This window comes from Saimiri boliviensis, chromosome 13 (genome assembly GCF_048565385.1).
Source record: "Saimiri boliviensis isolate mSaiBol1 chromosome 13, mSaiBol1.pri, whole genome shotgun sequence".
Classification (NCBI taxonomy): Eukaryota; Metazoa; Chordata; class Mammalia; order Primates; family Cebidae; genus Saimiri; species Saimiri boliviensis.
The window spans coordinates 63895743-63967831 of record NC_133461.1 but is presented as its reverse complement, the minus strand read 5'-3'; the positions used below and the strand labels follow the sequence as shown (position 1 = coordinate 63967831).

The 72089-nt window shown below is 43.6% G+C and overlaps 1 protein-coding gene and 1 long non-coding RNA gene across 2 annotated transcripts; one reads left to right on the top strand and one right to left on the bottom strand.

Moving 5' to 3' along the window:
• Nucleotides 1–31255: 31255 nt before the first annotated feature.
• On the bottom strand, nucleotides 31256–33107 carry LRRC30 (leucine rich repeat containing 30). Its single transcript, XM_003924835.4, has one exon. The coding sequence runs from the start codon at nucleotides 32853–32855 to the stop codon at nucleotides 31950–31952; it is 906 nt and encodes a 301-aa protein (XP_003924884.2). The 5' UTR covers nucleotides 32856–33107; the 3' UTR covers nucleotides 31256–31949.
• Nucleotides 33108–36283: 3176 nt separating this feature from the next.
• On the top strand, nucleotides 36284–65296 carry LOC141580942 (uncharacterized). The gene is made up of 3 exons (XR_012513367.1): nucleotides 36284–36955; nucleotides 63292–63488; nucleotides 64312–65296. It is a non-coding gene; the product is annotated as an uncharacterized LOC141580942 (long non-coding RNA).
• The last annotated feature ends 6793 nt before the right edge of the window (nucleotides 65297–72089 follow it).

Below are 72089 nucleotides of genomic sequence, written 5' to 3'. Positions count from 1 at the left end.
AGGGATCAATGCAACAAGAAGAGCTAACAATCCTAAATTTATACACACCCAATACAAGAGCACCCAGATACATAAAGCAAGTTCTCAAAGACCTAAAACCCCACTGTCAATATTAGACAGATCAACAAGACAGTAAATTAACAAAGATATCCAGGTCTTGAACTCAGATCTGGACCAAGCAGACCTAATAGACATCTACAGAACTCTCCACCCCAAATCCACACCTGACAACAAGCAATGGGGAAAGGATTCCCTGTTTAATAAATAGTGTTGGGAAAACTGGCTAACCACGTGCAGAAAGCTGAAACTGGACCCATTCCTTACAACTTATACAAAAATTAACTCCAGATGGATTAAAGACTTAAACATAAGACCTAACACCATTAAAACCCTAGAAGAAAACATAGACAATACCATTCAGGACATAGGCATAGGAGAGGACTTCATGACTAAAACACCAAAATTAATGGAAACAAAAGCCAAAATAGACAAATGGGATCTAATTAAACTCAAGAGCTTCTGCACTGCAAAAGAACAATCATCAGAGTGAACTGGCAACTAACAGAATGGGGGAAAAAAAGTTTGCAATCTACCCATCTGACAAAGGGCTAATATCCAGAATCTACAAAGAACTAAGACAAATTTACAAGAAAAAAACAAACAACCCCATCAAAAAGTGGACAAAAATATGAACAGCCACTTTTCAAAAGAAGACATTTATGTGGCAAACGAACATGAAAAAATGCTCGTCATCACTGGTCATTACAGAAATGCAAATCAAAACCACATTGAGATACCATCTCACCACAGTTAGAATGGCGATCATTAAAAAATCTGGAGACAACAGATGCTGGACGGGATGTGGAGAAATAGGAACACTTACACGGTTGGTGGGAGTGTAAATTAGTGCAACCATTGCAGAAGACAGTGTAGCAATTCCTCAAGGACCTAGAAATAGAAATTCCATTTGACCCAGCAATCCCATAACTGGGTATATACCAAAAGGATTATAAATCATTCTACTATGAAGACACATGAACATGTATGTTCATTGCAGCACTGTTTACAATAGCAAACGGGGATAGACTGGATAAAGAAAATGTGGCACATACACACCATGGAATACTATGCAGCCATAAAAAAGGATGAGTTCATGTCCTTTGCAAGGACATGGATAAATCTATAAACCACCATTCTCAGCAAACTCACACAAGAACAGAAAACCAAACACTGCATGTTCTCATTCATAAATGGGTGCTGAACAATAAGAACACATGGACACAGGGAGGGGAACATCACACACTGGGGTCTGTTGGGGGTTAGAGGGCTATGAAAGAGATAGCAAGGGGTGGGGAGGTTGGAGAGGGATAACATTAGGCAGCAAACCACCATGGCCTGTGTAACAGGCCTATGTAACAATCCTTCAAGATCTGCACATGTATCCCAGAACTTAAAGTATAAAAAAAATGTTACCTAGCTGTGATGGGACACATGTTTAGTCCAAGCTACTTGGAAGGCTGAGGCAAGAGGATTGCTTGAGCCCAGGAGTTAGAAATTACAGTGAGCTCTGATCACGCCACCACACTCTATCCTGACTAACAGAGTGCGACTCTGTCTCTAAATTTAAAAAATAATAATAATAATGAAATAAAAAATACTTTAGAAACCCTCTTGACATTTTCCTTCCCCCAATGTAAAATATCACTGATTCACTGGATAACTTCAAGAAAACATTGAAAGTTTTAAGTATCTAATCAATAGATGGATAAAAGAGAAAGATAATGACAGCCTTCACGTGCCTACTTCACTGTGAAACTATTCAGTCCTATTCAGGCCTATCCATAGCTGGGACACCCACTTTGTAAAGGAGATCCAGGGACAACCTAATGTTCTGCTTCTCTTGCTCCTGGCTCTTCTCAAGGGTCCAGAATGACCCATTTGGAACTGAGAAATCTCTGCTAAACAAGACCCTCATCCTGGCACTACAGCACTAGAATCAAGCACTGTTCCAGAGACCACCCAATCCCCCATCTGAGGGCCATGTTAGGTCTAGTGGGAGCAGGGACCTGAAGATTCCCTATATCCCCCAGAGCAACTGGGTTCATTCCAGATAGCTGAGTATTGGGTAGGGAGTGAGGTTATAGGAAGTAGCAGAACTCATGGTATTTTTATTTGAGTTAAATGCACTATTTCAACAACAGTAACACCAAAACGTCTCAGCTGTTGAGAGGACCAGTTGTGACAATGAACTACCACTTAAAAATCCACAAGGTTTTATTGTCAGTTTCAGCAGCTCTTATTGAACATTCTGGATACTTTAAACCAAATGATGAGGTCTGGCTGCTCTGGGCCTTGGCTGCCTGGCCACAGCTCCCTGGCATAAGGCTGGGGCTTCCCCAGGGTTCCCCATGGTTCCCCATGTCTGTACTGTTAGAGAGCAGAGCATGGTCACGCCAGCTCTTTCATTTCTGTCTGTCAGGTATGAGATGGCTCCTCTGAGTCAGTCAGGACAGTCTCCTGCAAACCCTTCTCCTGAACTGACTGAAACTCCAAAGGGCAGCCCAGGTCTTGTGAATTGTGCCGTGGGCTCAGGGCTTGGATTCTTGACATGTTAGGCCTTAGATAGTTTCTGGGAAAAACATGGGCTTTGGGAGCGATAAATCCTAGCTCTGACATTTACTCATAGCTAATGAGTTACAGGAATGATCATTCTCAGCCTCTGATTCCTCATCCATACATTGGGGGAATGTGACAATTTAGTGAATAGATGCAAAACAGATGCAAAATGTCGAAATGCCTTGCACAGAGCAGAAATGCTAGCGTGGCTGCTTTTCCCTCTCCGCCTGGCTGTTGACGTAAGAACCAGGCCTACAAGTCTAACCAAGCGGCCAACTGGGTAGAACTACGACCGCCCATATTCTTTCCCCTGCCCTGAAATCTTCTGGTCGGAAAAAAAAAAACTATCAAACATGATCTCCAGCACCAGCCCCAATACTTCTGTCCATGTCTTTCATGATTAGGGAGGCTTGGGAGCTCGTGAGCTGTCCTTGTGAGTAACTCTGGGCAACAAAGAGCTTTTGAGGCGTCACGGGCTCTGAATCTGGCAGAAGTTCTTTCTGATCAGCCTGTTAGAGCAAAGCAAGCGTGCTTCCTCCCTTCCTGCCTCTTAGCCTCCCCTGCATAGACCAGAACAGCAGAACACAACAGCCACCAAGGAAGAACAGCTGCTGAGCCTGTACCTGCCGGGAGGCATGGCTCCTCTGACCCACCATCAGGACCATATCCCCTTAGGAAATCAACCCCTTGAATCCAGAGATGAAAAAAAGATTTACTGATATTATAAATATTTATATTTATTTACTGTTTTTCTTCTGCTAGAGCATAGTACTGTATTACTACATAGAAATATATCAAACTTCTCATTTTTCCTATGAGAATTTTTTCTTGGTTTTCTCTTTATTTTTGAGATGTGATTAAGAGCGATCAAATACCAGAGGAGATATCAAGGGGAAGCCATTAAAAGGATGAAGAATAGAGAGTAAGGTCTCTGGGGATCACAAGGTGGCCCCACCTGTCTCAGAAAAACTGAGCAGACAGAGAGGCAGCAACTCCCTGTGCCCAGGAGCCCTGCCCGCCACTCCCAGTGGTTCTGGGTGGTTGAAATGGGGAAACTGAGCATCAGAAATAAAGATGCACCAGAAGTCTGTGTATAACATATCAGAATTCTCCCACAATAAATACAGGTTACGGCAGGGTGCTGTGGCTCACACCTGTAATCCCAGCACTTTGGGAAGCCGAGACAGGTAGATCACGAGGTCAGGAGTTCAAGACCAGCCTGATCAAGATGGTGAAATCTTGTCTCTAATAAAAATACAAAAAGTACCCAGGTGTGGTGGCAGGCACCTTTAATCCCAGCTACTAGGGAGGCTGAGGCAGAGAATTGCTTCAACCCGGGAGGTGGAGGTTGCAGTGAGCTGAGATCACGCCATTGTACTCCAGCCTGGGCGACAGAGTGAGACTCCATCTCAAATAAAGAAAGAAATAAACAAATAAATACATACAGGTTACTTACATATCAGAATTCTCCCACAATAAATACATGTTACCAAGTAACCTTCTTTATTTTGTCTGGGGACCTTGAAACAAAACACAAATACACAAACAGAAAACCCAGTGCCCAAGGGAATAACTATGTACATATGTACTCATTTTTACAGCTTTCTCAATTCCAGGGTGCCTGGAGGCTCCCAGCAGCTGCAAGGTAGGTGAATAGTTCACAGGTACCTACCATTCCAGAGGCGCGCTTTAAAACAGATGTTTCAGGCACTTCCGTGAAGCAAGGGAATAGAGTTATTGCCAGCTCCATGTCCAAACAGAGACATTCCTGTGATACTGCCAATAAAATCTGTAGCCTTTGACCTCTGGAGGCTGTGACAAAACCCTGCTTTCCTTACAAATAACAGAGCTGATTATTTTCCAGCCTTTGATGGAGATTTGGCCACTGCCCAAACCTGTATAATTAGCATCCTCTACCTCTATCAACTAGAAATGCCACAGACGGAGCTCTGGATCTACTACACAGAGAGAACCATGCTATCTGGATCTGGCTAATTAGACAAGTTTCATAACATAAATGCATTCACTGATAAGCTGAAAATTTACCTCAAGCTTGAAAGAACTGGGTGACGAACCGTTTGTGCAAAGGCAAACTCTATGGATTCTTTTGGCCTCCAGATTTTCCTTTTTTATATTTCTTTGTTGAAATTTATCTGTTGCTCACAGTACTGGAGGCCAGGAAGTCCAAGGTCAAGGCGCTGGCAGATTTGGTGTCTGGTGTGGGATTCATAGATAGTGCCTTGTTGCTGGGCTGGCACACGGCAGAGAGAGGAAGAAAACTCCCTGGAGCCTCTTTTAGGAGGGTGCTAAGGCCATTCTGGAGGATGGAACCCTCATGACTTCATCACTGCCCAAAGGCCTCATCTCTTAATACCGTCACTTTGGGTATTAGGTTCCAACATGTGAATTTTGGGAGGACATTCAGACCACAGCAATATGAGACCACATCAAAGAAGTAACCATCAATTTCTTTTTTAATTAAAAAATTATAAAATTCATATTGAATATTATATCAAAACCCTTATAGCATTTAAAGAGATGACTATGATTTTTTTTCTTAGGTGGTAATAAATATTTTAATACATATCCAATAAGTGTACTATCTTTGTAATACTTATATGAAAACTTAGACATAGTGTATTTTTAAAAATCTGCTACTAGGTTCTATTTGCTAACATTTGACTTAGGATTTTCACACTGATATTTATGGGTGAGATTTTTCTGCACAGTTGGGGTGTTTGATTTTTGTTAGATTTTATACCAATGTTATGCTGACTTCATAAAAAGAATTTGAAAACTCTGCTTCTTTTTTCCATGCTCTTTTAACAATTTAAATAACATTGATGTTATCATTTTAAGATTAAGAGCAGAAATAAATGATTTGATAGAGAGAAAGTGGTAGAAATAAATCTGAGAGCTGGTTTTTAGAAAAAGTAATTTTCCAAAATTGTAGCTAACTAGTCAAGAATATTAAAGAAGCACACATACACATAAAAAAATTTTAATAGGCCAGGCATGGTGGCTCTCAAGCCTATAAAATCCCAGCACTTTGGGAGGCCAAGGCGGGTAGATCACGAGGTCAGGAATTTGAGACCAGCCAGGCCAATATGGTGAAACCCCATCTCTACTAAAAATATAAAAATTAGCTGAGTGTGGTGGCACACACCTGTAGCCCCAGCCACTCAGAAGGCTGAGGCAGGAGAGTCACTTGAACTTGGGAGGTGGAGGTTGCAGTGAGCCGAGATCACACCACTGCACTCCAGCCTGGATGACAGAGACTCTGTCTCAAAAAAAAAAAAAAAAAAGAAGAAGAAAACTGCAATACAAAGAAAGTTTAAAGAACCATGAGACTAGCTTGGTCAATCCTATGTAGATAAATTTGTAACTTTGATAAAATAAATAATTTTCAAAGAAAGTGCGTTACCTAGGCTCGTTAACTTTGGAGAAAAAAAATCTAATAAGACACATTTTCATTTAAAAGATGAAAGAAGCAGACATACATAGATATATATGACCGGTTTCCCGGGTAAATTCTTCCAGTTTTTCTTGGTAACTGAGAGACCTATGTGGGCCATTCAGAGCAGGGGGTGGGGCAAGCAGGGCAGAAGAATTCCCACAGAGATGGGAAGTGACAACAGCAATGTTGGTCCATGTCACAGAGCCGGCCTGGTCTGTGGGTGAATTTGCGGTTCTGTGAAAGGGTGAGTTGCACGGCCAGAGAAGGAGGTCACTGGGACACAGTGACCATTGTCTTTGTCTCCATTGGAGGTGGTACTGTTTAATTACAGAATGAAAATAATCCAACTACTTAATACATAAATTAATAACCATGAGTGGACACTGTGAGCAGTTAGGTCTTGAAATAACAGCTCTATTTTGTGTGAGCCTGAGAACTCTGAAGAAAGGCTATTTTCCTTTTTCTTTTATGCCGTTAAATAGAAACCTGAGAGTTAACAAAGCCCCAGCTGATACCAGTCAGCTTTGTGAACAAGCACACCAACCACCGGGCTGGGAAGCATCTATTGTATGGCTCCTCAATTCACAGCGGAAGTCAAATTACAACATGAGAGATAAGCAGAGGTACCTTTCCCAGCTTCTCAACCCAGGAAGGGAGCACAAAGGTGGCTCGGGCAGATTCTGTCCATGAAGTGGGGTTGTGAGGGGAAAGAAAGAGACAAAAAGAGAGAGAGGATTTGTGCTTTCCTGGATATCTTGAAATACATTTTTTGTTAATTAGAGGAAAACATGGGCTGTTGAGGGGTGAATCCGGCCACCCAGAGGGAGCAGGATAGAAGGCCCGTTCCCTGACTCTCCAAATCCCATGCTTTAGGGAGCAGCTTTCCAGTGCTTTCAACCATTCAGCTGTCTCATCAGGGAGTACTTCAGATTAACAAATGTGAACATTCTAACATTACTGGAGGGATTATTACATCGTGTTAAATATTTCCTTTATCTGACATCACTACTGACTTACTGCTGTCATTTATTAAATCAGGCTCCAGGTGAAACTATTTGATAGTTTTGCAGAGTGAGGCTCGACTTTCAGGGTCCCGTTCCCCTACACTTGTAAATGTGTTCCTCCCCTTTCTGCTTTGATCTGGTTCCATTTCCCGTAAGTGGCATGGGGAGGTGGTGTGTCCCAGGCCACGGGAGTGGAGTAGGCAGACAGGTTGAGAAGTGGGGAAGAGAGCCAAAGGAAGGTGGGATTCAGCACAGCTGGTGTCCATGGGCATCTGGTCAGTCCAGTGGTCATCTGGGCTCAAGCGATCAGCATGGAGGTAAGGGGCCACCTGCAGGTCTAGATGCCTGAGGCTGGAGCAGGCAGAGAATGGGCAACTTCCAACCTTGGACTAGTTGGAATGAATGCTCCCATCAGAAATCATCTCAGGCTGAGAAACAAAGCAAGATCTCATCTCTACAAAAAAAGTTACTAAAAAAAAATTAGGCATGTTGGCTCACACCTGGAGTCCCAGCTACTCTTGAGGCTGAGGCAAAAGATGAGGCAGGAGGATTGCTTGAGCCCAGGAGTTTGAGGTTGCAGTGAGCTGTGAGTGCACCACTGTACTCGAGCCCAGGTGATAGACAGAGACCCTGTCTCGGGAAGGGGAAGGGAAGGGAAGGGAGGGGAGGGGAGGGGAGGGGAGGGGAGATCATTAATAAATATTGTGGTGAAACCCCTTCTCTACTAAAAAATACAAAAATTAGCTGGGCGTGGTGGCACATGACTGTATACTTGGGAGGCTGAGGCAGGAGCATTGCTTGAACCCGGGAGGCAGAGGTTGCAGTCAGCCGAGCTTGTACCACTGCGCCCCAGCCCTGGTGCCTGGCAACAGGGCAAGACTCTGTCTCAAAGAAAGATAGAAAGGCGTCCTGGTGGGACAGCAACAGGCCTTTGCCCTTGTCTTCCCATGCTTTGATTTATTCTATACCTAAGTAATTGATCCTTTCATTTGATGAGTATTTATAGAACAACTACTGTGTGCCAGGTATTTCAGAGGCATTGAGACCAAAATTGGTCCCAGATATCAGGGACTTACACAGTCAAGTGGAGTAACTGCCATTTACCTTGGGCTGGGAGCATTAGGGAGATCATTCTCAATCATTCCTGCAACCCTGCCATGGTAAGTATTATAATCACCATGTTACAGAGGAGATGTTAAGTACCTTTCATGAGTTTGCACAGCCAAGAAGTGACTGGCCTAGCATTTGGATTTAGATCTGTGTGACACCAGGGCCTGTGTTTTCTGTTATAGAAAGAGATCCTTGGCAGGGCGTGGTGGCTCAAGCCTGTGTTCCCAGCACTTTGGGAGGCTGAGGTGGGCGGATCACGAGGTCAGAAGATCAAGGCCATCCTGGCCAACATGGTAGAACCTTGTCTCTACTACAAATACAAAAATTAGTTGGGCATGGTGGTGCACCCCTGTAATCGCAGCTATTCAGGAGGCTGAAGCAGGAGAATCGCTTGAACAAGGGAGTCAGAGGTCGCAGCGAGCCAAGATCACACCACTGCCTGGCTACAGAGTGAGATTCCATCCCCGCCCCCCTCCAAAAAAAAGAGAGATCCTGCTCATACTAAATAAAGCGCAGGAGCTGTTATCTTTCATTGGGCTCTGCAGAACGAAAGGGGAGTGTACACCCATTTAGGACTTCTCACTGAAGATGTTTAAAAACAACACTTCATCTTTTTGCTCATTGAGGTCTAAGGGGAAGCACTCAGGTTTCCTTCAGGTTTACTGATATCTATGGCCTTGGAATCCTCTTCCACAATGTTCAACACCCATTGCCTCTCCACCCACATGGAAACTCGGTCTATATTTGTTCGGAGAGGCTCTCTTCCAGAATTTAATGGAGAAAGAAGCATGGTTATGGATCAAAATATTTCAGATCAACTAGTGATTTTGGTAACTTGGATGAAAGCCCCCATCTGTGAGAGTTAAGACAGGCATGGCCAGGCCTTTGCATGGGACCTGAGCTGTGTGCACTATCTCAGAGACAGACCTGCAGAGATCTGAGCTCATATGAAACTTACTGAAATACAATGATCCTTTCAATCCCAGTCCTAATTTCATCATACTCCCCTTTCTGTTGCTCAGACAGCCTATAGCAGCATTTGAATGATGGCCACATCGTTTCTGCGTGGCGCCAGTCCGTTAAACCTAAACGCTTTACCACCCCTCACTGAGTGGCACTGTTTCTTCAATTACTGCTCCCTCGTGGTTTTCAGAGTGGATTCTTTTAATTAGACCCATCAGGATAGATTACGCTGAGAAATGTAGTAAATCTTCCAAGTAGTTAACTGATCTTCAATGACCTCAGAATAGAAAGAGAGAGAAATAATGCTATTCTGTGACTTGCATCTCAAAAAAAGAATCATAACCTTCTAATTAAATAAATTTATCTGGAACAATGCTTTCTCAATTGTTTAAAAATAGGGAGCATACCAAAATCTGGGCATAACAAAATATGATTAGTGGCATAACAAAATATGATTAGTGGCTGCTTCTGGATAGTGGAACAAGAGCAAGACTCCATCTCAAAGTTAAAAAATAAAAATAAATAAATAAATAAATGAAAAGTTGCACATAGATGAGGTCCCCAAGAGCCAAGAGAGGAAAATGCAAATCCTTTCTGTAGGGAGGAATTCCGTCCCCACTCCAACCTGGGTTTCAAGGGATTCCTTCAGATAAATCTCCACAGTCAAAATTCACAAAATTTACAAGGAAACAAGGCCTTTAAGCAAGACTCAACCGAATAAAAAAATGAGAATTGGAATTAGATATTATATCCTGAAGTTATAATAAGCATATAAATATTTTTACAACAGATGTAAAATAAGCATTTAAATATTTTAAATAAAATAGAAAGATAAAGGGTTGAAAATAGTAATGAGAAAAAGATTAGAAAGAGATCTAGCAGATAGGAATAAGGGCCAAGAAGAATTTCTAAAAATTAAAAATATACCAATGAAAATAAAAAATTCAATGAATGCTGTTCAACTGATCAAGACTTAGCTAAGAGAAATTAGTCAACTGGAAGCTAGAGCTGATGAAATTTTCCAGAATTTAGCCCCCATCAAAGAAAGTGATGAAAAACAAGAAAAAGAGGTGAAGACCTAAGATACAGTGAGAAAAATCTCCACAAACACGAGTGGAGTTGCAGAGAGTGCAGAACAGGGAGAGACGCTCACATAATTGCCAAGAATTTTCCAGAACCGACAAAAAAATCACTCTACAGATTTAAGAAATGAGTGACTTTCAACCAAGCCTGATAAATAAAACACTAAAAAACATCATAATGAAAGTGAAGAACACAGCCTTGGCAATGTGGCAAAACCCCATCTCTACTAAAAATACAAAAAATTGCTGGATGCAGTGGCTCATACCTGTAATCCCAGCACTTTGGGAGGCCCAGGCAGGTGGATCATGAGGTCAAGAGATAGAGACCATCCTGGCCAACATGGTGAAACCCCATCTCTACTAAAAATACAAAAATTAGCTGGCATGGTGGCATGTGCCTGTAGTCCCAGCTACTCGGGAGGCTGAGGCAGGAGAATCACTTGAACCCGGAAGGCAGAGGTTGCAGTGAGCTGAGATGGTACCACTGCACTCCAGCCTGGCAACAGAGTAAGACACTGTTGAAAAAAAAAAAAAATACAAAAAATTAGCCGGGTATAGTGGTGCACACCTGTAATCTCAGTTACTCAGGAGGCTGAGGCACGAGAATTGCTTGAACCTGGGAGGTGAAGACTTCAGTGAACCGAGATCATGCCATTGCACTCCAGCCTGGGCAACAGAATGAGACTGTCTCAAAAAAAAAAAAAAAAAAAAAGAAGAAGAAGAAAAGAAAAGAAAAGAAAGTGAAGAACAACACAACATGGACAAAGGGAAAACATCATGAAGTCGGTCACAGGTAAATGATATATTGTCTAAAAAAGAATTGCAATTCACCGACAGGTGACCTTTCAAAAACAGCAATGGCAGACATCATACAGTGGGAACAGATTTTAATGTGCTGAAAGAAAATAATCATCAGCCTATACCTGATTAAAATGTCATTCAATAAGAACAAAAGTATCTTTAGATAAATCAAAGCTAACAGTGTTTTCCAATAACCACTAACATACTTTAAACCCACAAAATTCAAAAGCAAGCACTGCAGTTGAAGAAATACAATTTCTACACGGGTGGGTGAAGGTGAAAAAGGCAATGATAAGGCAAAAATGGGTGAAATACATGAGTAAAATTAAACAAACATAGATTACATTAAGCAATAGCAAAAATGTTTTGTGTGATTTATTTAAAAATAGGGAACTAAATGCAAATTTAGTATTTTGTATTTATTTGTACTAAAATACAAAATGTGACATAAATATGTAAGAAGTAGAGAAAGAGGCTGTGAGAATTAAAGTATTTTGACGATCTTGTATGAGAGGACTGAAGAGACATGGATTAATTTTAGACTTCAACAAGTATATACTGTAAGACTGTATTACAGAATTTCCCAACTAATAAAAGAAAAATTAAAATGAGAAAAACAGTTAAATCCTAAAGAAATCGTAAAAGGAAAGAAGAAACCTGTACAGAGTAGGATAAATAGGACCAAATAGGCAATAGGGAAAAACAAAAACAAAAAACTCAACTCCATGTAGAATGTAAACACCAGTTCTGAAATCACCTTCCAAAAATTGTGAGAAAATGATGACAGTGAAGGAGATCTCACCGACCGACTCCATCTTGCTTCTCACCTCCAAGCTGTTCTTGTTCGTTCCTGGGCGTAGGCTGGGCTAACTTTGGGAGGATCTTAGTTTATAGCTCAACTTTGAAACAAAGATGATAACAGCCCTTTCTCGTAACAAACCCCCTTCTTGCCTGGGGATCAGACGGCCTTTGGAGGACTAACAAATTAGCCACAAGATTAGAAATTATAGTTTAAGAGTCATGCACCTGGAGGCCACAAGATTCTAAATTTCCCCAACTGCTCCTAGGGATAACATTAATATTGCAAAATCTAAAATTGGTGCTGGAGATATTTTTCTTTTTCTTTCTTTTTTTTTTTTTTTTTTTTTTTTTTTTTTTTTTTTGAGACGGAGTTTCGCTCTTGTTACCCAGGCTGGAGTGCAATGGCGCGATCTCGGCTCACCGCAACCTCCGCCTCCTGGGTTCAGGCAATTCTCCTGCCTCAGCCTCCTGAGTAGCTGGGATTACAGTCACGCACCACCATGCCCAGCTCATTTTTTTTTTTTGTATTTTTAGTAGAGACGGGGTTTCACAATGTTGACCGGGATGGTCTCGATCTCTTGACCTCATGATCCACTCGCCTCGGCCTCCCAAAGTGCTGGGATTACAGGCTTGAGCCACCGCGCCCGGCCGATATTTTTCATACCCTGTACTGCATGGGTATCTGGTGCCACGCAAATGAATAAAATAGCTCCTGGCCCCCACCCAGGAACCGGCTTAGCACTCCCTACTCCCTGGCCCACTACCTGCCAAATTATCCTTTAAAAACTCTAGTTCCTGAATTTTCAGGGAGATTGATTTGGGTAATAACAAAGCTCCTGTCTCCTGTTCAGCTAGTTCTGCGTGACTTAAACTCTTTCTCTGTTGTAATTCCTCTGTCTTGATAAGTGGGTGCTATCTGGGCAGTGGGCAAAATGAACCCTTTGGGCCAGCTACAGTTCTGGAACATTAGATATGTGAACAAAAGGAAAAGGAAAAAAACAGAAGTATTCGCTTCCTTCCTTGAGCCACTGCTGTGATAATTGAGATGTGTGTCTCTTTGGGACAGATCAATGTTCTTCGCTGCCACCCTACCATCAAAACTATACTGAAGCAGAGGTCACACCCCCAGCTCATTCACAGATACTAAAGGATTCCCTGTGCTCATAAAAGAACACGTCTTAGAATCGGTGGTAGAAACCAGGAGTTGACACGCTTTTTCTGAGAAGAGCCAGATGGTGAATATTTTAGGCGCTGCAGGCCACTGAGGTCTTTGTTGTAACTTCTCAGCTGTGTGAAAGCAGCCACAGACAAAGTGTGAATGAGTGGGTGAGTGTGGCTATGTTCCAATAAAACTTTATTTACACCACAGTAAATAAAGTGAGCTGGGTTGAATCTGCAGACTGTTGTTTTCTGGCCCTGACAGAGTTTAAAAGGCACAATAAGGAGATGCTTCACCTCTCACCTGACAATGTTAATTCCAGCTTTTAAATAAACGTGGAAAATCCCTCCTGCAATGTGGTCTCTGTGGCAACTGACCCTGCGGACCACGTGTGAGGAGTTATTTCAGGCAGCAGTGGAGCTGAGCCAGGCAATTCACACATCACTACGTGACATCCAGGATAATACAAAGCCACTGTCACCGGAAGGCATGAAAGGATCTGGCCACTCAATTAGGAGCCATCTTTTGACAAGCATTCCTCATAGTCACTCCCTACAACTGAGCTTGGGAGATGTTAGAAGGTCGGTCCCCAGGACCATAGAAAGCCCACTGGGTAATGTCCCAGTACAGTGGAGGGATTAGCCTTGTCCAAATATATTAATAAACACAGTAGACAGGTGGCTTTACCTCATGACTCTTTAAATTGGAGGCACAGAAAGAGGACAGACACAAGTGACATTAAGCCCCAACAGCCACTTAACGAGGAACACCAGAGTGTGCAGCTTGCAGAGATGTTGATCCCAGAACCTCATCTCAGAAAGGGCTGAGGGGACCCCACAGAGAGTCCTAGAGTCAGAGAGAGAAGTGGCTGACACGGACCTCTGTAGGAAAGATGTCACACAGAAGAGTGAAATAACATCAGGGGAATCTGAATGGCAGCCAGAGCTGGAAATAGAAACAGGAGACGCTGCGGTGGGATGAAGAAACCCTAACAGACACAGGGGAGGTTTTGTTTTTGTTTTTGTTTTTTCGAGACAGTCTCACTCTGCAGCCCAGGCTGGAGTGCAGTGGTGCAATCTCGGCTCACAGCAACCTCCGCCTCCCGGGTTCAGTTCAAGCAATTCTCCTACCTCGGCCTCCTAAGTAGCTGGGATTACAGGCACAAGCCACCATACCCAGCTAATGCCCAGCTAATTTTTGTATTTTTTAGTAGAGACAGGGTTTCACCATGTTGGCCAGTCTGGTCTTGAACTCCTGACCTTATGATCCGCCCACCTCGGCCTCCCAAAGTGCTGGGATTACAGGTGTGAGCCACCGCTCTGGGCCAACACAAGGGACTTTTAGGAAAAGTGATGAATACGAGGCCTGCAGGAAAAGGGCCTTGGGCTTGAGAGGACGCTGCTGGTGAATGAGGCTGTCAGGAGCTGCTGGAGCTTTTGGACTTCCGCTGTGCCCTTGCTACGTCCGGTGAGATGCAGACGGGACTAGAGGGCATGGATTCGCACCGCTTACAGGGTCTCCTGCGGCATGGAAGTCCTCATGGGATGAGATAACCTTTGCTCTACATTAATTTTTTTTTTTTTCCTATTGACTTAGAATACATGGTGCAAAAAGCACGCTCCGTGTCAGCAGCCAAAACAACTCATTTGGGACACGCAAGCACCATCCGCCACGCTCGGCATTTTGATCCAGCATTCCGGCTGAAGTTTGAAATGACAGAGCCGCCACCCACGTGTGAAATCTGCCTTCGCTCTGTTTACTGTTTCATTTCATCCTTGATTTACTGTCACTTGTAAAGGTATCGAACTCATTATCGAAGGGCTGAGTGGATGCCTGCAACAGTCCTTAAACTGTCTTCGATTTTCACAGCCAGCTAGTTGAACAGAGTTCCTGCAACTGAAACCAGGGTGCAAAAACATTTATATTTGCTTATTGGAAAAAATAATCAGTAAAATATGACCACAGTGTTTAAAGACCTGTTTGAATCAGAGATAACAGACGCTGTACTGGGACGGGTTGGCACGTCTGAGTGCTGAGCAGTGGAGATGCTGTGGAGCCTGGGCCACGCTGCCGTGGGGACTACAGTCCCGAAGCAGTCACAGGCAGCCTTGCACAGGGAAACGGCTTCCAGCCTCAGCCCAGAGTCAGCCAGAAGATACCCAAGGGAGCGAGGGAAGCAAGGAGACAACAGGCCATCTGGACAACGGTGGACATCTTTCTGCCAGCAGGCACCTGAAGGAGACTTTCTTGCCCAGCAAACACACCAAGGAAGTCTGGGAGGGTGCCAACACTTGCAGCCCAGAGCAGGAGCCCGGGGTACCTGCGGACCTGGGGTGAGGGGTGCACACCAGAGTCCACCTGACGCCACTGTGGTGAGTTTGGGCACTAACCACCAGGAACCCAAACAGCCACGTCGGGAGAGATAGGACTGCGGGGCTGTGCTCTGTGCAGCTGCAGTGAAAAGTCTGTGCTTAGAGGATTTAACTTCAGGCTGTATGGGCACAAAAGACTAATGCTCTCCTAGAGGAGCACATCGGTTTTGTTCCAGAAAAGGACGATTCTCACCTTAACAGCAGGGATGGTGCAGAGGAAAAGTGAGGGAGCAAAGCAGCATGTCGGTGGAAGAAACCTTCCCAGAACCAGGACAGAGAGAATGCTCCCATGGGTCCAGGCCAGGCAGGCAGGGAGACGGGACTGCTGGGAACGGAGCTGCCCGCCTAAACCCCTCCTTCGGAGGGATTTGACCACCCATGGAAGCCTGTCCTGGAAGCTTGTGGGATTCAGCCAACCCCGGTGCTCAGCCCCGTCTCGTCTCTCATTTTCTCCGGCTTTAATTCCACACTGACTTGTGACTCTCCTCACATGGGTCACTTCCCTTTGCAGCATTCACGTGAGCTACAGGGAGAGGTGTGCCCATGCTGCCTGATGGATGCCCTTTTCCCTGACAGGTGACAGTGGGGACACTCTAGGTGTCACTTCCCTCATGGATGAAAAGGATGACCAATTAACAGGATTGTCGTGAAGATGAATTAAAGATGTTGATCACTATATAGTTCCTCAGGACAGGTTGAATATTACATATCTGAAATGCTGGGGACCAGAAGTGTTTCAGGTTTCAGATTTTTTTGGATTTGGAAATATTTGCATATTCTGATGAGATATATTGGGAATGGATCCCAAATCTAAACATTAAATCATTTATCTGTCATGTACACATTATACACATAGCCAGAAAGTACTTTTATACAATATTTTTAATAATTTTGTGCAAGAAACAAAGTTTTGATTGCATTTTGTTCGCAGTCCATCACATGAGGTCAGGTGCAGAATTTTCCACTTGTGGTGTCACGTTGGTAACTCAGAGAGTTTCCAATTTTGGAGGGTTTCAGATTTAGATTTTTAGATTAGGAATGACCAACCTGTAAGAGTAATTGTGTAATAGGGATCTGGTAAGATTTAAATGGACCTGACTCATGGTAAGTATTCAATTAATGTTACTCATACTTGCGTAATTGTCATTATTTAATCATTATTGTTATTATTTTTCCGCAAACCACTAACTAAGAGACACATAGGTAGCTAGGCTGCAGCAACTAGGCGACGTTCTCTACCAAACGGTAACAAGGAGCTGCTGCCAGTAGTGGCCGTGCTGCCCTCAAGCTGATCACTTATTTATTGAACTCATGACTGGGGGTTTAATTATGCTTGCACTCTTAGTGTTAAAGCTAGGTGATGAGTGCTTTGTGTGTTTATTCTTTGGTTCTCAGTACTTTTTAATGTAACATTACTTTGCACTAAAGTCACTCCATAATCAGGTGTACACACCTGGCATTTAAGTGATAAAATAAATTTCAACTAAGGAACAAATTACAAAATAATGATTCCTAATAATTCGATATGAATATATTCAATAGAATGTATTAAGTACCTAATGTGGGCCAGGAAGGTGATATGCCGGATGATGCAGCAGTGAGATAGAGTAGGTGTGTTGCCTGTTGTCATGGGAGAGACGTTACACAAGGTACACATCTATCGGTGTGTGTTTGTACACACATTTGCATAATGAATTTAATTTCATTTGATGATGCACACATACAGACACACATACACGTGTCATTTCAATTGTGGTAAGTACTATGAAGGAAAAGTAAAAGGTTTTCTGAGAAGGTATATTTCAGCTAAAACCTGGAGGGTGAGTAGGCTTTGGCCAGGCAGATGATTGCACGGAGAGAGAACTCTGTGTCTGAAGGTCCTGAGTTAGGCCAGTGGCCCGTGGCTTCAGGAGCTAGAAAGCCAATGTGCATGGACATTCCTGAGAGACCAAAATGTTAGGCAGTGACTGAAGAAGTTGTTGGATGGAGCCAGGGTCTGCAAGGGGTGTAGATCAAATGTGAGGATTGTGTCTTGTATTGCAAGCACGTGCTGAAGGACTTTGAGCACTGGTGGAATGCTTTTTAAAATACCTCTCAGCTCCTGTGTGGAGGACAGATTTAAAAGCAGGGCCCGGAAAAGAAAGTAGAGAGACCAGATTGAGGAGGCATGGTGGCGGCTTAGCTGAGGAGCAGCCGAGATGGAGAAGAGGATTTTGGGGGTAGAGCCTCGGGACTGGGTGATAGAGAGAAGGGCAGATTGAGTGAGGGAGACGGCTGGAATGAGTCTCAGGTTTCAGGGCACATCGAAGTGCTGTTCCCTGAGATGAAGAACAAGGAAGAAGGATTGTGTTTGAGTGAGAAAGATGAAGAAATCAATGGGCTGGATTATTGGCACTGGGTGAGCCCCTTGTTTCTGAAAGTGAGGACAAATGTTTTAAAAAGATATGTATGACAAAGAAGTTTAGAATAAACAAATTTTAAGATTTGTTTGTTCTATGTCTAGAGTCTGCAGCTGTTGGGTGGGTATTAGCCTGGTGACATTAAGAAGAGAAAAAAATACAAATGTTTGGCCATGCCTTGACCTATGGAATTGCGCACAATGTGCAATTTTTTATTACCTTTGATATTAAACTGACACTGTCTGCATTATACAGTATCATTACATTATATAAAAATCTGAGTTTTAAAGACTTGAAGAAATGTGATATTATTAACTGTCTTGATTTTGCAAAAAATTCAAAATAATGTCAATCCTCTAAGTTTAAAAAAATCAAGAATTACCTTTTTGAAGCTGATAAACCCTGTGAATTCTGAATTGTGTTTATGCTACTTTCTTATGGCTGTGTCATTTAACTAGTAAACAGAAACATCCATCTTTCTTTTCTAGAATAGTGATGAACAATGACAATTTATATGAGCTACAGAAGAAAACATTCTTGCTTACAATGATACTTCCTATCCAGCAGAGTTATACAATTTTAGCTTAGAAATGGTCTTAACCAAAACCCATATATGTAGCTTTATGCAATGTTATGCACCCAGGCGATTTAATTAATCACATCTTTCCAAATATTTTACATATATCCTCAAATGTATTATTTTAAGTCTTCCTTCTCTTCCCTTTTGCTTCTTGTTTTCCCAAAGTGTAGTTTTAAAAGTAAATTGGTGGTAAGTTTGTAGATAGGTTTTAAACTGCGGTGATACGTGAGTAGAACAGCAAATATCAAATCAGAAATTATTCCTTACATTTCTATTCCCCCAAGGAAGAGGAACTGCAAGATGGAAAAAGGCCTGTCATCATCAAAACACATATGGAGAAAATAATTTCCCAGTGAGGAGATAAAATTCTGTGGCAGCCTCTGCAGTTTAAACTAGGAGTGCAAGATTTGTTCAAAAAACCTCATATGCATTAGCAAGATGTAAACGGCGATCAGATTATTTGATCAATATGTGGAAAAAGTAAGCATACATACATTCCAGTGGAACTTTTTCTTTGGTTTTTAAAATTATTTATCATTTTGTGCTATTTTCCTTTAAAAAAAGTGGCAACAATGAATCACGCCTTACCATTGAGCCCTAGAAAGGAATTTCCCATCTCCTGCTGACTTGTGAGAAAACAGATCACAGGTTATATGACAGTTTTTCTGCCCCTTACCAAGAGTAAGAATCTACAGGGCTATCATTTCTTGGTATACATTACTTTATGGCGTTTCCATGCCTGTGTAGAGAATGCAAGATGAGGCCAAAATAAAAGATGATTTTTAGCTAGAGTTCCAAAAGAAGGCTATGGTCCTCTGCTTAAATTGGAGAGATCTTAGTAATTCAGACAAGAAGCCCAAAGGAATACACACACAACATATAGAGAAACCTTCTGGGCTGCTTGCCAGCAAGATGCCTTGGGTTGAAGCAAGTATCAGTAGCGTATAGATAGGAGAACGTGCAGGGCTAACTCTGAAATTCTGTTGATCAGATTTCACATTCTAAAATGTATTCATTAAATGACAGACTCAAGGAAAATTTTTCTTTCCGCATTTCTAAGACGTAATCTAACATGAATGTTGGTTTTACTATCCTTCACGCTAGTTTTAAACATGTAGCTTGAAAACGTAATGATATGCCCTAAGATAGAAACAAATTAAAACAAGCGGAGAAGGAAAAAGAGGGGAAAGGAGATGAATTGAGACTTGCCCAACTATGTTTCAGTGAGGCTTGCCCCATACTGATATGGATCTCTGCTTGATGACTGATCAAAATTGCTGCCAGTTAGGAGAGCAGGCAGAGGGTCGGCTGGCAGCCACAGGCGGAAGTGCTGTAAGTGTCCACTGGGAACACTTGGCCCTGCCTAGCTGGAATTTCTGTGTGATTAAAGAAAACTTCCTTTCATCAACCAGTAATTTCAAGGGTTTTTACAAATGCAGGTGTGAGATATAGAATAGTAATAGCCCCTTTATCTAGCATCTGGAAAAAGTAAGCATAATGGCATATGGAGATTTTTGAGATGGCTGCACTTTGAGTATCACAACTTCAAGAAAAAGAATTGCCAGTTTTGATTGAAACCCTTCACAGTAGAGTCTATTTTTTCCCTAACTTCTTGCTGTTTATTTTGCTAGTGATTCCCAAATCACTAATTTTATCTCCAATCCACACCTCTTCTCTGAACCTTAGATGGCTTTCTCACTTCACTCAGAGCAAAATCCAGAGTTTTTCCGAAGGCCTAAAGCCTTCCATTAGCCAGTCCATCCATGCGACTTCATTACTCTCCCTGCACTCACTCCATTCAGCCACGTTGGCCTCTTTTTTTTCCATGAACATGTCAGGCACACTTCTAACATTCCATGTGATTTCTTTTCTGTCTGAAAGATCTTCCCCTGAAATATTTGCATGACTGTTTCCTTCACCGCCTACAAGTCTCTCTTTAAACATAATATTCTCAGCAACTTTTCTGCAAATGCCCCCAGCCCTATTCTCCCTCCCTGTCTTATTTTTCTCCATATGCTTATTATTAATTGACATAATATGTATGTATGTATTCATTCTCTTATGATTTGAAGGTCTCTCCTATGAATACATGAATAAAATATTTGACATTAACTCTGGGATCTCAGACAGACTTGGAATAACTGAGATTGACATATAAATGACTTCCTAATGAAGTAGCATTGTATGATTCAGGAGGAAACTGTGACATGTGTAACACGTAGTCAATGGGTTGTTTAGAGTACACAAAAATAATTTGGGAGTTTACTCTGGGCTGCCTATGCGATGAGCTTGTGGGACCCGGGTTTCACCATTTTTTCCAGAAGAGAGAATGGAACTCCAGATTGTCTTTTCTTGGACTATGATGCCCAGGATCTCTTAGTGCTGAGTAGCTGGCTTTCTCCAACAATTCTTAACACAAAAACCAGCCAAAAAGCCACCAAAGGGATTGATATGGTTTGGCTGTGTCCCTACTCAAATCTCACCTTGAATTCCCACATGTTGTGGGAGGGACCCGGTGGGAGGTAATTGAATCACTGGAGCAGGTCTTGTCTGTGCTGTTCTCATGATAGTGAATACGTCTCACGAGATCTCATCGTTATATAAAAATGGGAGTTTCCCTGCACAAGCCCTTCTCTTGTCTGCTACCATGTGAGATGTGCCTTTCACCTTCTGCCATGATTGTGAGTCTTCTCCAGCCACATGGAACTGTAAGTCCAGTAAACCTCTTTGTTTTGTAAATTTCCCAGTCTCAGGTACATCTTTATCAGCAGTGTGAAAACGGGTTAATACAGGGATCTAATTAGTGTGCTCATGATTTCAGTATATAAAGGGAGAACTACCAGAGAGGTGAGTTCTGCCCCAGACAGACACACCTCCCATGCATGGCCAAATACCTTGTCCCTGGCCTCCCTTGACCCTCTCTGCATCAAGAGGAAATCTGGGAACCTGTGGCTTCTCTTCCTTGATGACTCTTGGCTTGTAAGTTTCTGCTTTCTTAATAAAGTTTATTCTTTAATCAACTGTTTGGGGAAGTTCCCAAGACCATGCTTAGGTATGGCAATTTGGTAGAAGGACTCACAGATCTCAGAAAACCTGTTTATTCATGGGTATGGTTTATCACTGCAAAATTATATAAATCAAATTCAGCAACAATAAAAGTAGTGTATGGCAGAATCAAGGAAATCCCAGGCACTAGTTTCAGCTGTCCTCTTCTAATGGAGTTGTAGAGCTGGTGTTTCATTCTCACAGCAAGGATGTATGACAGCACGTATAGAGTGCCACCCACCAGGGAAGCCCCCCTGAGCCTTGCTATCCAGAGGTTTTATTGGGAGTCAGTCATATAGGCATAGAGTGCCCATATGGCTGACCTTAGTACTTCGGCCTCCAGCTTCTCCAGAGGTCAGATGGTTAACATGTTGCCCAAGCCACCCCCCATATAAATGACACTGATAGGATAGACTATCTGTTGTGGTTCAGGTCTCTAGGAAAGCAGACCCTCATTTCAGGCAGGATGTTCCACAGGCTTAGAGGAAACCCAAGCCTTTCTTTGGAATGTGCAGGGTCTGGACACACCCGCTGAGCATTCAGACCTGCTGGGTCAACCTTTTGATGCACACATACTGTGTGAGTTTGTCAAATTCATCCTCAGCCTTTGCACAATAGGTGACGACTGTTAAGGAACTAAGCTGACATGACATAAAAATAAATCTCATTCTTTTTTTTGAGACAGGGTCTCACTTTGTCACCCAGACTGGAGTGTAGTGGCACAGTCTCAGCTCACTGCAACCTCTGCCTCACAGGCTCAAGTGATTCTGATGCCTCAGCCTCCCAAGTAGCTGGGATTACAGGCATCTGCCACCACATCCAACTAATTTTTGTGTTTTTTGTAGAGATGGGGTTTCACCACGTTGGCCAGGTTCATTCTGACCTATCAGAAATGGAGCTACTTTCCTTCTCCAGCTGTAGAAGAAAGCTGGCTCAAATGATATTTGTTGTGGCGGATTAATCAACAAGAGCATAAGTTCATTCACAAACTGAGTAAACTCAATTTTCTATAATCAACACACTGCATAGTCAAATGAACAATAAAAAATTCCTGTAGAAAACATGACCTATTGGGAAATGACACAAATTCTTTAAATAATTTATAACAGAAGTTTAATTATGAAAATAAGAAAGCATAAAAATTAAACACACAGAAGACTTGTATCCTTCTTCGACAGATTCTTTGTTTACGGTATTTCTGTGACTCCCAGAAAGAAAACCCCTAACTTTCTCACGTATCATGGCTGAAGAGGATAATACCAGAATGAGACTTTGAATTTTCAAAGTATATGGCAATAGTATGACAGCAATATTATTTAAGAATTTTTATCATGCATAATTGTAACTTACCCTTTTATAACCAAGGTTAATCAAAACCAAATTAAGTCCTTAATTTCTGATTTCCACAGTGTAGATAACATCAATTTGTAGCTTTGACTAAAACAGTGGAGGTGGAGAAAGGAACATTATTAAGAATCAGCGTTGGCCGGGCGCGGTGGCTCAAGCCTGTAATCCCAGCACTTTGGGAGGCCAAGGCGGGTGGATCAGGAGGTCAAGAGATCGAGACCATCCTGGTCAACATGGTGAAACCGCGTCCCTACTAAAGACACAAAAAATTAGCTGGGCATGGTGGCGCGTGCCTGTAATCCCAGCTACTCAGGAGGCTGAGGCAGGAGAATTGCCTGAACCCAGGAGGCGGAGGTTGCGGTGAGCCGAGATCACGCCATTGCACTCCAGCCTGGGCAACAAGAGCGAAACTCCATCTCAAGAAAAAAAAAAAATAGAATCAGCGTTACCAAAATGTTACTTTGCAGCTTCATGTGTGTTCACTTGCAGAAGTTACTTTTGAAAATTTATAGTAAAAATCAAATTTGATTCACATGTGCAGGTAGACGAGGGAGGGCTATGGAGGAGACGTGAATTTTATTATTAGATTTACTCAACTCACACTTTGGAATGCACTATGCTTTTCTTAAAAAGGGGAAGATTTCGGGCCGGGCGCGGTGGCTCAAGCCTGTAATCCCAGCACTTTGGGAGGCCGAGGCGGGTGGATCACGAGGTCAAGAGATCGAGACCATCCTGGTCAACATCGTGAAACCCCGTCTCTACCAAAAATACAAAAAATTAGCTGGGCATGGTGGCGCGTGCCTGTAATCCCAGCTACTCAGGAGGCTGAGGCAGGAGAATTGCTTGAACCCAGGAGGCGGAGGTTGCAGTGAGCCGAGATCGCGCCATTGCACTCCAGCCTGGGTAACAAGAGTGAAACTCCGTCTCAAAAAAAAAAAAAAAAAAAAAAAGGGGGGGGAAGATTTCAGCTCTAAGTGCCCAAATCATTTAATTGAGTCAAATCCAGAAGAGTTTTGTGTTTGTTTGTTTTGTTTTTCCTGAGACAAAGTCTTGCTCTGTCACCCAGGCTGGAGTGCAGTGGCATGATAGCTCACTGCAACCTCTACCTCCCCAGTTCAAGTGATTCTCCTGCCTTAGCCTCCCAAGTAGCTGGGATTACAGCTGTCTGCCACCACATCCAGCTAATTTTTTGTATTTTTAGTAGAGATGGCGCGTCACCATGTTGGCCAGGCTGGTCTCAAACTCCTGACCTTGTGATCTGCCCGCCTTGGCCTCCCAAATTTCTGGAATTACAGGCGTGAGCCATGGTTCCCGGCTTTGGTTTGTTTTTTTCATGGAAAGCATAACCAGGAATTTCATCTCTTCCAGAAACATGAATCAGATAAATTATTAATCAGTCAATTAAAAAAGCCAAACAGAGGCTTTTCCCTCTGAGCTGCCAATCCAATAAAAAATTAGAGATGGCATCCAGGCATTTTTGAGGTATATAAACCCCTAGATTCACCCACAATACTGCTCGCTCTTTTTATGTTTTTGAACATCAACTGAAATTAAAATTACCTTTTCTGGTGTGCTGGAAGGAGATATCAAAGCATTAGTACTGATCTTGACCATTCTCCACAGTGTTTTTTGCTTTTCTTGAGAAATCACAGTAAAATATAAGCCCAGTATCTATTTACCAAGGTGTTAAATCAGAGAGAGACAAAGTAGAAAAAAAAAATAATGCAGTCATAGAATTTCAAAGCTGAAAGGAGCATAAAGTAAGGTTTACTTTAAAGTGAGTGCAATTGCCTGATTTTATAGAAAACCGAGGCCCAGAGAGGTGAGGTGGTCTTGGATGCTCATTCACTCTCTCATTTGATGCTTTATTCTTATGTCCCCTATGCTGGGTGCAAAGATAACACATGTCGAGGCATACAGTCTCCAGTGGCAGACAGAGCCCAGAAAATCAGCAGCATGCTGGGAGCAGCTGAATCTGGAGACCAGAGCTTTCATTTTCCAGTGGGCACACATTCTGCCAGACCAGGTTTTCTTCTATTTGTGTTATGATAGGAGACACCTAGAACAGTTGTTAGGCCTACACACGCTGGCCCTACCCTGGCCCCACTGAATCTGAAAGCATACCAAAGAGAGCTGGGGCTCTGGAGCTCTACCCTTTTTTTTTTTTTTTTTTTTTTTTTGAGACAGAGTCTCGGAGTCTTGCTCTGTCGCCCAGGCTGGAGTGCAGTGGCACGATCTCAGCTCACTGCAGCCTCCACTTCCCTGGTTCAAGCGATTCTCCTGCTTTAGCCTTCTGAGTAGCTGGGATTACAGGCACGCACCACCACACCTGGCTAATTTTTTTTTTTTTTCTTTTAGCAGAAGTGAGGTTTCACCATGTCAGGCTAGTCTGGAACTCCTGACCTCCTCCTGATCCGTCTGCCTTGGCCTCCCAAAGTGCTGGGATTACAGGCATGAGCCACCATGCCCGGCGGGCTCTACATTTTTTAATGTTTTTTTTTTTTTTTTGGAGATACTGTCTTGCTCTGCCGCCAGGCTGCAGTGCAGTGGCGCAATCTCAGCTCACTGCAACCTCCGCCTCCCGGGTTCAAGCGATTCTTCCGCCTCAGCCTCCGGAGTAGCTACATGTGCATGCCACCATGCCCGGCTAATTTTTTTGTATTTTTAGTAGAGACGGGGTTTCACCGTGTTGGCCAGGATGGTCTCGATCTCTTGACCTCGTGATCCACCGGCCTCGGCCTCCCAAAGGGCTGGGATTACAGGCGTTGAGCCACCGCTCCCAGTGGCTCTACATTTTTAACAAATGCACAGATGAGTCTAATCACCAGGCACCAACAGGGCTCCCTTCTGCTGATTTGGGCCGGAGCCCCTTTCACTGGCCTCTTTTAATGGCCAGGCTCATAGCCCCATTGGCTTTATGGTCTTCTATCTGACTGTTTAGGTAAGAGCTGGCATCAGCATTTCATAACCCAGAGTGAGCCACTGAATTAACTGCTTTAAGCAAAGTAAGAAGCTCAGGTCTACCCTAGACCAACTATATTAAAATCTCTCAAATGGAGGCGCAGAGCTCTGGTTTTTTTGAAATACCAGGAGGTATTCTGACTGACACAGAGAAGCACTGCCAGCCCAGGGTTCTTTCTGAAACCTTGGGAAGGATCCTGGCTTATAATGTGGTGGAGGAGAGGCGTGGGAACACTTTTCAAACCCGGGACACGCAGCGTCTCCAGATATCATGACTCCTTCCATGTGCCTACCTATCATCTTAGATTCTGGTGGGAAAAAAAAAAAAATGAAAAGAGCAAATGCCACAAAGGTGTTATAAAGCAGCCTTCTCTGAGACAGTGGGATTCACAAATTTCCCTTCAAGACAAAGCAAAACAAAGGAACCATCATGCCTGTAACTGTCGTGCTGGACTGTGCATTCCCCACATATGGCAGTCATGCCACACCTTTCCCATGCCGTAATTTCACCCAAATGCCTTTGCTCTCATCTACACATCTCTTCAGGCAATGCTGTTACAGGATTGCATTGTGTTTAGCTGAGCCTCACTCCTTTGCCCCCTGTTCCATCATCCTGTCCGATGTCACCTGCACAGGCTCAGGACACACATGCACAGGAAGCGCCATGCTGTCTACATTCCTGCTGACAGCCCAGAGCTTTCCCACCACCCGCAGAGCCTCTTCTCACGGGCATACCTAGGGTGATGGGCATGACATTTAGGAGATGGGAAGATATCAGAGGCTTTCCCACAGTGCCATGTCTGGGCACACTGACTTATGAGGAACCCAAGTCACTCAAGACAAAGAACATGGGTAAGTGATGTCCCATCAGCAGCTGCACCTCACACCCTCAAAGCCTGTATCCCCTTTCATTTTTCATTATGTTTCTCTTAAGTGTTTCGCTGGGCATGGAGGCTCATACCTGTAATCTTGGCACTTTGGGAGGCCAAGGCAGGTGGATCACCAGAGGTCAGGAGTTCAAGACCAGCCTGGTCAACATGGCAAAACCCTGTCTCTACTAAAAATATAAAAATTATCTGTGTTTGGTAGTGGACACCTGTAATCCCAGCTACTGGGGAGGCTGGGGCAGAAGAATCGCTTGAACATGGGAGGCAGAGGTTGTGGTGAGCCAAGATTGCACCACTGCACTCCAGCCTGGGTGACAGAGCGAGACTCCATCTAAAAACTATATTTTAAAAAAAGAGTTTCAAGACATACCCTAAGAGGACTCCAGTTTGTCTTTTGTTTTCTGTCCTGTGCTGAAATAAGGAGTGAGTCTAGAAGAATATAGGAAATCAGCTCTCCTTGCAAGTAGATTCCTATGGCACTACTAAAAAAATCTGCATAGCAAGCTTCATGCTAATGGCTTTCGGTTATGCTTGCCTAATGATGCCCAAGCTCTTACAAATTCATTATGAGCCCTCCCTGCATCCTCTTTTTATTACTGTGCTGTTCTTTTTTTAAAAAAAAATCAGTCATGCTTTGGATTCAACATGTAACTAGACAGGAAACTTAAAAGAAACACTTGTAGAAAGTTCTCTTCTCAGCAAGGTCAAGATTGTTCCCATAATTGTTTACAATAGCTTTCATGTTCCTCTTCATTTTATTTTGCTTTCTTGATTGAAATATAGGAAGGGGCTGTATTTTGGGATTCTTGCATTAGTTACAGCTAAGACATTACATCAAGGGTACTGTTACTTCATTGCACATTAACTCGGTATTTTGTGTTTCTCAAGTATACCTTACAGAGTACTGAAAATAACTCCTTTGTGGAATAAGAAAATCAAGAGCATTTGGATACTTAAGTAGCAGATAATGATGCCCTAATTTAGTATTTAGTATCTTCAGAGTGGCTAAATTTAGCAGCTTTAATTTTTTTAGACCATTTCCTGAACTCATCTTCTCTTTTTCACCGTTTGTACCAGAATCTTAGCGACTCTACCTAGACAGGGGACTCTCCCTAGCATATGGGAAATACACCCCAGTCCAGCCTCTGGGCCTTCATCTCCCCAATAATCTCAGGTGTTGATACCTGAATGTGTGCTCCAGTAGCTGAGCCCACATCCCTTTAATCTTCCTCTATTTTTAATGAATGGCTATCAAAACACATATTCAGTACCTGCTTTGAGCCATATGAAATACACCATCCAAATGCAATATTCATTGCCAAAAGAAGAAGGTTTAGTTTAATGAATCCATACAGAGTGACAATATTCCCTGTTTTATCTCTTTCCAGCACAAGCATGACTTTATTGTGAAATCCAGGTGCAGTCCTGAAGTCGCTCTATCTTTGCTTACTCCAGAAAGGCAGTCTGTTAACTAAAGCCCAAGAATGGAGTGCATTGCTCTATTAACCATTTATTAAGTCAACAAGCTAAGTAATGACTATATTTTTCTTTCTAATGTGCCTGCAGTATTATGCATTTAGCAATATTATTCCTTGAACAGATGTGTCTTTTCACTGTCTTCTTCCTTTCCTACGAACATAGGATTTTTTCTTAATTGTATGTTTGTAAGCTGCAACTGCTTCGAAAGGTGTTTCTGAGCACACACTGAGAAGTCTCCATACTGAGAGCCAAGTGACATGAAAACCACAACATCATCAAGAATGGGGGCAGCCAGCTCCCCACATCAAACACCCAATTAGCTCGTATTCTTTGGCTAAATATACTCCACAGCCAATCCAGTCGCCCTCAGTGCTTTGATTTCAGAAGCTTTAGAAATACCTGGAGTTACTTGCATGTGGCAGCATTCAAAATACAAAAGATAAGGAAGAAGCATTTCACAACCAGTTCGCAGACTGCAGGATTTGACAGCAAAGACATCGAAGGTTATATCAAATTCCTTCCACGTTCACGTTTTGAATAACTAAGCACGTTAACCAGTTTTGTGCTCAGCACTTCCCTTTATCAATAAAAAGGAGTATTCACAAAGAATCAATATCTAAAGCACGTCGGGCAACTACTACACTTTTATGATTTCCTCAGTGCTGTGTTAACAAAGAAAACCTTGCTACTATACTTTTGAAAGACACCAATGGAAGCTGACAACCAAATTGATATCATTTCTTTCTTATAAAAAGTATAATGAGCTCTTGGGTCACCTTCAAAATATGGTCACATTCTTTCCCTGGAGTAGAGTTACTGTGGGATCAAGTGACTGAAAAGGCTAGAAGAGGAAATAAAATGATTGCTCAGCAGGACGAGTGCAGTGCTGTGTCCTCGCCTGCGTCTCTGCCCACAGCAAGGTCATGGAAATTCTGCGTGAGCCCAAGTGGTTCTTCAGCAGCAGACACTCATGGGCATGATCCTGGCACTCGCCGGTGTTTGTCTGACAGCTGCGGGTGCTTCGGCCAAAGCTGCAGTAAGTGACCTACCAGGTTCCACGGAGGAGGCCTGGCCCTGCCATTCCCCATTGAGTCAGGAGGTCAAGTGAGAATTCCACTGATGTCTTTAAATAGTCTTGGCTGCAACAAGCTAACGTAGGGGAGGATTTTGGAGTGTGCCTGTGTGTGCCTGGCAGGGGTAGGCAGGTCTGCAGTTGCTGCTGGAGGGGGAATTTGGAGGAGACTTCCTTAGCTGCCTCTAAGTGACACTGGTAAGGTCTGCGTGCAATGGTTCAGCAGATAACCTCATGCACAAATGTGCTAATGGAACTATGGTATCTGTGATAATGGCAAAAAGGGGCTTCTTTCTTTTACGGGTGGGAAAATTGACTGTTGGGAAAAATCACTTGCTCTTTGAATAAGCTATATGATCCCCCTTTGATCAGCTTTTAGAAAAAGCAAGTATTTTTCACAGTAAAATTGCCTAACCTGAGAATGAGCTAGCCGCTGCCTCGACACGTTGCTGCTCTTTCCAAATCAGGTGAGTGGAGAGAGGGAGGAATTAGGGTTTGACGGCTACAGGGAATGAAGTGTTTGACTGATTTATCCCAGCTGTGTTCTCTGCTCACTGTTCTCTGGTCGCTGAGACTTTGGAGCTCAGTCTAGCCTATGCCCTACAGTGTGTTATTTTTCCCTCAGTCCATTGTTCGTATCTTTCTTGAGGAGGAATCACATCTTGCTGCAATTGCAGGAACTCTCGTGGGTCTGTCTCCTTCTCCAACCTGTGAGCTCCGTGGTAGGAGGGGCGGGTGATATTTTTCTCAGGTTTCTCACCCAGTGTCCAGACTGGAAAAGGTGCTAATAAATATAAGTTTGATTGAATTAAACTAAGAATACCAAGAAGTTTTACAAGTCTTGGCAGCAACCCCAAACGCTGTCTTGTTGTAGTTTGCTATAATTTTGTAGACAAATGTGCCAAGAAATCAGAGCAATTGGCTTTTCATTGACCTGAAGGTATTTGGTTTTCTTAAGTGTCATCTCTCCATTCTGATTCTTTAGCTCTGAAGAATCAATATGAATGTCGTGTGGCTCTTGGCTGCTGCTATAGCAGTAAGGTCCAGTGACCTTTGGTGCAGGAACTCTGTCACTGCTTGCCCTGGTGTCTCTGTTTCACTAACAGCTGTATACTCTTGAAATAAAAAACAAGCTTCATGTTTTTACAGAGCCCTTTTTTCCAAGGAGCTTTTAAATGTTACTAAACTCATTTTTTTTTTAACGTCAACATGGGAAAGTCAGTATTACCCTCCTCCAAATTGTAAAAGGGTAATTACTTTTTTGCATGACTTGTCTATGTCTTTCCCTTCTTTTTTTTTTTTTTTTTTGAGACAGAGTCTCACTCAGTCACCCAGGCTGGAGTGCAGTGGCGTGATCTTGGCTCAATGTAACCTCCACCTCCCTGGTTCAAGCAATTCCCCTGCCTCAGCCTCCCAAGTAGCTGGGATTACAGGTGCATGCCACCATGCCCAGCTAATTTTTTTGCATTTTTAGTAGAGATAGGGTTTCACCATGTTGGTCAGGCTGGTCTTGAACTCCTGACCTTGTGATCCACCCACCTCGGCCTCCCAAAGTGCTGGGATTACAAACGTGAGCCACTGCACTGTCTTTCCCTTCTTTCCTGTCTTTTGGTCATTGTTGGCCAAATTCTCCCATTTAGTAGCTTATCTTTGAAAGGGCAAATGTAGTCATGGAGAAGTGAAATTAGAATGGGATCATCTGTTAATAGCCTAGTGTCTAGCAAAAAAGTTCAAGGACGTGACAATGAGTGGGAGAGGACTGGGAAGGACGATTGAAATACGCATTAAGGCCAGGTGCAGTGACTCACGCCTGTAATCCCAGCACTTTGGGAGGCCTAGGTGGGCGGATCACAAAGTCAGGAGTTCGAGACCAGCTTGGCCAATATAGTGAAACCCCGTCTCTATTAAAAATACACAAGTTAGCTGGGTGTGGTGGCGGGTGCCTGTAGTCCCAGCTACTTGGGAGGCTGAGGCAGGAGAATCATTTGAACTGGGGAGGTGGAGGTTGCAGTGAGCTGAGATCGTACCACTGCACTCCAGCCTGGGCAACGGAGTGAGACTCTGTCTCAAAAAAAAAAAAAAAAAAAGAAAGAAAGAAAGAAAAAAAAGAAAGAAAGGAATACACGTTAATATCAGTTCACATTTATTATCTGAAAACCATCATGCTACTGGTTACTCACCACCAGACATAAGCATGAGAGGCTTGACGATTCCTCTACAGCCGCATGAAAGAAAAACTGCCTATGATTGTCCCCCAGAACTCAAGGGGAGAGCTCTGCCTGTTTTGGTCACTGGGGACAGAGCCCACTGTGGTTTGCCTTTTGGTCCCAGATTATGCTTCATAGAGGCTGACAGAGGAACATGTCTTGCCATTGCCACCTGGCCACAGGTTGCTGATTCAATGGTAGAAACCATCTGAAACCAGGTTTCAACACCTCATACTGTACTTGGCACACAGTACTTAGCAAATATTTGCCTTTTGAGTTACATTGAATTCAGACCTGTTAGGTGTCCACTCTCCGGAGGGCTGAATCTCACTGCTCCTCGGAAGAATCAGAACTATTAGTTCTCTTTGGAGAAAACCAACCCCGTTTAAATTTATGTTTAGGATGAGATGAACATGATATTCTAGAGGTTATTAAGAACATACAGAGTTAAAAGTAAACACCTCCTTAACATGGATGTTCAACAACGATTTAGCAAAATTAGCAAAAGCACTGGCAGACAGGGTGACAGTAGAAATTGAGATGAGGGAACTACCCAGCTGGCAGAGTCCAGGTGAGCTGCCTCCCATCCAGGCCTCCAGGACCCACGTCAGGTGTGTTTTTTGTCCTTTAGGTAGCTGAAGAGCATCTCCAGGCCCCCCTCCACCAGCTCTGGCAGAGGCTTGGATAAAGGGTTGTGGGAAATGTGGAGCCCTTTGTCCATGGGATTCCAGGCGATCCTCACCAGTCTACACAGCAGGTGGAGTTCGCTCGGGAGGGTCTGGATGTTGTTGCTGTTGAGGTTCAGCAGCTCCAGGCTGGTGACCAGGCAGAGCGACCTTGGGAAGGAGTGGATGTTGTTGCCCTCTGCGATGAAGATCTGCAGGCTGGCCAGGTGCTGGATGCTCTCGGCGATATTTTCCAGGCGATTCGAGCCCACGTGCAAGAAGATCAGCTCCTTCAGTGAGAACACACACATGGGGATGTGCGCAAAGGAGTTGTTGCTGAGGTTCAGCTTCCTCAGTCTGGAGAGGTCAGCGAAGCCTGCAGGGAGCTGGGACAGGCAGTTGTGCGACAAGCTCAGGACTTCCAGGTTTCGGCACAAGCTCAGCTCAGCCGGCACCTCGGTCAGGCAGTTCATGTTGACAAACAGGACCTTGAGGCTCTGCAGGAGGCTCACCTCTCTGGGCAGGCTCTTCAGGCGGTTCCCACACAGGTTCAGGACCACGATCCGGGTCAGTTTCCCCACCTCGGGAGGGAGAACCCGGAGCTGGTTGTGAGACAGATTGAGTTTCTGGACCTCGGACAAGCCCCAGAGAAAGTCAGGGATGTCTGTCATTCCTCTGGTGACCAGGCTGAAACTGACGTGGTGCATGCCACGCTTCAGCAGAGACCGTGGGTCCCTCCCCGAGAGCAGGGCATCGTCCCATGGAGAAAACTTCTGTCTCCTCCCTGTGAACAGCACCCGCTTGGGGCCCTTATCCTTGGAGCTGGCTCTTGACTGCCTGGCCCCCATCGTACCTTCCCTTCTAGTCACCCTCCTCTGCCACCTCCCAGGCAGGGACTGTGTCCTCTCAGCTGCTAAAAGCCAGGCTGTTGCAGGCAGAGAGCGTGCGTCGGGGTGAGAACCAACTTGTTGGGGGGAGGTCCCAGCGTGGAGAAAGCTGCCACGAGAGACTTGATCAGGCTGTGCAGGTGTCCGAGTCAGGCCCCTGGGTGGCTGCAGGAGCTGTGCTTGTCCCCCAGGGTTTAGGTGTTTTCTCTCTGAGCAGCTGAGCTGTAATGATATACTTGTCCAGGAGGCTGCTCAACTGCTCGATTCCCTCTGAATGCTACAAGGCAGCTGTCACTGTCACTCTGCCTGAGTTTTATTGACCGGGTACGTGCAAACAGGTCACAGGAAGGCCGCATATAACTTTACTCTCTCGGCTTTTCTTGGGTGTCACAGTTGAGCGGGTGATTAACAAGCCCATCTCTCAAAAGAAGTAAAGTGGAAAAACAGAGCGGGCCATACCAGCACCAGCTGTCGGCAGGATTGCGGGAGCTCAGCCAGGCAACTTTACAGTGAAACTGGGCTCGGTGCTAGCGACAGTTATGTCTTTTTTTTTTTTTTTTATGAGAGGGAGTTTCGCTCTTGTTACCCAGGCTGGAGTGCAATGGCACGATCTCGGCTCACCGCAACCTCTGCCTCCTGGGTTCAGGCAATTCTCCTGCCTCAGCCTCCTGAGTAGCTGGGATTACAGGCACGCGCTACCATGCCCAGCTAATTTTTTGTATTTTTGGTAGAGACGGGGTTTCACCATGTTGACCAGGATGGTCTCCATCTCTTGACCTCGTGATCCACCCGCCTCGGCCTCCCAAAGTGCTGGGATTACAGGCTTGAGCCACCGCGCCCGGCCGACAGTTATGTCTTTAAAGCTAAGGATCATCAGATGATATCCTAGGTGCCCTTTCCAAACCTTGATAAACTGTGTGTTTGTGAAAAGGTAGCAAAAGCAGCCCGGATACATCGAATCTTCCAGGTCAAAGTTGTTTAATCCCCTGCTTGTCAGAGGTGATTTAGTGAGAAGGGAATTGTGGGAGAATCTCAACCCTTCACTTCCATTTCAGCCAGAGAAGCTCTGGGCTCATCTGTCTTAGAGACCTTTTCTGCATTTAGTAGGGTGCATTTTAAACGTCTGAACAGCCACGTGAGTAGCCACCTTAGTATGGTAAGCACCGACCACCCACTGTCCTGGACAGATATAATGAGGCCCCCCTTGCTACACACCATGCTCTCTCTCTCTCTCTTTCTTGTCCACCCTGTCTTTTCCTTGAATTAAAAAAGCTTAACTTAGACCTTAAGTTTGCAGAGTTAATTGCTGGTGTTATAGGCTCAACTTTGTCTCCTCACCCCACCCTCAAATTTCATATGCTGAAATAATAACTCCCAGTATCTCAGAAGGTAGCTGGGTTTGGCGATCAGGACAAGTGAAGACACAGGGAAAAGGCAGCTACCTGCAAGCCAAGGAGAGAGGCCTCAGAAGAAACCAATACCTTGATCTCAGACTTCCAGTCTCCAGAATTGTGAGAAAAATAAATTTCTGTTGTTTAAGCCACCCAATCTATTATGGTTGGAAAGGAGGCAGACATACATTTGCATAGGTGAAAAATCCGAAAAATAAACAGGGATTGGCTGGGCACAGTGGCTCATGCCTGTAATCCCAGCACTTTGGGAGGCCGAGGAGAGTGGATCACAAGGTCAGGAGATCGACACCATCCTTGCCAACATGGTGGAACCCATGTTGGGCGTGGTGGCACATGCCCGTCATCCCAGCTGCTCAGGAGACTGAGGCAGGAGAATTGCTTGAACCAGGGAGTCAAAGGTTGCAATGAACCAAGATCGCGCCACTGCACTCCAGCCCCGTGACAGAGCGAGACTTTGTCTCAAAAAAAAAAAAAAAAGTAGTGATTAAGAGGACAAGAGATATCAAGGTGCTGACCTAGGTTCTAAGCAAAAGGCTTGTGGTCTGTGGCAAGGGCTGGTTTGGCCTGAAAGGATGGGGTTTGTGCAGCTATGTGTCCTGGAGACCCCTGCTGCTCCTGGGATCCTGATCTCACGGGGCTGTTGTCACCAACTCAACAGCTGTCACTAGGTCCTAACTGGGTACTGCCTGGCGGGGCTGGAAGTCCATCCACACCCAGGGCACAGGATCTAGGCAGGAGGATCAGCGGAGGTAAAAACAAAGAGAGACCACTTCTCTCGACACACGGCATTTGAGAGAGATCTGACCCCTTTGACTGAGTCAGCTCCAGGGATTCTGGACAAAGGTGGAGACTTTGCACATGATTTTCAAGAGGCATCCGAGTGTTCTAATTATCACTTGTGGTGGGTAGCAGGGGAGCAACGTGGCTAAATTTAGACCCTAAGTTTTCGGAGCAGACCATGACTTATACATGTAAATTTCATATCATTCTGCTGTTAAAAAAAAAAAAAAAAAAAGCCCGCTATGCTTCCTGTTTCCTTCCACGAGCCTGGGAAATTATGCTAGAGTACTTGAAATGTGGGGAATTGGAAGACCTGGGATGGTTTGAGAAAAATATCAACAACTTTCTTCTTGTGGCAACTCTCTTTTCCCCCTTAATACATTTTGTCTAATAAATATTTTTGAGCACTTATCAATAGCCGATATTCATCAGATGTTTACTTATGTGAAAGTCACTGCACCCCTCACTTTATATGCAGAATGGGTATTAAAATTATCTCCATGTTACAGATGAGGAAAAGAAGATAGACAAAGGGAAAGTTACTTATGCAAAAATCAACTCACTTACACCCAAGAGCAAGTAACTAGCAATGGTAGAACCAGGATTCGATCTCAGGATTCAATCCCAGTTGGTCCGCACACATCTCTGTGGCTGGGAACCACAGGAATACGCTGGTCTTACCTCTGTAAAGAAGCAAAGCAACTCTGGCTGGGACATGGCCCCTTGCTTTCAAGTGCCAGGGTGTAGGACTGAGGGACCCCAGGTCAAAAAATGACTCCGTTATTGCATGCATAGAAATAATTACACAGGGCCGGGCGAGGTGACTCACACTTGTAATCCTAAGACTTTGGGAAGCTGAGGTGGGCGGATCATGAGGTCAGGAGATTGAGACCATCCTGGCTAAAGCAGTGAAACCCCGTCTCTACTAAAAATACAAAAAATTAGCTGGACCTGGTGGCACATACCTGTAACCCCAGCTACGCAGGACGCTGAGGCAGGAGAATCACTTGAACTCAGGAGGTGGAAGTAGCAGTGAGCCGAGATGGTATCACTGCACTCCAGCCTGGACAACAGAGCAAGACTGTGTTGAAAGGAAGAAGGAAGGAAGGAAGGAAGGAAGGAAGGAAGGAAGGAAGGAAGGAAGGAAGGAGGGAGGGAGGGAGGAAGGGAGGGAAGGAGAAAGAGAGAAAGGAAAGAGAGAGAGAGAGAGAGAGAAAGAAAGAAAGAAACTACACAGCTAGATACTAACCCTGCTTACTCTATGCCAGCAGAATCAGGCAAAGCAAAAGTTAAAGTAACACTCCAGAAAACTTCAGAGTGAGGGGTTTAGCTCCTCCAAAAACAGTTCAGGTCATCTCCAGAGAGTTTCTCATGTCTCTAACGGATGAGCTGTGTCACTAGCTGACTTGGTTTCTTCTAATTTTTTGAAATGTAAATGCTGCCCACTCAGGGACTCTCCGTTATCCAGTCAGCACATGGTTCTCTGAGAGGACATTCCTTGTCTCTGGTCTCAGTTTTCTCCTCTATGACATGGGCCATTTGGAGGGGATGATGGCCGAAAGCCCCTTCCCGCTCTTCCAGTCTGATTCACACTACAGATGATGCTACTTGTGAGAAACTGAAAGCTACATTTAACCCCCTTTCTGGTGAAAGTATGCAAAATCCAAGACAGCTTTCATTTTTGTAACGTTGTTTGCCCTGGGGATAAACGGTAATAAGGAAAGGTTGTTGGCTTTCAGGTTCTCTATACTGTATAGACCACATGTTTAACCTTTACCAAAAGAGAGTTTTCAGGGCTCTCTGAATGGAATGCAGCTGGAAATAACTCCCAGAACATCGCTGGACAAGTTTTTGAAATTCCAGGGCACTGTAAGTAATGTGATTATCTTTAAAACCTAAGGAGCCGGTAGAATAACTGAAATGCATTTAATATGCCTGACGTGTTTACTGCATTGCTGTATATTCCAATTGATTGTTCCAACATATCAAAATCAATATGGATTCTTTCTTTAAACCTAGGTAATGTAAAACTGAAATAGTGAGAGTGTAAAATAGTAAGTTATGAAAATATCTGAAGCTACTTCTGAATTCACACTAATGGAGTATCTATGAAAAACAATACATTTTATTCTATGACTTTTCAGTTTATGTCTGTACATCATATCTGTTAATCTCAGAAGAAAGAAATGTGTACGTCTAAATAGTTTACTAAAATAAACTTTTTACTGTTCAAACATTTTTAAATAGGCCAGTTACAGTGGCTCATGCCTGTAGTCACTTTGGGAAGCTGAAGCAGGCAGGAGTTCAAGACCAGCCCAGGCAACATGGTGAAACCCCATTTCTACAAGAAATACACAAATTAGTTAGGCATGTTGGCACATGCCTGTAGTCCCAGCTACTTGGGAGGCTGAGGTGGGTGAAACATTTGAGCCCTGGAGGGCGAGGCTGCAGTGAGCCATGATCGCACCACTGCACTCCAGCCCAGGCAACAGAGCGAGACACTATCTCAAAAAATTAATTAATTGATTAATTAAAATAGAAAATACAGCAGAGTATATGAAGAGATAACCCTGTTAACATTTGGCATATATAAAACTAGATCTTTTTTCTATGTATATTGGCTTCTGTTTTCCTTTACAAAAAAAAATTTTTTTTTTCTAAAATCTGCCTTAGCCTACATTTCCTCAAAAGCAGAGCTGAGCCAAAAGCTTATGGGGCTAATATTTTACTAAGGAGCACAGTCGTGGGTAAGCAAGAATGAGGGAGACATGGGGAGGAGCATCAGGAGGGGAAGCAAACACAAGCAAGCTGCTCTGAGCTGCCACGTCTTTGTGTGTTATTATTTGTTAGTATCTAGCCTGTTGCTAGGCTCTGCAGACATCCTCAGAGAGGCTATATTAAACCATTGTAGTTCAGAATGGTGCATGGTTAAGCATCTATGAAATGCATGCAATGGTAAAACCTAATGCACATAAAAAAATCCCTAAATCATAGTTATTGATGACATATGGCCCATAGTATAGTACTAGGACAGGGTAAGAACTCAATCAATGATAGTTATTCTAAAAATGGTAGCCATTATACACATACACACACACACGGCCCTGGAGTCATTCAGAAAACATTTTTCATGTGTTTGATTTTTATTTTTTCCTTCTTTATGAACTTTACACTTTCTTTTTCTTTGAGACAGAGTCTTGTTGTGTCGCCAGGCACCAGGCTGGAGTGCAGTGACACAAGCTCGGTTTACTGGACCCTCCGCCTCCCGGTTCAAGCAATGCTCCTGCCTCAGCCTCCCAAGTAGTTGGGACTACAGGCGTGCACCACCATGCCCAGCGAATTTTTTTTTTTTAGTAGAGACGGGGATTCGCCACGTTGGCCAGGATGGTCTCGATCTCTTGACCTCATGATCCGCCTGCCTCGGCCTCCCAAAGTGCTGGGATTACAGGCATGAGCCACCGCGCCCAGCCTACATTTTAAGTCCAATCAAACCTATAACTCTGAAGCATCTCTCATTTATCTCCCATTCATCTTTCATGTTAGTGCTAGGAACTGTTTGAGACACTTCCATGCATTCTATCTGACATGAATAATACTTGGGAAACTGACTATTAACCTCATGTTAACTATGAGGAAGTTGAGCCTCACTGAAGTTAAATGACTCTGTAAGTTGCAAAGTCAATTACTACCAGCATCAGAATCAACACTCAGGTCTTCTGATTCTGACTCCGGTTCTCTTTCTGCTACATAGAAACCTGTCTTCCTCCGCACAGTTTTTTCTTAGTAAGGTGGCTGATTATTTTTCCAATTGGAGCATGCCACAGCCTTCTGGCACACAGTCACTGCAGAGAGAGGCAGCATAATCTAGTGGCTAATGTCATAAGCTCTGTTTGCCTGACCATCTTGGGTTTTAATCCTAGAAATTTTAGTCAAAGGCTGGGTGACCTTGGACAAGCTACTTAGTTTGTCTGTGCTGTTTCCTCATACATAAAGTGGAGATAATATTACTACCCATCATATAAGGTTTCTGTGGGAATTACACGACTCTGTACAGAAAACACATAGAGCACAGCTTCATACACAGCAAAGATACCTGAAGATCCCAAGGAAGATGTCAATTCCACAGCCACCTCTGGGCGCTCAAGGGCTCAGCACCTTCACCAGCAGGGCAAGCCTGGTCCCTTTCCTCTCCTATAAACTTCCTCTTAACCACACTACACCTCAGTCAGCTATTCCCAGGGGCAAACATACTTCTCCAGAGTGTAAGACACAAGTTCTAGAGATAAGTTCTTAGAGAGATTGGAATCAAAATAACGTCTCTCCGAAAGTCAAGATCCTCTTCCGAAATCATTTGTCCTCAGTTTGTTTACTATCTCACTCTTTTCATTCAGCTCACATTTGCTGCCAGCCCAATTCTATTTCAAACCCCTTGTCTCCCTCAGAGCCCTGGAATCATTCCGAGGACACGGTAGGCACTCAATAAATGCTCATTGAAATGAACAAACATTTGGGCCCTGATGGAAGTTTCAGGTGAGAAAAGTAGAATGCAGAGGGCCCTGAATATCCCGCTGGTTTTTAATTGCTTCTCTGCTACTCTATTTGGATATCTGCTTGCTTATAAGTCCCTCCAGAGGACTCTGCCTACATCCTGTGCTGGCTGACCACAGGATCCCTGATTTGACCTCCATCTCAGTGGCTCACTGAACGAAAGCTTTGTCAGATAAGCCAAGGCTCTTTCATCTTTAAGAGGAGACCTCAGCACCTTCTCAGGGAAGCTGCTCAGCCCTGCTATGTCCTCCTCTGTAAATGGAGATAACTGTGCCTCCTTCACACAGGCCTGTTGTGAGGATTAAACGGAACGACACAGGTAAAGCAAGTAGCTCAGCACAAAAGGATCCTGTTGCCATGCTACCAGCCACAGTACTCCATCCTTCCCGTTGTGGCCAGAATGTTCTAGAAGACTGTTCCCATCAACCCACTGCTTGTGGGCTCTCTGCTGACACACCTGTGCTCACAGACAGTCCAGGCAGGCTATAGTTACACACGTCTGCATTACAGCCTCAGGCCCCAGCGTTTACCTCTAACACTCATACTTGATAACCCCGGCTGGCTCCCCTACACGCCCCTTGGTATTCCTTTTTTGTTTTTTTGTTTTTTTTTTGAGACGGAGTTTCGCTCTTGTTACCCAGGCCGGAGTGCAATGGTGCGATCTCGGCTCACCGCAACCTCCGCCTCCTGGGTTCAGGCAATTTTCCTGCCTCAGCCTCCTGAGTAGCTGGGATTACAGGCACGTGCCATCATGCCCAGCTAAGTTTTTGTATTTGTAGTAGAGACGAGGTTTCACCATGTTGACCGGGATGTTCTCGATCTCTTGACCTCGTGATCCACCCGCCTTGGCCTCCCAAAGTGCTGGGATTACAGGCATGAGCCACCGCGCCCGGCCTGCCCCTTGGTATTTCATAATGCACTCCTTTGCTCATGCTGATCCTTTGCTACACATGGCTCACACCCTCCATGTTTCCACATAACAGCGCCCCCTCCTCCAGGAAGCCTTCCTTGACCACCCACCTTCCTCCAGGGCCATCTGGGCATCCTTCCTTACTTCCCAGAGCATCTTGGACTTACCGTTGTCACAACACTATAATCCCAGATCTCAACTAGGCCAATTTTGCCCTTCATGGGATGTTTGACAATATCTGGAGATATGTTTCATCATCAACTGTGGAGTTGCTACCACCAATGTCTAGTGAGTAGAGGCCAGTGATGCTGCAAACATCTTACAGAGCTCAGGACAGCCTCCACAACAATCATTCAGTCTACAAACTCAGTCTTACAGGGCTTAAGAAACCCTACCATATGCGGAGTGCGGTGGCTTACATCTGTAATCCCAGCATTTTGGGAGGCAGAGGTGGGCAGGTTACCTAAGGTCAGGAGTTCAAGACCAGCCTGATCAACATGGTACAAGCCTGCCTCTACTAAAAATACAAAATTAGCTGGGCATGGTGGCACATGCCTGTAATCCCAGCTACTCGGGAGGCTGAGGCATGAGAATTGCTTGAACCCAGGAGGCAGAGATTGCAGTGAGCCAAGAGTGCACCATTGCACTCTAGCCTGGGCAACAAGAGTGAAACTCTGTCTCAAAAAAAAAAAAAGAAAGAAACCCTATTATATAGAAATCATCAGCTTTTGTGCCAGGCTTCTCCATTAGACTATAAATACATGTCTTAGGGCTGGAGCTAAATCTTATTCATTATTTGTTCTGCTTGAGCCTAGGACGTTGCCTCATGTGTGGTACCTATTCAATAAGCCTGGTTTCTTCCCACTGTATCCTCTTATTTGTGAATCAAATCTACTCTATTTTGAGAGGCTTACTGACTCTGTCCTACTATGTGACCCATATAACCAGAAGCATAAATAAAATTGCCTTGCTTGTCAACTGGTATCAGACTTCTGTTTAGCCAGAATTACACTACTGACATTATTCATTCAGGAAGAAAGAACTTACAAGCAAGGCCATTTCATCTCTTTGAAATCTGAATGTCAATAGCTCTAGCCTGTCACCTAACAAGATACAGAAATTATAGGGCTGGTGCAACTCCAAGAAAGCATTGAGTCTACTTTTGCTGGCCAGCTACATTTTATTAAATCATCTCAACAAATTAAAATGTACCTTTTAGAAAGGCGGCTTCTAAAGAGACAGCCATTTTGTTATTTTGCATATTTTCCTCTCGGGAAATTTGCTGGGCTAACCCTAGTCCTTTTGCTGGGCTAACCTGAGTCCTTCAGGTATCAGTTTTCCTTGCATCTTCCTGATTGTCTTCAATGGAACTGGGTAACCAGTGAAGGCTTCTATAGTCCTGCTCATTCGGTCCTGATCCATCAAAGTACATTTCATGCTTTACAGCGCTGAAGGAAAGGCGAAATAAAAAGATGCTTTGATTAAAAGTCGAGAGAGTAATTAAATACCAATTCAGCCTTCTGCATATTGAGTTTATATCAGAAAGCAAGGTCATAAATTTAAGAGCAATGAGATTCTGTATAATATTCACATGCCAAAGTAGCAGACCTTTATTAAAGATCGTCTCCTTTTAAGAAGTTTTAAATTATTGTGACATTTCAGGATAATAAATTGATAAATGGCTAAAAAAAACCAAACAAACAAAAAAAGAAGAGACACTAAGTTCAGTCAAGTGAAATATCTAAGATCTAGGCGTTTCTGATAGAAAGTTTAAAATATGCAAAGTGTGTATATAACTTATCTGTTTAATAAACTTATCTGTTTAAATAGATTTAATAAATTCAAATAAATTTGAATCTTATTTAAAACTCCCCAAACTACTTATCACTGTTTTAATTTCAGATTTGGTCTAGACTATGGTAACAAAAATAAATGTTCCCTCTTCATTGAATTGGTGAGGAAAAGTTAAAAAGAGTTGAACCCTAGAGTCAGGGGAATTCCAAATTCAGTTTAAAATCCTTGGTTAAGAGTTGCACTTTTTCCACATGCATGTGAGCCACTGGTGCACCTTTTCCAGCTTCTTTCTCACAGTGGATTCTGAGGGAGCCAAATCTTGGCTCCAGCCCCTCTCACTGCAGTCAGGAACTCCCCTGTGCATGCAGAAAAATGTTGGCAGCATACATATCTATCTGCACCAACGAGACAGGCTTGCCCATCGCTGTCCAACAGCAAACTCTGAGGCGGACTTTTCTCAACTCCAGCCCCTGCCACAGCAGTCAAGGAATTGTCCCACTTGTCCAGGGATCTGCCAGGAAGTTTGCTCCTGTCTGGGCCAATGGGGCAGGCTTCTATACCCTGACCAGCTTTCCCACACAGGCTGGTTACCCTCCTTAAGTCTTCCCCAGGTCCGTCCAAGCCAGGACACTGCGACAATCAACCTTGGAGTCTTTGTGAGGCCTGCAGTAAGCCTGGGCCTATGGCTCCCTCTAGTGCTCAAATGGCTGCAGGAGTCATAGGCTCTAACAACAGTCAGCTTAGCTTCTAGACAGGCCCACTAAAGAAGGGTGGCCATATATAAAGCAGACTGCAAAGACCTGCATAAACACCTAACTGTTGAATGCACACACATCAACGTACATCTACAATTATCAAGAACAGTCAGGGAATTATAAACTCACCTAATGGGCAAAACAAGGCAGCAGTGAGAGAATAAAAAGATATGGAGATGTTTGATCTGTCAGGCAAGAAATTTAAAATAGTCATGTTAACAAGAAAACACAGAAAAACAATTCAGAAATGTATCAGATAAATTTAACAGATAAATTGAAATAATTTTAAAAACCCAAAAATTCTGGAGCTAAAAATTTACAATGAAAGAAGAGGGGTAAAGCCAACAGAGAGCAGTAGAAGTGATAAAGTAGAAGAAAGAATCACTGAGCTTGAAGACAGGCTATTTAAAAATACACTTGATCTTAGCCAAAAGGCCAAGAAGCGATGGCTATTTAAAAATATACAGTCATAATAGAAAGAAGAAAAAGGAATGAAAAAGGAAAACTTAAATAATCTGTGGAATTGCATAAAAAAAAAAATCAAGTTCTTGGAGTTCAAAAAGAAGCAGAGAAGACAAAAGGGTAGGATGCTTATTCAAAGAAATAGTTTTAAAAAAACTTTTTACACCTGAAGAAAGATATAAATATCCATGTAGAAAAGTCACCAATCAGGCTGGGTGTGGTGGCTCATGCCTGTGATCCCAGCAATTTTGGAGGCCGAGGCAGGTAGATCACCTGAGATCAAGAGTTTGAGATAAGCCTGGCCAATATGGTGAAACACTGTCTCTACTAAAAATACAAAAAAAAGCCAGGTGCGGTGGCTCAAGCCTGTAATCCCAGCACTTTGGGAGGCCGAGGTGGGTGGATCACGAGGTCAAGAGATCGAGACCATCCCGGTCAACATGGTGAAACCCCGTCTCTACTAATGGTGCAAAAAATTAGCTGGGCATGGTGGCGCGTGCCTGTAATCCCAGCTACTCCAGAGGCTGAGGCAGGAGAATTGCCTGAACCCAGGAGGTGGAGGTTGCGGTGAGCCGAGATCGCGCCATTGCACTCCAGCCTGGGTAACAAGAGCAAAACTCCGTCTCAAAAAAAAAAAAAAAAAAAAAAATACAAAAAAAAAAAAAAATAGCTGGGCGTGGTGATGGGTGCTTGTAATCCCAACTACTCAGGAGGTTGAGGCAGGAGAATCACTTGAACTCAGGAGGCAGAGGTTGCAGTGAGCCAAGGTTTAGCCATTGTACTCCAGCCTGGGCGGTAAAGGCAAAACTCCATCTCAAAAGAGAAAAGAAAAGAGAAAGTTACCAATCAAATTCAACCCAAGACATATCATCAAACACTCAAAGGTCAAGGACAAAGAGAGGATTCTGAAACCAGCAAGAGAAAATAATAAAATAGTAAATAAGATAATTCCAATGTGCCTGGCAGTAGACTTCCCAGCAGACATCTTGCAGGCCAGAAAGGGGCAGGATAATATAGAGTGCTAAGGGGAAAAAAACCGTTTAGCCAAGAATAGTGTACCAACCAAGGCTATCCTTTAGAATTAAAGAAGAAATAAAGGCCTACCCAGACAAACAAAAAGCTGAAGAAATTCACCACCTGACCTGTCTTATAATAAATGCTATAGGAAGTTCTTCAAACTGAAGAAAAGAATGTTAATGTGTAACAAGAATACATCTGACATATAAAACTCACTGTTGAAGGAGGACCCAACATGGCTGACTAGGAACAGCTCAGGATTGCAGCTCCCAGTGAAAGCGCAGAGGGTGAGTGGACACCGCATTTCCAGATGGATTTTTATTGCCCACAGACCAGGAGATTCCCAGGCAGAGGAGCCCCATGGGTCACCAGCGTGGCTGTTTTGGCCGGCATGGCTGCTTTGCCGGCACCATGGTGCGGCAGTTCTCTGTACAAAATATGCTGCTCTGGGTGCCCTTTTAGCTGGCGACTGGAGACCCGGGAAGGCAGATCACCCATTTGTCTGATTTAAAGAGGAACTGAAACAGGGAGGCAGGCCAGGAGATTCCTGGGCAAAAAACCCTCCACGAATCTCAGCACCACTGTTTCAGCCAGCGCAGGAGTTGCTGCACGGGAAATCACACAGCCCAGCACCTTTTCAACAGGCAACTGGAACACCTGGGAGAGAGTCAACCATTCAACTTAAAAAAAAAAAAAAAAAAAAAAGACTCTGAGTCAGGGAGTCAGGTGATCAGGCTCGGCTGGACCCACCCCCCACACCCAACACACACACACACAAAAACAGCAATTGAAAAAGCTCTGGGTTGAGAGTTTCACAGTAAACACAACTGAACCCGGACCGTCCAGCTCTGTGGGGGAGGGGCGTCCACCATTACTGAGACACTCCACCATTACAGAGGTAGTCCACCATTGCTGAGGCAGCCCACCATTGCCGAGGCAACCTGCCATTACAGAGAGAGTCCGCCATTACAGAGGTGGGCCACCATTGCTGAGGCAGTTCTAACTACACCTATATAAACAGGACAGCAGGGAAGATCACACGGCAGCCGGGCGGAGCCCACAGCAGCTCAGCAAAGCCTCTGCAGGCTGACAGTGACTAGGTTGCCTCCTTGCTGGGCAGGGCAGATCTGAATTAAAAAAGGCAGCAGCACAACGGAAACTCATAAATAAAGCCCTAACTCCCTGGGACAGAGCACCTGGGAAAAAAAAAAAAAGGAGTCTATGAGTTCTGCTGCAGCAGACCTAAACGTACCTGCCTAGCAACTCTGAATGAACAACAGAGCTCACAGCTCAGCACTTGAACTCCAATAAAGGACAGACTGTCTCCTCAAGCAGCTCCCTGATCCCCATATGTCCAAAGAGTCACCTCATAAAGGAGAGAAGACATTTGGCGGGTATCCTTCCGGGACAAAGATAGCAGAAGAAGAAACTGGTAGCAACCCTTACTGTTCTGCAGCTGCTGCAGGTGATCCCCAGGCAAGCAGAGCCTGGAGTGGACCTCAGCAGTCCTACAGCAGAGGGGCCAGACTATTAGAAGGAAAACTAAGAAACAGAAATAACTTCATCATCCACAAACTGTAAGTTCACCCAGAGACCCAATCTGAAAGTCAGGAACTACAAAGACAACAGGTGGATAAATCCACAAAGATGGGAAAAAAAACAGTGCAAAAAGGATGAAAACACCCGAAACCAGAACACCTCTCCTCCTACAAGGGATCACAACTCCTCACCAGCAAGGGAACAAGGCTGCATGGAGAATGAGTGTGATGAAATGACAGAATCAGACTTCAGAAGGTGGGTAGTAAGAAACTACAGTGAGCTAAAAGAACATGTTCTAACCCAATGCAAAGAAACTAAGAATCTTGAAAAAAGATTTGATGAAATGCTAACGAGAATGGACAACATAGAGAGGAATATAAGTGAATTGATGGAGCTGAAAAACAGGACACGAGAACTTGACGAAGCAAGCACAAGTTTCAACAGCCGAATTGACCAAGCAGAAGAAAGGATATCAAAGGTCGAAGATCAACTCAATGAAATAAAATGAGAAGGCAAGAATAGAGAAAAAAGGGTAAAAAGGAATGAACAAAGTCTCCAAGAAATGTGGGACTATGTGAAAAGACCTAATCTACATTTGATAGGTGTACCTGAATGTGACAGAGAGAATGAATCCAAGCTGGAAAATACTCTTCAGGATATTATCCAGGAAAATATCCCCAACCTAGCAAAGCAGGCCAATATTCAAGTCCAGGAAATACAGAGAACACCACAAAGATATTCCTCAAGAAGAGCAAACCCAAGGCACATAATTATCAGATTCACCAGGGTTGAAATGAAGGACAAAATGTAAGGGCAGCCAGAGAGAAAGGTCAGGTTACCCACAAAGAGAAGCCCATCAGACTCACAGCAGATCGCTCAGCAGAAACTCTACAAGCCAGAAGAGAGTGGGGGCCAATATTCAACATCCTTAAAAAAAAAGAACTTTCAACCCAGAATCTCATATCCAGCCAAACTAAGCTTCATAAGTGAAGGAAAAATAAAATCCTTTTCAAACAAGCAAGTACTCAGAGATTTCATCACCACCAGGCCTGCTTTACAAGAGCTCCTGAAAGAGGCTCTACACATATAAAGCAACAACCAGTACCAGCCCCTCCAAAAACATACCAAATGGTAAAGAACATCAATACAATCAAGAATCTGCATCAACTAATGGGCAAAAGAGCCAGCTAGCATCAAAATGGCAGTATCAAATTCACACATAACCATATTAACCCTAAGTGTAAATGGACTAAATGCCCCAATCAAAAGACACAGACTGACAAATTGGATAAAAAGCCAAAACCCATCAGTGTGCTGTATCCAGGAAACCCATCTCACATGCAAGGATACACAAAGGCTCAAAACAAAGGGATGGACGAAGATTTACCAAGCAAATGGAGAGCAAAAAACAGCAGGAGTTGCAATTCTTATCTCTGATAAAATAGACTTGAAAGCATCAAAGATCAAAAGAGACAAAGAAGGACATTACGTAATGGTAAAAGGATTAATGCAACAAGAAGAGATAACAATCCTAAATATATATGCACCCAATACAGGAGCAACCAGATACATAAGGCAAGTTCTTAATGACTTACAAAGAGACTTAGACTCCCACACAATAATAGTGGGAGACTTTAACACCCCATTGTCAATGTTAGACAGATCAATAAGACGGAAATTTAACAAGGATATGCAGGACTTGAACTCCAACCTGGAACAAGCAAATCTAATAGACATTTACAGAACTCTCCACCCCAAATCCACAGAATATGCATTCTTCTCAGCACCACATCAGACCTACTCTAAAACTGACCATGTAATTGGAAGCAAATCACTCCTCAGCAAATGTAAAAGAATGGAAATCGTAACAAACAGTCTCTCAGACCACAGTGCAATCAAGTTAGAACTCAGAATGCAGAAACTAACTCAGAACTGCACAGCTTCATGGAAACTGAACAACTGGCTCTTGAATGTTGACTGGATAAACAATGAAATGAAGGCAGAAATAAAGATGTTCTTCGAAACCAATGAGAACAAAGACACAACATACGAGAATCTCTGGGATACATTTAAAGCAGTCTCTAGAGGAAAATATATAGCAATAAGTGCCCACATGAGAAGCAAGGAGAGATCGAAAATTGACACCCAGTTATCAAAATTGAAAGAGCTAGAAGAGCAAGATCAAAAAAACTCAAAACCTAGCAGAAGACAATAAATAACTAAGATCAGAGCAGAACTGAAGGAGACAGAGACACAAAAAAACCCTTCAAAAAATCAATACATCCAGAAGCTGTTTTTTTTTTTTTTTTTTTTTTTTTTTTTTTTTTGTAACTGTAAGCTTTTCTTTAAGGTATGCAGGTTCTATACCAATATTTATGCAGGAAGACTAGTAACAATTGTTTAAATTTCTTTTTTATTTTATTTTATTTTATTGCATTTTAGGTTTTGGGGTACATGTGAAGAACATGCAAGATTGTTGCATAGGTGCACACATGGCAGTGTGATTTGCTGCCTTCCTCCCCATCACCTATATCTGACATTTCTCCCCATGCTATCTCTCCCCAACTCCCCATCCCCCACTGTCCCTCCCCTATTTTCCCCCAACAGACCCCAGGGTGTAGTGCTCCCTTCCCTGTGTCCATGTGTTGTCATTGTTCAACACCCGCCTATGAGTGAGAACATGCAGTGTTTGATTTTCTGCTCTTGTGTCAGTTTACTGAGAATTATGGTTTCCAGATTCATCCATGTCCCTACAAAGGACACAAACTCATCGTTTTTTATGGCTGCATAGTATTCCATGGTGTATATGTGCCACATTTTCCCTGTCCAGTCTATTATCGATGGGTATTTGGGTTGGTTCCAGGTCTTTGCTATTGTAAACAGTGCTGCAATGAACATTCGTGTACATGTGTCCTTATAGTAGAATGATTTATAATCCTTTGGATATATACCCAGTAATGGGACTGCTGGGTCAAATGGAATTTCTATTTCTAGGTCCTTGAGGAATCGCCACACTGTCTTCCACAATGGTTGAACTAATTTACACTCCCACCAACAGTGTAAAAGTGTTCCTATTTCTCCAAATCTTCTCCAGCATCTATTGTCTCCGAATTTTTTAATGATTGCCATTCTAACTGGCGTGAGATGGTATCTCAATGTAGTTTTGATTTGCATTTCTCTAATGACTAGTGGTGAGCATTTTTTCATATGTTTGTTGGCCTCATGTATGTCTTCTTTTGTAAAGTATCTGTTCATATCCTTTGCCCACTTTTGAATGGGCTTGTTTGTTTTTTTCATGTAAACCTGTTTTAATTCTTTGTAAATTCTGGATATCAGCCCTTTGTCAGATGGGTAAACTGCAAAAATTTTTTCCCATTCTGTTGGTTGCTGATTCACTCTAATGACTACTTCTTTTGCTGTGCGGAAGTTGTGGAGTTTGATTAGGCCCCATTTGTCTATTTTGGCTTTTGTTGCCAGTGCTTCTGGTGTTTTGGTCATGAAGTCCTTGCCTACGCCTATGTCCTAAATGGTTTTGCCAAGATTTTCTTCTAGGGTTTTTATGGTGTTAGGTCTTATGTTTAAGTCTTTAATCCATCTGGAGTTAATTCAGGAGCTGGTTTTTTGAAAAGATTAACAAAATAGACAGACCACTAGCCGGATTAATAAAAAAGAAAAAAGAGAATAACCAAATAGATGCAATAAAAAACGATAAAGGGGATATCACCACAGATTTCACAGAAATTCAAACCATCATCAGAGATTATTACAAACAACTCTATGCACATAAACTAGTAAAACTGGAAGAAATGGATAAATTCCTAGACACTTGCATCCTCCCAAGCCTAAACCAGGAAGAAGTCAAAACCCTAAATAGACCAATAACAAGGTCTGAAGTTGAGGCAGCAATTAAGAGCCTACCACCCAAAAAAACCCCAGGTCCAGACAGGTTCACAGCCGAATTCTACCACACATACAAAGAGGAGCTGGTACCGTTCCTTCTGACACTATTCCAAATAATCCAAAAAGAGGGAATCCTTCCCAAATAATTTTATGAGACCAACATCATCCTGATACCAAAACCCGGCAGAGACTTAACAAGAAAAGACAACTTCAGGCCAATATCCATGATGAACATAGATGCAAAAATCTTCAATAGAATACTGGCAAGCCGATTGCAACAGCACATCAAAAAGCTTATCCACCATGATCAAGTAGGCTTCATCCCGGGGATGCAAGGCTGGTTCAACATACGCAAGTCTATAAAAGTAATTCACCACATAAACAGAACCAAAGACAAAATCCACATGGTTATCTCAATTGATGCAGAGAAGACCTTTGACAAAATTCAACAGCCCTTTATGCTAAAAAACCCTCAATAAACTAGATATTGATGGAACATATCTCAAAATAATAAAAGCTATTTACAACAAACCAACAGCCAATATCATACTGAATGGGCAAAAACTGGAAGCATTCCCTTTGAAATCTGGTACTAGACAAGGATGCCCTCTCTCACCACTCCTATTCAATGTAGTACTGGAAGTTCTAGCCAGAGCAATCAGGCAAGAAAAAGAAATAAAAGCAATTCCCCTGCCTCAGCCTCCCAAGTAGCTGGAACTACAGGCACACACCACCACGCCCAGCTAATTTTTTATATTTTTGTAGAGATGGGGTTTCACCACGTTGGCCAAGATGGTCTCTATCTCCTGAATTCATGATCCGCCCACCTCAGCCTCCCAAAGTGCTGGGATTACAGGCGTGAGCCACCACGCTTGGCCTTTTATTTTATTTTATTTTATTTATTTATTTATTTATTTTGAGACAGAGTCTTGCTCTTTTGCCCAGGCTGGAGTGCAGTGGTGTGATCTGCGCTCACTGCAATCAATTCTCCTGCCTCAGCCTCCCGAGTAGCTGGGACTACAGACTTGTGCCACCACACCCAACTCAAGTTTTATGTTTTTAGTATAGACAGGGTTTCACCATGTTAAGATTGTCTCGATCTCCTGACCTCGTGATCCGCCCACCTCAGTGTCCCAAAGTGCTGGGATTTCAGGCCATCATTCGTGTTTCTATGTGCCAACAGCAAACTGCCTGAATAAGAGATCAAGAAAACAATCCCATTTATAGTAGCTACAAATAAATAAATAAAATTCCTAAGAATAAATTTGACCAAGGATGTGAAAGAGCTTTACAATAAAAACTATAAAACATTAATGAAAGAAAGTGAAGAGGGTACAAATAAATTGAATGATAGCCTGTGTTTATGGATTATAAAAATGAATATTTTAAAAACATTCATACTACCTAAAGTAATCTATAAACTCAATGGAATCCCTATCAAAACACCAGTGGCATTCTTCACAATAATTTTCTAAAAGGCAATTCTAAAATTTATATGTAATCACAAAAGACCCCAAGTAGCCAAAGCTTTCTTGAACAAACAAACTGGAGGCATCATATTACCTGACTTCAAAACACGCTACACAGTTACAGTAACCAAAATAGCAGGTACTGGCGTAAAAACAGACTTACGGAACAAAATAGAAAACCCAGAACTAAATCTCACGTCTATACCCTACTGATATCCAATAAAGGTGCCAATAACATTAGTGGGGAAAGAACATTCTCCTCAATAAATGGTAAAACTTAATATCCACATGCAGAAGAAAAGAACTAGACTCGCCCATCTCTCACCATACACAAAAATTAATTCAAAATGGACAGAGACTAAATTGTAAGACCCAAAACTATGAACTACTAGAAGAAAACTTAAAGGAGTATTTCATGACTTTGGTCTGGGCAAGGATTTTTTGGCTATGACCCCAAAAGCACATACAACAAAAGCAAACCAAAAAATTATATCTAACTAAAAAGTTTCTGCATGGCAAAAGAAACACCCAACAGATCAAAGAGACAACCTACAGAATGGAAGAAAATATCTGCAATCTATTCTTCTGAGAAAGGGTTAATATCCAGAATATATATGGAACTCAGACAAATCAACTTAAAAAAAACCTCTGATTTAAAATGTGCAAAAGACCTGGATAAACATTTCGCAAAAGGCATACAAATGGCCAACAGGTATATTAAACAATTCTTGGCACGGCACGGTGGCTCACACCTGTAATCCCAGCACTTTGGGAGGCCAAGGCAGGAGGATCATGAGGTCAAGAGATCGAGACCATCCGGGCCTACATGGTGAAACCTTGTCTCTACTAAAAAATACAAAAATTAGCTGAGTACGGTGGTGTGAGCCTGTAGTTCTAGCTACTTAGGAGGCTGAGGCAGGAGAATTGCTTGAACCCAGGAGGTGGAGGTCACAGTGAGCCGAGATTGCGCCACTATGATATGATATCAAAACATCATATCATAAATATGTAAAATTACAATTTGTCAATTAAAAACAAAAGTTAAAAAAGGTTGAGTTTATCAATCCTATCTGTGCCAAGCAGGGCAATCTTGGGCCAATTACTTATCCTCTCTACACCTCAGTTTTCTCCTCTGGGAGATAGGAATAATAATAAGTTGAGATTGCTTTGGGGTTTACATGAGATGAAACAGGTAAAGTGCTCAGCATGGATCCTGGCACATAGTAAAGTAATAGGTAATACATCATTAATACTTATTAATGATGTTATTACTATTAATATTACTTTTTTTTGAGATGGAGTCTCTCTCTGTTGTCCAGGCTGGAGTGCAGTGGTATAGTCTCAGCTGACTACAACCTCCGCCTCCTGGGTTCAAGGAATTCTTCTGCCTCAGCCTCCCGAGTAGTTGGGACTACAGGTGTGCGCCACCACACCTGACTAATTTTTCTATTTTTGTTACAAACAGGGTTTCACCATATTCGCCAGGCTGATCTTGAACTCCTGACTTCAGGTGATCTACCCACCTCAGCCTCCCAAAGTTCGGGGATTATACGTGTGAGCCACCACATCCGGCAAATATTACTATTATTTTCCTACTAGTTTTGGGAGTCTAGGCAAGTTTCCAACCTTGATGAGAGCTTCAGCTTGTTCTGGGGACCAACAGTTATCATCATCATCATCATCATCATCACCACCATCATCTTCATTACCATGAACATCAGCATCTCAGTGGTTTCTGAACTTTTAAGTGATTGCATTTTAGCTGAAAGAAAAGGAGTTAAAATTTTTCTATGCTTAAAAAAAATCCATGTAAATGTTTGCAACTATATAAATATTGTATATGTACACAGGCAAGGACTGAAAAAAAGCAGGGAAGAACAGACATTGATTTGTTTGGGTGTCCAGCATGTGGATGAAGTTTTAAACTTTTCTTTGATTTCTACTAACATTATAACTGTATGTAATAATAATGCTTTAAATAGGTTGATTATATACAAAGTATAATGAATCTCCATACACCCATCACCTACCTTCCCTACAAACCATTTATTTTATAATCATGAAGGAAAATTCAAGTCAGCACTCTGGCCAAATATAATAACTTTCATGAATAAATGAGGCAATAAAAATGACCTAGAACGTGCAGGTGAGTAGGAAACAGAAAATGAAAAGATTTGGCTCCCCTGGAAATGTCCAGCTGGCTCTGAAGAATCAGAACCCAGGTGTGCTCACACCACATCATTCCTTATATTCATTCAACAAGCATTTACAAAGCCCTTGTTGTACACGAGGCCAGGCGTGAGGTCCTATGCAAAACAGGAACGCTACTCGGGGAATAAAGGAAAATGAAGACCAAGTCCTTGTTCTTGCTGATTTCCTACTCTAAATCTAACCAAAGTATTTTAGTGCAGGGTTATATTAAGTACATGCTATAACAGAAGCATGACCAAGTTGGGATGGGAACAGACCAAAGAGGGAAGATGCTCTGCTGGGGATGGGAACAGTATGAGATTCAGAGGAGGTGACGGCGCACTGGATCACACCTGCAATCCCAGCATTTGGGGGAGGCTGAGGCAGGCGGATCACCTGAGGTCAGGAGTCCGAGACCAGCCTGGCTAACAAGGTGAAACTCTGTCTCTACTAAAAATGCAAAAATTAGCTGGGCGTGGTGGTGGGTGCCTGTAATCCCACCTACTTGGGAGGCTGAAGCAGGAGAATCATTTGAACCAGGCGGCAGAGGTAGCAGTGAACTGAGGTTGCACCATTGCACACCAGCCTGGGTGACAAGAGCAAAACTCCATCTCAAAAAAAAAAAAAAAAAAAAAAAAAAAAAAAAAAAAAATTCAGAGGAGGTGTAAGTGGGGGTTAGAAGGCCAAGGAGAAGCAGAGGGCTGAGCCTGGCGAGCTGAGTGGCCAGGAGGAGCGGAGATGATGGAGAGAGCACTGGACACCGCAAGCGCCTGGGGAAGCCTGGAGGGTGGGATACAAACAGGCGAGGAGAGGCAGCGGAGCGGGCAGGAAGAGTGGAGGCGTTGAATATCACAGACGAGAAATGAAAAACTCACTCCAGCCCTCTTCTCAGGATTATTCTGATAATAATATTCTGATAATAATCTCAAGATTATTCTGTTCTCAGAATAATCTTGAAAGTGTTCTCCGATTTGAATTAGTTAATAATGACTTGGCTTCATGTAATGGTGATTCTGCTCAGCTTACATTGCAAGAGGATTTTATTGTTCTGGTTTCATACTTTCAGAAGAGGCATGGCTTTTTTTACAGGCCCCTGGGGTTTAATGACTATGCATTTAGGCTTTTGCAAGATTTAATGGTTTAATACTGCAATGGATTTTAAATATCTCCTAAAAATAATTAAAAGGGGATAAAAACAAGTCATGATTAAGTACTGAAAATGCTTTAAAATTTATGCAGTTAGGTATTATGTCTAATTAAATAAACTCTATTTCCACATTGACACATTGTTTGTAGTACGCTAGTGTCATTTTCAGGCACCTCAGACAGGCCCCTGTGTCACAGCCATATTCTGCTGCTTGGAGCACACAGTTTTTGAAAGTCCCAGAGAGATGGCCAGGTGTAGTGGCTAACACCTGTAATCCTAGCACTTAGAGAGGACGAAGTGGGAAGATCACTTGAGATCAGGAGTTTGAGACCAGCCCGGACACCGTGGCAAGACCCTGTCTCTCCAAATCTTTTTGAAAAATTATCTAGGTGTGGTGGCACATGCCCGTAGTACCAGCGATTCAGGAAGTTGAGGCAGGAAGATTCCTTGAGCCCACTGCACTCCAGCCTGGGAGACAGAAGGATACTCTGTCTCAAATAATAAATAGCAAATAAAGGCGGTCCTAGAGAAAGGAGTCTGTGCACTTCTGTGTGCTGGCCCAACTAAGTTCCTGAGAGTGGGACTTGCATGGGGAGTTGAGAATTGATGGGACCTCAACCACCCAGTTTGGAGGCTTGCAGCACAGGAATGCTTTGCCCAGCGTTCTGTCTGGTTACCCCATAAAGTATAAGCCAAACAGGCCAGGTGCGGTGGATCACGACTATAATCCCAGAATTTGGGGAGGCCAAGGCAGGTGGATTACGAGGTCAGGAGTTCAAGACGAGCCTGGCCAAGGTGATGAAACCCTGTCTCTACTAAAAATGCAAAATTTAGCTGGGCGTGGTGGTGGGTGCCTGTAATGCCAGCTTCTTGGGGAGGCTGAGGCAGAGAATTGCTTGAACTTGGGCAGCAGTGATCTGAGATTGCTCCACTGCACTCCAGCCTGGGTGAAAGAGTAAGACTCCATCTCAAAAAAACAAAAAACAAAACAAAGTGTGGTCGGGTGCGATGTCTCACGCCTGTAATCTCAGCACGTTGGAAGGCCCGAGGTGGGCAGATCACAAGATCAGGAGACTGAGACCATCCCGGCCAACATGGTGAAACCTCATCTCTACTAAAATACAAAAAATTAGCCGGGCATGGTGGTGGGCGCCTCTAAGCCCAGCTACTTGGAAGGCTGAGGCAGGGGAATTGCTTGAACCTAGGAGGTGGAGGTTGCAGTGAGCCAAGATCATATCACTGCACTCCAGCATGGTGACAGAGCAGGACTCCGTCTCAAAAAAAAAAAAAAAAAAAAAAAAAAAAAAAAAAAAAAAAAAAAAGTATAAGTCCAACAGAGACCTTAGAGCTAACCAACGAGTGAGGAGAGAAAAAAAAAAACAACAACAACAACTTTGAATTCAATTGAGTTGGAACCAAAACTTATTGCAAAGTCACTGAATGTAACTACACTTTTATGGATGTTTTTGTGTGCTTGTTATCGGGCAGCTACGAGAGCTTTAGATAGATTTAGGTTTAGTTGTAAGAAAACAAGACACTTTTTGCATAACTGAAATCACAATTTTTTGACTGAAAAGCATGTATGCTATGTCTACAGAGCTTTTTAAAATTGAAAAACACAGTTAATGAAAACATTATGGGAAAGAAAGCAAAACAAACTTTTTTGAAAGGGCAAGAAAATCAACCTTTGCCACAGTTCCTGGCTCTACAAAAATTTGTATATTTGGATTCAATTTGTCCTGAGTTCAGTCAGTTGGAGCAGTTTACGTTGGCTTTGGTTCCGTTCACATCCCTGTAAATGTATTTGCCTTTCAAGAAGTAAATATGCCCCACAAGAGGAAGTTTAGAAAGGTACCTTATGCCCCACAAAACCTTTTCTCTCTGTTTGAAAGCATCTGGAATACCCAGACAGAGGTATGTTTTCTTTCAGAGGCTTCTGTTTTCTTTGTACATGGACATAGAAGAACCCAAACGTCATTCTCGCCCTGAGGCGCTGTCATGAATTTCATTCCAGGGAAAGATGGATTCACAGGGAAGCGAACACAGCTTAAACTTCAGCACCCCTTACATGCGCTCCCAAGACACTAGGTGAGGCCACAGTCATGTGTTCACATTGAAAATAAACTGTAAAAGTTCGGCGTTTTAGCTGCAGTCCACTTGGAATTCTCTCTGTCACACTTCCTCTCAGTTTAGGTGGCATGAGAGTGGCCAAACATTTTTGGGGTCTAGCCGAAGGGAACTTGGATGAGAAATGCCTCTTCTTCTTTTTTTTTGAGACGGAGTTTCGCTCTTGTTACCCAGGCTGGAGTGCAATGGCGCGATCTCGGCTCACCGCAACCTCCGCCTCCTGGGTTCAGGCAATTCTCCTGCCTCAGCCTCCTGAGTAGCTGGGATTACAGGCACGCACCACCATGCCCAGCTAATTTTTTGTATTTTTAGTAGAGACGGGGTTTCACCATGTTGACCAGGTTGGTCTCGATCTCTCGACCTCGTGATCCACCCGCCTCGGCCTCCCAAAGTGCTGGGATTACAGGCAGAAATGCCTCTTCTTAGAGGGGCACAGTGGCTCATGCCTGTAATCCCAGCACTTTGGGACGCCGAGGCAAGCGGATCACAAGGTCAGGAGTTTGAGATCAGCCTGACCAACAGGGTGAAACCCCGTCACTACTAAAAAAATACAAAAAATTAGCTGGGCCTGGTGGTGTGTGCCTGTAATCCACATACTCAGGAGGCTGAGGGAGGAGAATCGCTCGAACCCAAGAGGAGGAAGTTGCAATCAGCCGAGATCACGCCACTGCACTCCAGCCTGGGCGACAGAGCGAGACTCCATCTTAAAAAAAAAAAAAAAAAAAATACATCTTCTTTGGGTTAGGTGGGGTGTATTTATGTGATGTGTGGTCACTTTCACAGATAATGAAGTTATTCTTGGCCATTCTGGTGTTAGAATAGATTCTAGGACAATTATTACCACCAATTATCAATTGGTGGTGTAATATTAAGGTTCAAAACCAGAGGACATGCTGAGATAGAAATAAGTCCTAGTTCTAGGGCTGCTGGCACCAGACATTAACTTGCAGAAAATTCCTCCACTTGGCAGATGTAACGGTGCATTGTTTGCAAAGTTGGCTGCAAAAACTACTCCCACACTGCACTGCTATTTGTTTGCAAAGTCTTTGCGGTATCTTCCATCAAGAGCTCCCTTTATTTCACCACACCTCAAATCTAGGCTACAATTGGGGATTGGTTTGACCAATAGAACCTTGTGGAAATGGCCGGGCACGGTGGCTCAAGCCTGTAATCCCAGCACTTTGGGAGGCCGAGGCGGGAGGATCACGAGGTCAAGAGATCGAGACCATCCTGGTCAACATGGTGAAACCCCGTCTCTACTAAAAATACAAAAAATTAGCTGGGCATGGTGGTGCGTGCCTGTAATCCCAGCTACTCAGGAGGCTGAGGCAGGAGAATTGCCTGAACCCAGGAGGCGGAAGTTGCGGTGAGCCGGGATCGCGCCATTGCACTCCAGCCTGGGTAACAAGAGGAAACTCCGTATCAAAAAAAAAAAAAAAAAAAAAAAAAAAAGAACCTTGTGGACATGATAGATTGATAGATTCCATTTTCTCCAGCTGAGTAATTTGCCTAGGACGAGGCCAGGTAGCTTTTTTTGTGTGTGTTCCTTATGGAAATAAGGTCTTGCTCTATTACCCAGGCTGGAGTGCAATGGTGCCATCAGAGCTCACTGTAACCACGAACTCCAGGGCTGAAGCTATCCTCCTGCCTCAGCCTCCCAAGTAGCTGGGACTAAAATGTGTGCCACCATGCTTGGGTAATTTTTTATTTTTTATTTGTAGAGATGGGCTCTTGCTATGTTGGCTGGCCCCAAGTTATCCTCCTGCCTCAGCCTCCCAAAACAATGGGATTATAGGTATGCACCACCGTGCCTGGCCATGAACAGGTAGCTTTTACAGCCATCCTGTTTCTGCCATGTGAAGAAGCCCAGGCTAGCTTCCTTGAGGATTAGAGGCCACAGGAAAGGGATGCCAGCTGACAGCCCACACCAACCACCAGATATGTAAATGAGGCCATGTAAGCCCATTCAGCCCCGGTTCAGCCACCAGAGGGCTGCAGCCTCATGAGTAATTGCAGATGAGACCAGCAGAACCACCAAGCAGAGCCCCGCCCAACTCGCTGATCCACAGAATCATAACAAAATAAAATTGTTGCTGTTTAAAGCCACTAAATTTGGGAGTTGTCATTACACAGTAATAGATAATAACTGATACAAACATGAAAAGTTGGGAGCAGTGGTTTGTTCTCACGACACCTAATCAAATAGAAGTTCTCTTCTGTCAGGAGTGTGCTCAATAATGCAGTGTATACAGTTGTTACAGAATCCTGCATTTTCTTTTATTACCTTCCTTCCTTCCTTGTCTCTTTTTTTCTCCCCAGACAATGACAGATTTTTGATAAAACTCAAGCCTTTTTTTTTTTTTTTGAGACATTTTTTCACTATTGTTGCAGTGGCACAATCTCAGTCCACTGTAACCTCTGCTTCTTAGGTTCAAGCAATTCTCCTGCCTCAATCAACTTCCACCTCCAGGGTTGAAGCAATTCTCCTGCCTCAGCCTCCCGAGTCTGGGACTACAGGTGTGCACTGCCACACCTTGCTAATTTTTGTATTTTTAGTAGAGAAGGGGTTTCACCATTGCTGGCCAGGCTGGTCTTGAACTCCTGGTCTCAGATGATACGCCTGCCTTGGCTTCCCAAAGTGGTAGGATTACAGGTGTGAGCCACCACAACCCAGCTCAAATAAGCCTTTTAAAGTGCAATTTGAAAAGATTTCAGTATAGTGAAAGTTACAAGTTAGGTACAAGTAAGAACTTAGATATTCCTGATTTGAATGCATAGGATTACCTTCTTTTGCCATCCTTGACTTTGTTTGCTCAGGTTCATTAAAAAAAAAAAAAAAAAAAAAAAAAAGGACTGAAGAATTGTTCTAAAGGAAAGGAATCTAAAAAGAAATTGCAATTAAATGCAATGTATGATCCCTGATTGACTCTTAGATCAGAAAAAGAATTTATTATTTTTATTTTATTATAAGGACATTAGTGAGACAATTCTGAAATTTATATAACATGTATGGCTTAGTAATAGTATTGCATCAATGTTAATTTTATACTTTGAAGATTGTATTACGGTTACACAAGAGAAAAATCAGTTTTTAAAAAAAGAAAATGCAAGCCGGGCGCGGTGGCTCAAGCCTGTAATCCCAGCACTTTGGGAGGCCGAGGCGGGTGGATCACGAGGTCAAGAGATCGAGACCATCCTGGTCAACATGGTGAAACCCCGTCTCTACTAAAAATACAAAAAATTAGCTGGGCATGGCGGCGCGTGCCTGTAATCCCAGCTACTAAGGAGGCTGAGGCAGGAGAACTGCCTGAACCCAGGAGGCGGAGGTTGCTGTGAGCCGAGATTGCGCCATTGCACTCCAGCCTGGGTAACAAGAGTGAAACTCCGTCTCAAAAAAAAAAAAAAAAAAAAAGTATAAAAAAAAAAAAAAAAAGAAAATGCACATTGAATCATTTAGGGGCAAAGGAGCATTATATCTTATTCTCATATGTATAAATACATATTTATTTTTGTTGGTGGTGGAGGTTTGTCTTTTTTTTTGAGACAGAGTCTCACTCTGTCACCCAGGCTGGAATGCAGTGGCGTGATCTCGGCTCACTGCAATCTTCGCTTCCCAGGGTCAAGTGATTCTCCTGCCTCAGCCTCCCAAGTAGCTGGGACTACAGGTGTGTGCCACCACACCTGGCTAATTTTTGCATTTTTAATAGAGATAGGGTTTTGTCATATTAGCCAACCTAGTTTCAAACTCCTGACCTCAGGTGATATGCCCACCTCAGCCTCCTAAAGTGCTGGGATAACAGGTGTAAGCCACTGTGCCCAGCCACATATTTGTTAAATATCATATATATAATAGAATATTAAAGCGAATGAGGAATGAGGGAAAATGTTATCACTTGGAAATGCTAACTTAAAGATATATGGAACTCTATCATTTTGCAACTTTTCTCAAATTCTAAAATTATTTCAAATAAAAATACTAATTTTAAAAAATCTTTTTGAAACAAATGTGAAACAAAAGTGATAAAAACAAACAAGTTAATAAGTTGAAATTATTCTGTCAATAAGAAGCAGGGTTTTTGGGGGGTTTTTTGCTTTTTTTTTTTTTTTTTTGGTTTGTGTTATTTTGTTTTTTGCGATAGAGTGTAACTCTGTCACCCAGGCTGGAATGCAGTGGCACAATCTCGGCTCACTGCAACCTCTGCCTCCCCGGTTCAAGCACTTCTCTGCCTCAGCCTTCCCAGTAGCTGGGATTACAGGCACCCGCCACTGCACCTGGCTAATTTTTGTATTTTTAGTAGAGACAGGGTTTCACCATCTTGGCCAGGCTGGTCTTGAACTCCTGACCTCATGATCCACCCACCTCAGCCTCCCTAAGTGCTGGGATTATAGGCGTGAGCCATCTGGCCAATAAGAAGCAGATTGTAAGATTCAAAGCTGGGGAGGCAAGAGGGTAAGACACTGAAGTTTTAAGTTGAAGTGGGCATTTTAAAATCATTAAATGAATAAGAACGCCATGTGTTGCAACAGCAGGAAGGGAAGAGAGTAGTTGATCAGAACAGTCAGAAAGAATGAAACCTCTCAGCGTCCTCTAGAACATGCGGCGTTTGCCTTTACTCACCAGGCTGGAACCAGAGGCCCCAAGAGCAGAGAATTTCAGTGCTGGTGGAAGAACTCTGAGGACCATTTCAGCTAGGCCCTCTGTTTTCTAGCTGAGGGGCCTGGAGGTTCCAGGAATTAAGTGAATCACTCAAGGTCAAGCAGGCCGTGACAGGCAAAGCCGGGTCAAGTCTCTGGCTCCTTATCCAGTGCGTTCTGCGTACCTGATCCTCAAGCTCTTAGAAGTGCTACCTGTCGGTCCCTGCCTGTTACTGTCACCAAAGATGAATTCAAGTCAAGCACTCATGGGATGGGAAAAAGAAACTTTATTTCCTCTGTTTTTATCGTTCTCTTTAAACAACACATTGCTTTAAAATGTAGCATTTTAAAAAATGCGGAAGAGGAAGAAATGTAAGAAAACCTAGAAACAAATATTGAAAGTGACTCAACAGACCCCAGAAAAAAGAGGAGGAGGAGAAGAACAGGAGGCTGATTCATGCTGGCATCAAAATCTGGGCCACACGTTTCCTCTGTAACTTGATGGACTCATTTCCTTCGTAGGGGAACTGTATTATTAAGCAGAAAAATTAACTGGTAAAATCTCAGAAAGGCTGGTGAGTTTAGCCACAGAGCCAGAGCCCACAGCTGGCTACAAGGGAGGGCTGCCTGTAAGACACCGCTGGGTGTTGTTTTTTGTTGTTTTTTTTTTTTTTTTCCGAGACGGAGTCTCGCTCACCAGGCTGGAGTGCAGTGGTGTGATCTCAGCTCACTGCAACCTCTGCCTCCCAGCTTCAAGCGATTCTCCTGCTTCGGCCTCCCAAGTGGCTGGGACCAAAAGAGTGCACCACCACGCCCGGCTAGTTTTTGTATTTTTAGTAGAGATGGAGTTTCATCATGTTGGCCAGGATAGTCTCCATCTCTTGACCTCATGATCCACCTGCCTCAGCTTCCCAAAGTGCTGGGATTACAGGCGTGAGCCACCGCAACCAGTCAGGGGTTTTGTTTCCTGGGACAACCGGCCTTGCTTTATTCTTCATATCCCAGATGCATTCACACATGTCCTCACATGAAACAACGTGGAGGCAGAGGCCTCTGTCAGCAACAGTGGCTCAGGGCAGTGTCGGCTTCTCCTTCATCTACCATATCCCTCTCACAATGTTTGTCCCCAGAGGACTTGTACTGACTTTTAGCAAAAAGGCTGCAGGAGAGGTGGAAATAGGAGAGTTAAGGTTGAGAGGTTGGGGAATGTATTTCACATATAAACAGGGCAAGTTTTCTTTTAAAAGAAGATTATCTGCCAGGCACAGTGGCTCGCGCCTGTAATCCCAGCACTTTGAAAGGCCGTGATGGGCGGATCACGAGGTCAGGAGTTTAAGACTAACCTGACCAATATGGTGAAACCCAATCTCTACTAAAAAATACACAAAAATTAGCTGGGTGTGGTGGCACGAGCCTGTACTCCCAGCTACTCAGGAGGCTGAGGCCGGAAACTCTCTTGACCTGGGGGGTGGAGGTTGCAATGAGCCGAGATCGCTCCACTACACTCCAGACTGGGTAACAGAGTGAGACTGTCTCAAAAAAACTAATAAACAAATAAATCAAAGATTATCTTAGACATCACATTTCCGTTTCTTTTACTCCTCTTTAAAAGAAAATGCATACAAGTGCTCCTACGTCCTGCCCTCCCCTTTAAGAATGATTTCTGTATAAATCAATTCCTAATTCAACAAAATCGCTGTTTTCAAGCACAGTGGGAGAGAAGAGGCTTAGCCATGAAGGAGCTGGCCCTGCGTTCCTGGAGCCTCGGTCTTCTCTCTGCAATGGTAAGAATGGTAAGGGTTCCGTGCGCCTTCACCATCGAGTCTGGCACATCGGACGTGCTCAAAAAAATGAAAGCTGCCATCGTGTTCATTGTCTTTCTTCTCCCTTTCCATAGAAAAATATACAGGTGCGTATCACCTCTTTTTTACCTAATTAAATGAAATCAGGGCAAGCACTACGGACATCAAGAAGCCCATTAAGAAAATTAGAGTCTGTGTCACAGGAGTTGATCTGCTCTGCCTTCTCTTACTTCCCCTTCTGATCTGTTTGTGAGCATCTGTTACGCTAAACGCCTGCTGTTTCTATTTCTCTCTTCCTCAATCTGTCATGACTGCTATGAGGGGAGGCGCCAAGTTCCGAACTCTGCCCCCAGGCAGCAGCCAGGAGGAAGAGTAGGAGATGCGGAGGGTAGGGGGAACATTGAGGATGCAATTTGGGTTTAGGAGGGCTGAGTAGACTTTTTGCAGTGTAGTGATTTTCATTAACCGATCGCAAGGCTTAGCATAATCCCGGGAATGACATTTTGCAGTTTAATGCATTCAGCAGTTTCATCAACTAGCTAGATTACCCCCAATGACACAATAAAACTCTTATGTTTACTGAAAGTCTGTAAGACATTGAGCCCTGGGCATTCTTCCAAAAACTGGAAAAGAGAGCGAAAGTGAATGGCATAGAAAAACAGATGGAGGGAGAAAGAAAGAGACAGAGATGGAAAGAGAGACAAAGACAGAGAAGGAAAGGAAAGAGAGGGAGGGAGGAAAGAAAAGGAAGGAAAAAGGGGAGGAAGGAAAAGGAAGGAAGGAACGAACGAACTACGGAAAGGAACAGGGTTTGCTGTCCGACTGAAGGTAGGATCTGGGAGGGACTGGGGAAGGTCACGGTCTTGGAACGCCCTTGTAGGAATATGACAACATTTAGAATCAAACTGACCTTGCTTCGTCTTTTTTTAGAAGAGTATCAGGAACGGTTTTGTTTCCAGCAACCTAGCAAGTATCATCTGAAATGGGCTGACCACAGTCCAGCCCTCACATAGGAAGTGCTGCCAGAACGTTTCTCCGCCGTCCTTTCGGAGCCATGTAAATCATTTTAACCAGTAGACTCTAAAGACTCTCTGAAGAAATCATCAAACACACGTCTGTGTTTTTCCACTGTTGATTCTAATCTCATCATTCAGAACAGTTCAAATGTCCAAACATCCACAAAGAACATACAATGAAGCTTTGGAAAAATCTAGCACGTTCAGCCAGAAGGAATCTCCAGTCTCTGGTTTACTGCCTCTGACTTCATAGATAATTCACCTGAGACCCCCATGCTGTTGGCTGCTGTCCCCAGACACACACAGCCATGGGCAAGCCAGGGCTGAACTGGACTCCCATGTCAGACTCCTGCCTCAGCAACATTTCACTCCACTCCACGGCCCTTTCCTGAATACACGTTAAAGTAACTCCCTTCTCAGGGATATCTTATTTCAAGCAGAATCAAGCCTTCAGAGTGAAAGGGATGATGCTGTAAGTGGCTGACTGCAGGCTTTAGACATAAGGAGAAACAGTCTGGCCATCAGTGTGGCCTCCCTTGTGTCTCTGAGATCACCCCAGGAAGACAGATGCTTACCTACTCTTTCTACAAGTAAAACTAACTTGGAGAAAGGAGAGAAGCAGGGTGGTGTGCAGAATGCTGGTGTTTATGTGGAGCCTCGTAGCCCTCTTCTTCCCCCTAGGAATCCGAAGGGCATCATCATGACATTGGGTGGTGAATGGAGAACTCCATCTGCAGTGGGGGGACTTGGCTTTGAGGCTGGCTCTCCCAGTGACTGTCGAGGCAGCTTGCCTCTTGCTCTGAGCCTCCAGGTTTCTCTTTATAAACTGGAAGGGCCATCTACAGTAGAGGTCATGGAAACAACTCATGGGATTGCAGACACAATCGCCCATTGTAAAGCAAAATTCACCATACATGTTTGAGTTACCACTATTATTGGGACACTTTTTTTTTTTTTGAGACAGAGTTTCACTCTTGTTACCCAGGCTGGAGTGCAATGGCGTAATCTCGACTCACCGCAACCTCCGCCTCCTGGGTTCAGGCAATTCTCCTGCCTCAACCTCCTGAGTAGCTGGGATTACAGGCACACGCCACCATGCCCAGCTAATTTTTTGTATTTTTAGTAGAGACGGGGTTTCACCATGTTGACCAGAATGGACTCGATATCTCAACCTCGTGATCCACCCGCCTCGGCCTCCCAAAGTGCTGGGATTACAGGCTTGAGCCACCGTGCCCAGCCCTACTTATTTCTTAAATAAGTTATCATTGCAGTATTTTAAGCCCTATTATTATTAATCATTATTCAATTACTTACTATAAACTAGTGCAACCCTAAGGGGGAAAAATGGGAATGCCAATGTGAAGTGTTCCATCCTTGCATATCTGAATATTTTTTACCAGGGTTGGAACGGAATTTTTGAGAAATGCTAACAGGATTGGCACCTTGTATCTTTCTGGGGTGTGTGCGTGCATGTATGTGCGTGTGCGCGTTTGCATGCACACACTGTGGTTCATATAAAAAAGATGCTGGTCGGCTGGGCATGGTGATTCACGCCTGAAATCCCAGCACTTTGGGAGGCCACGGCAGGTGGATCACGAGGTCAGGAGATTGAGAGCACCCTGCCTAACACAGTGAAACCCCATTTCTACTCAAAATACAAAAAATTAGCCAGGCATGGTGGCATATGCCTGTAGTCCCAGCTACTCAGGAGGCTGAGGCAGAAGAATCACTTGAACTTGAGAGGCGGAGGTTGCAGTGAGCTGAGATCGTGCCACTGCACTCTAGCCTGGGCGACAGAGCAAGACTCCATCTTCCAAATAAATAAATAAATAAATAAAAGATGCTGGTATTTTGGCACAGGAGCCTGGGAGCAATGATAATGGTGCTGTGTGACAGCTGGAATCAAATGTGGATGTGCAGCTGCAGCTCAGATAATGCTCATCAGAAAGCTGCTCCAGCCTCCAGAAAAAAGACAAAAGTGCTTCACCAGGCCCGTGCCAGCTGGTCTCTGCAGTACCCCGAGGTCTGTTCTTGCACTCTCTGCTGGCTGTGGCCAGCCTTCCCAGTGAGCTTGCCCCCCTTGACCGCAGCCACCTGGAAAGCCTTCACCTCCAACCTCCCATTTGCTCTGGTAACTCTCACAAACCCCTTACGCAGGTCTCCCCTTAGATATGGATGTTGCATTTTCAGTTGGATTTCTCTGACTTTGTGATCTTTCTAGAGCCCAAAGTGCCAAGTAAAGGCTAAATATATTTTAGAGATTACCCATGTTGAGATACTTCGATTCGGATGAAAAGTTGCCATGTTTTGAGTAGTTTACCTGAGTACTTTGGGTATTTGACTTGTTTTAATCATTATTCAGTAATGTCATTTTTTAGTGTGTGTCATTGGCTGTTTTTTAACCAGTTAAGAGCTTTGGGTCGGGCACAGTGGCTCATGCCTATAATCCCAGCCTGAGGTGGGTGGATCACCTGAGATCAGGAGTTCGAGACTAGCCTGGCCAACATGGTGAAACTCTGTCTCTACTAAAAATACAAAAAAATAAAAAATAAAAAATAAATTAGCCAGGAGTGGTGGCAGGTACCTGTAATCCCAGCTACTCAGGAGGCTGAGGCAGGAGAAACGCTTGAACCTGGGAGGCGGAGGTTACAGTGAGCTGAAATTGCGCCACTGCACTCCAGCTTAGGCAACAAGAGTGAAACTCCATCAGAAAACCTAAAACAGCTTTGGGGTGTGAAACAGAGAAATCAAAAGCTGTGATTTTTTAAATGTATGAAATGGAAATTAGAAAGAAATGCATAAATATATAGCAGCAGATGACATCAAGCCAGAGATTAGAATGATGGAGAGGAAGTAAAGCAGAACCAGCCGAGGAAAAGAAGTCTCTGCACCATACTTCCTAGTGTACTTGAGTTGGACAGATTTCACTGGAGCATAGGCTGTCTATGAAACAGCGGCTACTCCGTATGCTAAACAATTCCTTTCAACAGTGGTCTTATCTGTTCTGGTCAGTGGTCTTATCTGTTCTGGTCAGATCAGCGGTTGACTTGAGATCTGTGTGGCCTTAGGTCACAAAGGTGCTCCTCATTTTTGACCTCTTGTGCCCTCAGAATTCCTGAGAAGCAAACGCTTTTCACAAATTAATGAGAGACAACGTGAGATAAAAGAAATAGGAGGGAAGGTGTAAAACCGTGGTACAGGAGATGTGACAAATTACCTGCTTCGCTGTAGATAGGTACTAAGTGTAGCAATCTTTCCTTTTACAACTTCTGAGTTTGGGATCGTACTTTTTGTATAATTTCATTCTCTTTGCGGAAACCATAATGCTTTTTCTTGTGTTTTTCAAATAAATTAGTACATTTGCCTTTTTGTTTTAACCTTTTAAACCTTTATTTACTTATTTATTTATTTATTTATTGAGACGGTTTCGCTCTGTTACAGGCCAGGCTGAAATGCAGCAGCACAATCTCAGCTCACTGCAGCCTTGCTGGGTTCAAGCAACTCTTGTGCCTCAGCCTCCCAAGTAGCTGGAATTAAAGATGCCCACTGTAAAGTTTATTCTCTCTAGGTTTATTGCCGAGTTAAAAAATGAGGAAACTGAGGCAGCACAAGAAAATTAGATGCCAATTCCAATTTATTTAGCTCCCAGGCGAGGTTCCATGGTCTCAGGCAGAGAGGCCAGGGAACTCATGCTGCTTCCTCTCAGGAGAGGGGTTTTTTATAGGGAGTGAAGGCGTTTGATTGGATTTGGGGAGACAGGATGTGGACAGTGGGAGCTGCTATTGGTAGGGAGGTGGGACTTCCTGTGAGCAGGCTAAGTGCTAAGGGCAGAGGGGATTTCCAAGGGAGGGATTAGGTGAGTGCAGAAGGGATTTCCAAGGCGGAGCTAGATGATTGACATATTCTAATTTTCAAGCGGGGTGGGAGACGGGCGCGTCCGAACTCCCAGCGAGGCAATCAGCCTTAAACCCACTACTACACCTGGTTAATTTTTGTACTTTTAGTAGAGACAGGGTTTCACCATGTTGGCCAGGGTGATGTGGAACTCCTGGCCTCAAGAAATCCACCTGCTTCAGCCTCCCAAACTCCTGGGATTACAGGCATGAGCCACTGTGCCGAGACTACATTTTTTATGCAACTGAAATCTGTTTATTATTTATTTATTTGAGAAAGGACCTCATTCTGTTGCCCAGGCTGGAGTGCAGTGACGTGATCATGGCTCATTGCAGCCTCAACCTCCTGGACTCAAGTGATCCTGCCACCTCAGCCTCCTGAGTAGCTGGGACTATAGGCGCATGCCAACACGTTGGCTAATTTTTTCAATTTTCAGTAGAGGTGAGGTTTCACTGTGTGGCCCAGGCTGGTCTCAAGTTTCTGTGCTCAAGCAATCCTCCCACCCTGGCCTCCCAAAGTACCATGCCTTGTCTGAAATGTTTATTTTTTTTTTTAACAGATTTTATGGTGTGAGATAAAAATTCAACTTAGTATTTTGTTTTTTTCCAAGTAACTATTTATCCCAACATAATTTATTAAATAGAAAACACTTTCCTCCTAACTCAAAATGACCCAGGGTTTTAAAATCCCTTAGTGTTCCTCCCTGGGAAACCATGCAGACAAAATTCTGACCACCTTGCCTCCTATGTCTGGTTGCTGTTTGGGACATACAGGTGGGAGATGGTAACTAGGGTTTGTTTTTAAATAGGGTCTCACTCTGTCACCAAGGCTGGAGGGCAGTGGTATGATCAGCTTTCTACAGCCTTGATCTCCAGGTCTCAAGCAATCCTCCCACCTCAGCCTCCTGAGTAGCTGGGACTACAGGTATGTACCACCATGCCCAGCTATTTTTGAATGCTTTTTTTTTTTTTTTTTTTTTTGTAGAGATGAAGTCTTGCTATGTTGACCAGGCTAGTCTTGAACTCCTGGCCTCAAGCAATCTTCTGCCTTGGTTTCCCAATGTTCTGGGATTACAGGCATGAGTCATTGTGCCCAGCCGCCTCTGCTTTGAATTCAACATGTGTATGATCATTTTGCATTTTTGCATTGCTGTTCCAATACTGGAAGAAAACTCGGCTACGTTGGACATATTAATAATGTTGCTAAGACACCAGGAATTCCGCTTGGCACACAGAAAGCCAATCACTGAGTTGATGAGTACTGCCAAGGAAGAGGCTTTAACCAGGTGCTGCATTCTAAGAGATGGGATTCAGTCTCAAATCCATCCCCTGCTTGACTAAAACTAGGGGTTTATTTAGCAGGGAAGAAATGCAACAATGTGTAAGAAAACAGGAGCCAGGGAGGGGCAATGAAGCAATTGCAGTGAATGAGAGGTCCAGCTGTGACCTGGTGAATTTCAGTTATTTGATACATTTTTTGTGAGGCTTCAGTTCTTTGATACTTTTTTGAGAATCCTGAAGGTCCTGTGCTGAGGAAAGAACTCAGAAAAGAACAAATAAAAGTTTCAAGCTTTAACAGTAGAAGAGTCAATTTTTATGTTTATCTAAAAGAATTATCTCTAGGACTATTGGGTTAATAGTACCTTATTAAAATGTGTGTATATATACATGTGTGAGTTTGTATATTATTTGGTTATCCACAATGTAAATTTTGCAGGCTAACTTTTTTTTTTTTTTTTTTTTTTTTTTTTTTGAGACGGAGTTTCGCTCTTGTTACCCAGGCTGGAGTGCAATGGCACGATCTCGGCTCACCGCAACCTCCGTCTCCTGGGTTCAAGCAATTCTCCTGCCTCAGCCTCCTGAGTAGCTGGGATTACAGGCACGTGCCACCATGCCCAGCTAATTTTTTGTATCTTTAGTAGAGACGGGGTTTCACCATGTTGACCAGGATGGTCTCGATCTCTCGACCTTGTGATCCACCCGCCTTGGCCTCCCAAAGTGCTGGGATTACAGGCTTGAGCCACCGTGCCCGGCGCAGGCTAACTTTTGACTTTGATTCCCACTTAAAGTGTGATTCAACAATGGTATGGTCAGACTAGTTGTGTTCCCCCCAAAATTCTTATGTTGAAATCCTAACCCCCAGGGTGATGGTATTAGGAGGTAGGGTCTTCGGGAAGGTGCTTAGGTCGTGAAGGTGGAGTCCTTATCAATGGATTCATGTCCTTATTATAAAAGAGGCCCAAGGGAGCTCATTGGCCCCTTCCACCATGTGAGGTCACCTAGATGGCGCCATCTATGCAGAGGAGAACCCCCAGACACCCAATCTGTGAGCACCTTGCGCTTTGATTTTCCAGCCTCCAGAACTGTGAGAAATGAATTTTTGTTGTTTATAAGGTACTCAATCTAAGCATTTTGTTATCGCAGCATGAATGGACTAAGACGTACAGTTTGACACAGCATTAAGGGTGGTTTCCATTCTAAGCAGCAGTCAGGCTGATGTGAGAGATTAAGCCAGGTGAGGAGTGAAGGCAAAATTGAAACAATGGAATATATTGTGTTCAAGAAGTTGAAAAAGCCCAGTATGGCTGAGGCAGACAAATAATAAGGATGATCATTAACAGAACAACAGCTATGTCTAATGTGTTTATACCCAGCCAGGGCCTTAGGTGTTTTGTCTCTTTTCACATGCCCTTTGTTTAAATCTAGTTACTTTTCTTTTACTAAAACAGAGACCAAGACTTAAGAAAATCAAATAATTTGTCTTAGATGATGTAGGTATTTACTACAGAGTAGCTTCTTTTCTGAGAGTGAAATTGAGAATCCTTCTATCAGCCAGGCACGGTGGCTCATGCCTTGTCCCCACCTGCAGGACAACAACAGGAGCTCGAAGGGAGGGAGTGGGATGGATGGGAACAGGAGAGGCGAAGAATGGAGACAAGATAGGAGTCTGATCAAGTCTTGTTTATTGTTGCTAAGCTCACAGCTTAAGTAAGCGCAGGCAGAGAGGTGGGGCAAGGGCAGCTTGCATTTGGGAAATTCCGGCCTAGGTAAGTTTCAGTAAACTGAAACTTATCAGCAGGGAGACAGAAACTGAAACTTTACTGAAACTTATGGGGGGGAAACAGAAACTGAAACTTATCAACAGGAAGCATTAAACTGAAACTTACGCAAACCACAACATGGCTGAGCAGATCACAAAATGGCGGCTATTGCTGCCCACAATGCCTGTAATGCCAGCACTTTGGAATGCTGAAGGGGGTGGATCACCTGATGTCAGGAGTTTAAGAGCAGCCTGGCCAACATGGTGAAACCCCATCTCTACCAAAAATACAAAAAAATTAGCTGGGCATAGTGATGGGTGCCTGTAATCCCAGCTACTGGGGAGGATGAGGCAGGAGAATATTTGAACCCAGGAGGCGGAGGTTGCAGTGAGCTGAGGCCATTCCATTGCACTCCAGCCTGGGCAACAATAGTGAGACTCTGCCTCAGAAAAAAAAAAAAAAATCTTTGTCAAGTTCTAAAAGAAACTGTGACATAGTTACAGTTGTTCTGGTTTTGTCAAATATTTTTTTGTAACCACGGGCATGTGACTTTATTTCTCTGCACCTCTGTTTTCTTGCATGCAGAGCAAATGTGTGAATAAAGGTCAGACTTTGCCGACAGAGACCCTGATCACGTGAGCGCAGAGCTCTGCCTGCTTCTCACAAGAATGCTCCCTCCGGCCCTCAGAACGTCTCTCTCCCCTGGGCACGTTTCTTACTCTTGGCTTGGCTTCCTGTGACACAGACATCATCCTTCT

Excerpts from the sequence above, each read along its gene's own strand:
- LRRC30 (XM_003924835.4), bottom strand. The coding sequence starts at position 32,855 with ATGGGGGCCAGGCAGTCAAGAGCCAGCTCCAAGGATAAGGGCCCCAAG.